At 40.6% G+C, this 70,801-nt stretch overlaps 1 protein-coding gene and 1 long non-coding RNA gene across 2 annotated transcripts; one reads left to right on the top strand and one right to left on the bottom strand.

Annotated features, from left to right (window-relative positions):
* Positions 1–25,485: 25,485 nt before the first annotated feature.
* ATP23 (ATP23 metallopeptidase and ATP synthase assembly factor homolog) lies at positions 25,486–38,714 on the bottom strand. Its single transcript, XM_058557760.1, has 6 exons — positions 38,409–38,714; positions 35,265–35,310; positions 34,501–34,582; positions 30,428–30,565; positions 28,426–28,509; positions 25,486–25,941 (listed from the first exon to the last, which is right to left on the bottom strand). Exons 1-6 carry the CDS (start codon positions 38,596–38,598, stop codon positions 25,738–25,740), a joined length of 744 nt encoding a protein of 247 aa, XP_058413743.1. The 5' UTR covers positions 38,599–38,714; the 3' UTR covers positions 25,486–25,737.
* Positions 38,715–41,761: 3,047 nt separating this feature from the next.
* LOC131415622 (uncharacterized) lies at positions 41,762–48,441 on the top strand. The gene is made up of 3 exons (XR_009222501.1): positions 41,762–42,023; positions 42,340–42,423; positions 48,104–48,441. It is a non-coding gene; the product is annotated as an uncharacterized LOC131415622 (long non-coding RNA).
* The last annotated feature ends 22,360 nt before the right edge of the window (positions 48,442–70,801 follow it).

Consider the following 70,801-nt stretch of genomic DNA (forward strand, 5'->3'; position numbering starts at 1 on the left):
ACACACAAACAGTGGCTATGTTGTTCATTAGCACATGAGGTTCTTCAGTCCTTGTATATGGCCTTTTCGGTCTAAACGCCTTGGTCATATGCAATGGATGCATTCTGAAATTTTTTTTTAAGTCTTTAATTGTCTCTATGGTTAAATAGATAACTAAGCATCATTTCACAGTGATTTGTGATCATATTCGATCAAGTATTTTATTTTATTTTATTTTATTTTATTTTATTTTAGTGAGGAAGATCAGCCCTGAGCTAACATCCATGCCAATCCTCCTCTTTTTGCTGAGGAAGACTGGCCCTGGGCTAACATGCATGCCCATCTTCCTCCACTTTATATGGGACGCCGCCACAGCATGGCTTGACAAGCGGTGCCTTGGTACGCAGCCGGGATCCGAACCCGGGCTGCCAGCAGCAGAGCGCACACACTTAACCGCTACGCCACGGGGCCGGCCCCCAATTCTGAAATTTTTTAATTGCCTATTATTTAAATTAGAAGTTTCAATTTTTAGTTATTTTATTGATGTCATATTGGCTTATAACATTGTATAAATTTCAGGAGTACTTATTATTACAGTTTCTGTATAGACTGCATCACGTTCACCATCAATAGTTTAGTTTTTATCCATCACCATACATGTGTGCCCCTTTATCCCTTTCACCCTCCCCCCAACCCCTTCTCCTCTGGTAACCTCTAATCTGTTCTCTTATCCATGAGTTTGTTTATCTTCCACATTTAAATGAAATCATATGGTATTTGTCTTTCTCTGTCTGACTTATTTCACTTAGTATGATATCCTCAAGGTCCATCCATGTTGTCGCAAGTGGCACAATTTTGTCTTTTTTATGGCTGAGTAGTATTCCACTGTATATATACACCACATCTTCTTTATCCATTCATCAGTTGATGGGCACTTGGGTTGCTTCCACATCTTGACTATTGTGAATAATGCTGCAGTGAACACAGGGATGCATAAATCTCTTTGAATTGTTGATTTCATGTTCTTTGAATAAATATTCAGTCATGGGATAGCTGGATCATCCGGTATTTCTAATTTTTTGAGGAATCTCCATACTGTTTTCCATAGTGGCTGCACCAGTTTGCACTCCCACCAGCCGTGTATCAGTGTTCCCATTTCTCCACATCCTCTCCAACATTGCTATTTCTTGTCTTGTTAATTATAGCCATTCTGACAGTGAGGTGATTTCTCATTGTAGTTTTGATTTGCATTTCCCTAATAATTAGTGATGTTGAACATCTTTTCATGTGCCTGTTGGCCATCTGTATATCTTCTTTGCAAAAATGTCTGTTCATATCCTCTGCCCACTTTTTGATCCGGTTGTTCATTTTTTTGTTGTCAAGTCAAATTTTTAAATATAGAACCCTGGCAGCTAAAACTAATATCTGTGACAGATCCGATATTTATTGTATGCAGACTGTTTCAAGGAACATTATTTGGCTCATATTCTATCTAAACCCATTTAACCAAAAAATCTATACTTTAAAGAAATTTTGTTATAGTGTAAAACATAATATGCTGGAAATATGTATGAATTCTTATGAGTCCAGTTGTTTTATTTAAATTCACCGAAGCATCAGTAATGCACCACATTGAGTAGGTGAAAGAGAGAAAACCTCCTTTTATATCCTTTCCAGGTTTTGCCAAGTTCAGGAAGGGAATTCTTTCTCTGGAGAGAGAGAATGTGTGTGTGTGGTGTGTGCATGCACATGCGTTCATATTTGTCTACATTTAGCCATCTCTCAATTAACTGCAAGGTTTTTTCCCCCATACAGATTTCCCTTGCCATCACTCAAAACCACGCTTCTCTATCCTCAAAGGGTATTCAGGAGAAATCAGTACAATATAACATTAGCCCAAAAAAAAATCATTAAATGGAAGAGAAGTCTAAGATAAATTATTTGTTATATGTCATAATCAAATAATTTAAGCATCAACAATGTGCTTAAAATCATGAAAAATACAATAAATATATTTTCTTTCTGTGGTATAGATGATATTTAAAATATACTCAGAAAACATTGAAAACTGTATAGTTCTACATTATGAACATTTCATTAGTCAAAAGCAAAAAAATCACACTTCTTGATGTGTTATCTGATGGCCAGAGACTAGCAGAAATACTAAACTTCTGCAATGTTCATCTATAACATGGGATGATATAACTATCTCATGAGGTTTATCATGAAGATTTAATGAGATAAAGCAGGGATCCACAAACTATGGACCAGGAGCCAAATCTGACCCACCGCCAATTTTTTACAGCCCACAACATAAGAATGGATTTTATATTTTTTAATGGTTTTTAAAAAATCAACAGAATAGTAATATTTCATGACGTGTGAAAATTATGTAAAATTCAAACATCAGAGTGTATAAATAAAGGGATATTGGAGCAAAGCTACCCTCGTTCATTTTCGCCTTGTCTGTGGCGGCTTTCACACTACAACAGCAGAGAGGAGTGGTTGCACAGAGACCTTATGGGCTGCAAAGCCTAAAATATTTACTGTCTGGCCCTTAACACAAGAAGTTTTTCAACCTCCGAAATAAGCAGGAAAATCACTCAGCCCAATGCTTGGCCCATGCTTGGGACTCAATAAATGCCTTAGCGTATTCATATATATCACATGGACTAAAAAGTTTTGGTGTTCTAAGTGCTGTTTACGACTGCAAAATGTAGTGTGGAGACCCAGCTCAACAGAACAGCCAGGCCACGCAGGGCCCCTAAATGGCTTTCTCCACCCCTACTCCCTCCCCCAAGGTGTGCCTCTATTAGCCTTCTGCTCTGCAGAGAGAGTGGAGGGGTGTCTTCTATGTGCCTCACTTGTGGCCTTCAGTGCTCGTTTAGATTATTGCTCAGAAATACTCCTTCCCCCCTCCACCATCTTTCCGGGTGGAGTGTACTTAGAGAACGGCCGAATGACTTCTTTGGAATGGAATATGAGCAAATATATCATGACATAGCGGAGTCCTCATTTTCAGAGTATTCATTCTAGACCTCAGCTACAAGAGAAGCAAAAGTCATTAGAGCTAGAAATAATCCACAGATGAACTGGCCACCTATAAAATTCGTCCCCACTTCAAATTTTCCTTGCCTCTGGGGTCATTCCTGCCCATCAGATCAGAACCTTAATCTTCTCCCTCAAATGTCCAATGTTTCTGCCGGATAGGACCCAAGGTCCACCCTCCTGGCCCAGGTGTCTGCAGCCCATGCGGTTGTTGAGGTTACATTTTTAGGTCTACAAGAATACTAAAATGGATAATTCACAAACATTAAGCCTCAGTTAAATTTATTCTTTCTGCCAGCCACATGGAAAAGAAAAGCTCTGGTAAAAACATAAAATGCAGTCAGCTGGGGTGACAGCCCATTTTTGCATGGGATCAGCTTCAGATTTTCATCTAGAATAGATGGTTTCCAAATTCATGTGTTTAAAAGTGAGGAAAGAGAGAAATTGGGTTTATAGTCATTTCAGGAGTAAATGGTCTATGACCACCTTGGCATCCTCTCTTGAGAGTCCTACTTTCTCTTGAAGTAATTTAAAAGAAAAAAATTGGATGAATGTGTCATCATCATTTATTGGCCCACTGAGGAGTTTGGCCAAGTGAAATATCTTCTCAGAGAGGCCTCAAACCATCACTCTGGTAGGGTTTCCTACCAGGCAAGGTATGCAGTCTTTACTGTCATTCTCTAATAGCAAAAATAAAAGATTTATGTCATCAAAGAAGAACAGGGAATCCTGCTTAAATGGACATTGCCTCTGAAGATCCCACACCACTAGAATTCTTGGCTCAATTATGTAATGAAATTATCCAAATGCTTTCTATTAACACAATCCACCCTGGTCAGACTTCCTTCATTCCTTGTTCATTTTTTAATAATATTTTTAACTTTAAAATTTTTTCTCTTAAAAAAACTTTTGATGTAAATATCCGTAGCTAATATAGTTCAAGTCCTATTTTAAAGTGACCTCTTGGTAGGGGAAGACCTGCTTCTTTCCAAGGGCACTTTGGTTGCTATTTTCCATTTACAAGAAAGGGTATATTTCCATTTTTTAGCAGTTAGACAGGCATAAATGAATAAATTATCATTTGCCTACATTTAAATCTTATAATCTAAACTACTGGAGAGCTGACTCCAATTGATTTATTACTGTTCAGAGTTATCGTTTGCCAACTGAAGCCAAATGTTATGGTAAAGGACAAGTTACTAACCAAAAAAGCGATGCCTCAGTGCCCTAGATTTGGGCACAGAACTCTTCCTGTGGTCCGTGATTGAAGATGGGGTGGTCCGATTTTCTGCTGCTCATGCTCTAGTGAGTCTATTTGGTATGCACAGTCCATTCTCAACCATCTCTGTGAGGCTTTGGGCTTCTGTAGACGGTGAAATTGGGTTTTTACTCTAGTATACCTCATTGTCCAAGGGCCAGACACATTCAGGTACACTTAACTATTACCCAGAAGTCTCAGTGACTTCTCCTGTTTCTGAGAATGAAACCATGATCCCTCACATCAGCCCCTCCACCTAAGGGCAGCAACTCCAGCAGCCTACAGATTTATGTGCTTCGATAGACATTGCCCATCCTCAGCCACATACAAATTTATTTTTCTCACTGGACATTGCAGCCTCTTTCAGTTAGAAGGGGCCATGTGACTGGTTCTGGCCAATAAAATGTGAGAAGTGACTTGTGTCACTTGTAGGCTGAGGCAGTGACAAGATCCTGTACAATTCTTCAGCCTCTCTCCAGTCTCTCTCTTGCCCTGCTGGGATAGAAACATTCCAGACAGCAGAGCTGCTGTCAGGCCGGTCCCTGAGTGACCACGTGGGGCAGAGCTCCACCGCCACCCTACCCCACACTCCATGCCCCACCACCTGCCCACTCAAACTGGACGAGCAGCTTGAGCAAGAAAGAAAGCTTGGGTTGGGCCATCAAGACTGGGGGGGCTAATATGTTACTGCAGCATAGTACAGCCTATCCTGACTAACACAGCAGCCATCGTCTCAGTTAGGTGAAGTTTATCACTTCATCATGACATCACTGTTATACTGGCCACAGTCCTGAGACGGTCATTAGCAAGAAAGATAACACAACTTCTGAATCCCCTTAGGGAAAAAAATTACTCAATATAAGATTTTTTAAGTAGAAAAATGTTAGGTTAGATAGATAGAACTATATATAGAAAGAAATACATTTCTGAGCACTTAGGATGTCCCCAACACTGTTCTAAGCACCTTATGTATATTAGCTTATGTATTCCTCATAACAACCGTGTGAGGTAGGCGCTATTATCCTTATTTTATAAATTTATAAAACTGAGGCACAGAGTGGTTAAATAGTCACCCAAGATCTCACAGTTTGCATGTGGTGGAGCCAGGACTTGAATATAGCCGTCTGACTCCAAAGCCCACGCTGGTGTGGGGGTTGATAACATACGTAGTACTCTGAGTTTACTTGATACATACAAACAATTGAGTTTCCCTTTGAGAACATCATAATTCTGGAAATCATCCTACTTGGGCTATGGCCAACTTCTCTCCATCAGGCAAAGCCTGAGTCCTCCTACTCACCAAGGGATTCTGCTATTTCTATCATGTATTGAATATTTTGGAGGAAAAGTAAAATAGTTTTTATAATTAAAGGTCTTTATTTGGACCCTTTTTAATTTTTTTATTACGAAATTTTCAAACATCCAGAAAAGTAGAGGAATAGTATAATACACTCCCATATACTTCTCATCATCTACCTCTTCACAATCCGTTTACCCCCTCAAGTCCCTCCCCCCACATTCTGGCTTCTGCCTCCAGTATGTCATTGAAGCTCATCAAAGTTCCCAATGACCTCCTTGAATCATAGTCCAATGGATGTTTTCCAACATTTTTTCAGCATCATTCTTCTGATCTATCTTAATCTTCTGACACTCTTGAGAAGACACTTCCAATATTATATTAATATCATAGCTAATATTCTTCAAGAACTTTGTGCCAGCTGCAGTCCCAAGCACTTTTTATACATCATCTCATTTAATCCTCAAAACAATGCTGCGGTTACTATTATGATCCCCATTTTCAAAATGAGGAAACACGCAAGGCATAGAGAAGCTGAGTAAATTTGCTTTGGATTACACAATTAGTAATAAGTAGAACGTGGACTGGAAATGAGGTCTGACTCTGAAGCTCATATTGTTCACCACCACACCATACACTGAATCTCTCTCCTCCCTGTCTTTCAGTACATCACTCTTTCCTGGAGTTACTTGTGTCTCTCTCACCCTCCTTCTCTGTCTCCGTTATGGGGTCATCTCCTTCTCTTCATCTTCTAAGTGTTAGTGTTCCCTAGGATTCTGCCCTCCATGTTCTTTCTTATACTCACTCCGTTTGAAGGACCTCATGTCCTGAAGCCCAAGGCTTCAATTTCCTCATCTATGCCAATGACCTCCAATCTATGATTCCAGCTCAAATCTCTTGCAAAAATGGCAGTTCCAACATTCTCATTACCTACTAGACATCACCTTTTGACTGTCCCATAGCAGCCTCCACCTCAGCACGTCCATTCATCATCTTACCCTCAAAATCTACTCCTCTTCTGTGTTGCTGGATTGGAGAAATCGAATCACACAGTTGTCCACCAAGTCCTACCAATTCTGTCTCCAAAACATTTCTTGAATCTATCCCCTTCCCTCCATCCTTGTGAGTTCAAGTCCACACCATTTTTACCTTGGATTACAGCAAGTATTTAATTATTGCCAGCCTTGTCCAATCCATTCTCCAAAAATTTTTCAGATTGATTTTTTTTAAATACAGATTTTATCACGTTACCTGCTTTAAGCAAGCACTTTAAGCAAGTGCTTCAACAACTTCCCATAACCTTCCATATAAAATCCGAATTCTTTATTATGGCCTACAAGGCCCTGTGCAGTCTAGCCTGGACTTAGAACAACTGCCTCAGAATTGTCCCTTACCACCACTCATCTGCACTCAACTCTCTAGCCATGTTGTATCTCCCTGAAACTCTTCTTAAGTGCTCATAATCTTTCATATTCCATGTTCTTCTACATAATGTCTAGATTGTCCTTCCACTCATCCCCTTCCCTGCCTCCTGCCCCTGTACACCAACACAAGCTCACATATTCTCTATTTGGCTAATTCTAACTCATCTTTCAAGACCCAGTTCAAGAGTCATCTTCAAGGACCTTCTTGGCCACCCTCTCGCCACTCCAGTCCAGGTTTGGGGTCCCTCCTTCATGGTCCCATAGCACTCTGGACTTCTGAGGCAGAAACTGTAAGTTGCCTACTCAATATCCTTTCTCCTCTCTCCTTACTAACACAACTCAATTCTGTTCAGTGTACAATGTGTCCAGTTAAAACTACTCATCACCACAGACTCCCTTGAGCCAGGAGTGATCACATGACCTACTTTGGTCAATGATATGTAAGTAGAATTCTACCGGGTGGGTCTTCCAGAGAGCTATGGTTTTCCTAATAAAAACAGATGGACTTAGCTGGCACATGTCCCTGCCATTTACCCTTTTCCTGTCCTCCTGCCTGGAACATGGTCAGAGCACTCAGAAGAGGACAACCATCTTGAGTCTACGAGGATGAAAGCCAGACACTAAGGATAGAAGAGCAGGAAGTTGGATGGAGCTGGAACTGTGCAACTTCCTTGAGCATTTCCACCAGCCCTGGACTTCCTTCCTCTGGACTTCTTGTTATATGAGAAAAATAAACTTGCATTGGGTTAAACCAGTACTGTTGAGTTTCTGTTATATGTAGCCCAACACAGTTCTAGCTGATAAACTCTTTTTTCTTAGCACTTATCACATTGCATTGTTTATAGTTGCCTACTGTCTGAGTCTACCACTAGACAATAAAGTCTATGAACACATGGGCTTTCTGAGCACACTCCTCTTCTGCCTTGTCTCACATCCTTCTGGCTACTTTTTAGTCCAGCCTTGGGCATGGCAACCAGCAGGTGAAAACTGACACTGCATTCTCTCAGCTGCACCAGTACCTCTTGCTTCCTTTTGGGGGTTCTCTGCTTCTGCTGGGGGGTCACTTAGCCGTTCTGATTCCTGCATAAACTTGGAAATGAAGGGAGTTAAGACCCTCAAAAACAATCTTTATTCAAAAGATTGAAAACTGCCCACTTCCATATCTCACGTGGGCAGTTCTGAAGGGCATCCTACACAGCTTCTCAGAGTGTCCCCAGTGGGACTGACTCCTAGCTGCCCACAGTGGTAAGCCAGCTCAGTAACACTTCGCTTCCTTCTCTATTTCATTATTTCCAGTTCCCACTCCTGTTTACTTCCCAAAATAACACTCCCTACCAGCAAGCCCTTGCCAAGCTCTGCTTCTGGGGTGAACCTGAGCTGAGACAGCTGTGATTTCATATCTCACCAGCATGTAGTGTGGTGCCCAGTTCTTAACAAATATTTGTTCATTGATACATAACTGAACAGATGAAATTCTTTTCCAGTTATACCTCTTTGTGAGAACGGCTTTTTATTTTATCAAAACATTATAAACATTTGAAAAGATAGGGGTGCTCATAGGGGTGGAGTTTAATAGCGGCTAACTTCCACATGAAATACTGGCCACAGAGGAGAGAGAGAATCATTATAACGATGTCAACCAGCTTTCAACCACTTATTATGATCAAGTAGATGGGATCCCCAAATCATCAATATGAAATTTATTGTCCTAAATACAATCACACTTCAGCACTAAGCTTTGACTTGTTGACGATTTGAACACTTATGCAAATAAAAGTATTATAAAAATTAAAAGATTTAGTTAGGAAATCAGCAACATCTATAAATACACAATCATTTTTTCTCAAAGGATGTGACTTCAGTCCCAAAACAAATCCTCAAATCTAAAACAGCTATAATAATGTTCCAACCAATAATTTTACATTATCATAAAATCAGAAGAGAAGTAACTAGTTTTCAGGATAATAAGAAAATGTTAGCAATAAAGCATTATGAGAAAATATGGGGCAACATTCTTTTACCATGGGCTTTGTTCTTAGATCGATGATTTGATAAAAATTCATGGGTCCCTTTCTGTTTATTTTTTAAAAGAGATTTTTAAAAACCTACCACGGTAAAGTGCCTCTAGGTCTGTGCACAGTGCCTTAGAAATAAAAATTTATCATCAAAGGATGGCTACCGTCTCAGCTCATCCAAAGAGCTCCTCCCAGTGTTTCTCAATATAAAAGGAGTCTGAAGACAGGGATTTTCACTGGACAACCAGAGCATGACAAACACAAGCAGTAGGAACCAAAAGAGCTAAAGCTTCCAAGTCAGAGCTGGGTCTCTGACTCCTTGAGCAGGATGAGCCAAAGGGCAAACTGCAACTGCACACGGCCCCCCGGGGCTCTCAGGGCCTCCCTCAGGGTAGGCTGCATTGTCCAGGAGCTGTGCCTACTCGCAGCTTCACAGGGGCTGCTGGCAGTCACATCTTAACTCAAAGACACTCAGCTCTAATAAGAAAATAGCGTAGGACAGAGCAGTGGGGGAGTGTGTTTGAACAACGCACCTCTTCCCATCGCCTCTGAACACTCCTTCAAGGGCAGTCTCTGCACATGTCTCATCTTAAAGAGGAAGCGAAAGGTTTAATTCAGGCATAAAGCAATTATTTTTAAAATGAGTGGTTAGTAATAAGTTTCTAACTTAACTTAGAATTAATTTCTAATTATCCTAATTGCTTAATTAATCTTGACATTGTGGTGAATGGGCAGTAGATTTTGTTTTTCAACCTGTGGGCATGAGGGTACACGCCTGAGCCACCAAGAGTAAACTATAAATGCAGAAAATAAGATGGGGAGGTGAGGAAGAGGGGAGGAGAAGGAGTATGAATGGGGACTTTTTCTTCTTACTTGATATAATTCCATATTATTTGAAATTTTTACAGTAAGAATGTTTTTGTGTGTAACTTCTGAGATCTTATTTTTTAAAAGATCATCTAAATAATGTTATTATCTGTGACATACTTACTCGTCCAGGGAGTGATCTACGCTCTCTTTGGTCACTTTGGTCGGTCATTTGACACACTAGCTCCTTTAGGGCACCCATCTCCAGACCAGGCACCGCAGGGCTTTGAAGACCATCCCGAAACAGCAAACATTTATGGAGCGCTGACTGTGTGCCAGGCAATGCCTCAAGAACTTTACCAAACCTATTTCATTTAATCCTCACCCAAGTATATCAGTCCTAGGATTATATCCAGTCCTCAAATAAAGAATCAGGGCGCGGAGAGATTAAGTAAATTGCCCAAGACCATTGAGTTGACCCGGATAGAGCTAGGATTCAAACCCCAGCAATTTGGCTTCAAGCCCAGCCCTTAACCGCTGTGCTATTTTAGCTCCATAAAAATGAAACACTTCCCAGTCTCTGAGGGTTTACAGTCTAGCTGTGGAGAAATGAAGTAACCGGTCACAAGGCTACGTGCCAAATGGTATGATAAAGATACACGCAAAGGAAAAAAGAGGAAGAAAACTTGACTGAGTGTGGTTGGGAGGGGTGGGGAGAGTCAAGGAGAGCCTCCCAGAGGAAGCCGCAGCCAAGCCAAGAGCTGGTCTCCCCACGGAGCTAAGGAAGCGGAGAGTCGTGAACATTGACTGCACGCCTGCCATTTACCAGGCACGTGGTGAGTGTTACAGATCATCTCATTCGACCCCTGTAACAGCCCTGGGAAATATGTGGTGTTGTCCCCATTTTACTGGTCAAGAGACTGATACCCAAAAAGTAAAATAACTCGCCCAAAATTGAACAGTTACCAGGTGCCAGAGCCAGGGATAGGAAACTTTATCTGTCTAACTCAGAAGCTCATGTTCTTTCCACTCCCCACACCACCCCCCCACACACACACACATAATAGGAGGAGAAAAGGGAAAATAGGGGGCTGGCCCAATGGCGTAGTGGTTGAGTTTGGCGCTCCACTTCGGTGGCCCAGGGTTGGCAGGTTCAGACCCCCGGGGCAGACCCACGCACCGCTTATCAAGCCATGACGTGGCAGACATCCCACATATAAAGTAGAGGAAGATGGGTACAGATGTTAGCCCAGGGCCAATCTTCTTCAGCAAAAAGAGGAAGATTGGCAACAGATGTTAGCTCAGCGCTAATCTTCCTCACCAAAAAAAAAAAAGGTAGGGGGGAATAGCATGTATAGACGATGGATAGACATACATTAATAACATCCTAGCATGAGAAAGCTCCATGATCTCAAAAGGACCAACGCCATCCACCCACAGAAAGGACTCTCTTATAAGATGAACTTCCATCCCCGGAAACGTTTGTGCAAATACAGACATCTGTCTGCTCATCGTGGAAGACCTAAGGTGAAAGTTTAGACCACCCAACCTCTAGGGACCCATAAATCTAGAGATAACAATATCCACAGGATAATTCTGGGTTTCCACGGTCACACGGGTACCCTGGGAAGTTAAGTGTAGCCACAAAACAAAGTGCCGCTTAGGACTAGTTTTGTGTCTGTGACTACACGTCAGTTCTATGAAGACGAAGATGGAGTCTCAACCTCCTTGTCATCCTGGTCAGAGACCTCACTCTTCTCAAGGTCACCCATAATCTTTAAGAGACAAATCTAATGACCATTTCTCTGTTCTCATATTACTTTATCTCTCAGCAGCAGTTGACACTTCCTCCCTAAAGCACTTTTTAATCTGGTTTCCACAACACCACAGCGTTCCAGCTTTCTGCCCTGCCATGCTGGCTATTTCTTCTTCCCCCTCTCCTTTGCTAGCTCCTCCTCTCCTTCCCGCCCTCTGCACTGGTGTGACATAGGATGCAGTTCTGGACCATCTTCTCTTGGATCTATACTCTCTCCCAAGATCAACTGGTCCAGTCCCTGGTCTTCAGATGCCATCTATATGCAAATGATGCCCAAATTTAAGTCTTCAGCTCTGACTTATCTGATATCAGTGGTTTGATGTCCAGAAAGCATCTGAAACTAACCACATTCAAATCTAACCCTTGATTTCCAACCCCTACAACTCTTCTTTCCCATCTCAGTAATTGCTTAGGACAAATACCTCTTTCCCTCAATCCCCACTTCTAATCTATCTAACATATCCTACTGTTTCTCTCTCCAAAGTATATTTTGGCATCAACCACTTCTCTCCATTTCCAGTATTTAGTCCAAGGCCCTGGACTTTTCTGAAATAGCCCAAATTATCTTCCTGCCTCCACTCTTGCCCCCACAGTTGTTCTCCTCACAGCAGCTAGAGTGATTTTTTTAACTCTTCAACAGCTTCTGACTACACGTAAAATAAAATCCAAACTCCTCACAGGGCCTTACGAGGTCCCACACAGCCCAATCCCTGCCTGCCTCTGCTTCCTCATCTTCCATTCTCTCTCCCTTGCTCACTGGCTCCAGCTACAAGCACTCCTCCCAGTGCCTTCAACATGCCAAGTTTGCTTCTGCCTCAGGGCCTTTGCACTTGCTGTTTCCAATGCTCGAAATGCTCTTCTCCCTCACCTTCTCATAACTGACTCCATCTCCTCAAACAACACTCTCAGAGAAGCCTTTTCTCACCCACACCCTTCACTCTCAACCACATTATCCTCTTTCATGTTCTTTATAGACTCTCTGTTCTTTATAGACTCTCTGTTAACTTGTTCATTGTCTTTATTCCCCCTGGAAAGTAAGCTCATAGAGAGCTATAACTTCATCCGTCGTGTTCGCCAGTATTCTGGTGCCCAGAAGACGCCTGGTACCTCATAGGTGCTCAATAGATATTTGTTGAAGAAATGAATATAAGTATTGAAGAAAGGTTTTTGGCTAACTGAATATAGTGATGGTTTTATGCCACAGCTGCAGTTACAGGTGTCACAAGCCTTGATCTTGTTATACACCAGTGATTACAGAGTCGCGGTTTGCCCAAGTTGCCCTAACAAGTTCACATTAGATGGGTGACCTGTTAGTGGCTCTGGAAGAGATTACAACCAATAACTCTCGGGCTCAGCTCCTTCTGTTTTGCATTCTCAATTTCTTAATGTAGAAAACAGAGTTTAAATGATGAATTGGCTGTTTCTTCCAGAACCCCACAGAGTACTTATACGAGACGAAGAGACACCAAGGCAGAAAGCCTGATAACGGTGCCAGTTTGGACCAAGACATAAATTATCCCATTTATACTGTCAGATATGCGTCTTGTTCCCCCAGGGGACTGTCCAGAGTAATGTCAGGAGCCACTTCTGATTTCACATGGAAAATTCCCACATGGACATCCTCTGCAATTCCTAGCGAGTTTGCTAGGTCCACTGCAAAAACATTTTCAGAAATGTCCCTTACGTTTAGATATTAAAGCAAATCTCATAAGGAGGATTAAGGATTAGGTGTCATCAATGTAAAGAGAAAATAATCATTCTTAATCATGACTGCATTATGTGGGAAAAAAATGACTTCTTTTCATCGGATTTTGGTTAAAACCGTTATACTGAAATTGCCTTCTGAAAAGTTGTCTCAGGTAACTTATTTATAGTCATGATGTGGACAAACACAATTAGCCATCAGTATCCTATTATTTCTACACTGTTCAGTTATTTGTGACCTGAATAAATAAGGCCTGGTGGTTTAATAGGGTGAGAAGTCTGCTAAGATACATAAAGGCAAAGATAAAACCTCTCATCTGTTCTCTCCAAGAAGATGAATTTGATTAGATGGGGACACAAGCCATGACGCTCCCAAAACCACGGCTGTATACCCAGAGCCTTTCCACGCAGAGCCCTACTTCAAAGGTACACACGGAAGAAGTAATGGGGCTGGCTTGAATAAGGTGATTCAAGAGGAAAAATCTTTTTTTTGCTATAGGTATCTGAAAACCTCAGGAAAATACATTTCAAGATTGAATTATCTGGATTATTTTTCATCATTTGTACATTTCCATTTGCGTATCTAATCACAACTGAATATTTCATTTCCAACTCCTCGTTAATGATGCAACTACGACTTAATTTCATTTTCCCTACTGGTAGTTCGCTACTGGTGATAACTCGCCAGCCATCAAAATTACTGAAAAACACCTGAAATTTTTTATTCTTTAAACTCCAAATCCTTTGATCTATCCCCTGATACAGACATCCACATCCTTCATTTGCTTTTGTTCATCTAACAAATGACATGAGGATGGGATGCACTGTTGAGATGAAATTGAGTGTGTGTGTGTGTGTGTGTGTGTGTGCGCGCGCACTTGAGTGTGAAAAGGAAAACATCTGTTTTCCCAGGGTGTGTCAAAGATGTATGATTCTTAATGACTTCTAGCTAGGATTTACTCGTAATCAAACCTTCAAATTTCTCATCCTCCGAACATCTGAGCCATACTAAATTGATGGAAGAAAATTGTAATTATTCACGGGGAGCACAAAACAGAATGCGGCCTTAAGAAGTCATTGGAAACTCTGTTATCCATTATCAACATCCTACTCTAAACGTTGGAGAAATAAGATCACAGACGTTAAAGTTACATTCCTATTCAAACTAAAGGCATTTTTGCCTCCTCATCAAAACTGTAAAGTCCTCTACAACAAGGTCTGGGTCACATCTCTGGGTCCCAGCCTATGCCCTACAAACAAAAGGTGCCGAATACATGTTTTTTAATGATAATAATAATGAACTGAGTCATCTTAATTCCTACCATGAAATATATTCCATACATTTGCGCATTAGACCCATGTTTCTCAAAACATGTTCCCAGAAAGGTACATGTCTTGCAATATTGATGGTTGCTCTACTAAAAATGGAAGGAGAAGGGCTCCTTAGTCAATTAAGATTGAGAAACCTGAATCGCACCAAGTTAAACACATCTCACCGCCACAGAATTTCTTAAGAAACTTTAGAACATTTTTGTTCATTGAGAAATTCTAAAAGAGGGTTAAAGTTTGTAACATTTCCCAAAATTGTTTAACAAGGAAAATTTATAAAACCTGGAAAGGCACCAGTGTCTTTCAGAATAAATCTGGGAAATGCCGCATAGACAAATAATAAGTGCCCACTGTATGCAAAAATAGTGTCCACGGAAACGTGTCCTTTCCCTCATCCTCAGTTGTTTGTTTTTTATCTGTAAACAGAGGATAATAACACCTACTTTACAGGGTTGTCTTGAGATTGAAATGAAGTCAGATACGTAAAAGAGCGAGCCTAGCGCAAAGCAGGCCTACAGTGAATTCTCCTTCTCTGTCCATATAGGCAGGACTGTGGGGAAAATGAAACTGTTCTGAATTTAACTAGGCCTACACACACCTTTGAGGTGTGTACATTTGAGGACAGAATTGCAGCACGTGACACTCCATTCTCTGGTTCAAGAGTCAGGCCAGGCCAGCAGTGGCCATCTGCCATGCCAATGGGGATTTTTACTTCCTTCCCTTGATAAACTTCCACTCACCACTCCCTTTCTTCATTAGACCAGTGATCACTCACACACTCACACACACTTGCAAAGACCCAAGCATTCAAGCCGACACCGGAAGCACAGTGCTTTCAATTGCCAACACCAGCTAAAGTATATTTCTTAGCTGAGGATCTTGGGCGAAAGAAATACATCATTCGGTCAATGCAAGTGCTGAGCACTACACTAGAACTGCATTTAGTTTCTAATCGGTTTTAGCAACACTGCATGGCAAAGGTGACTAAAATAAATATTTAAATAAAATCTAAGTTGCACAAAGCATTGCAAAAATGAGCCTTTTGTGATTCAAAATTCATCGGTGATACGTTAGCGCCCTCTGCTGGCAAGATTTTCCAACCACTCAGATTGCTTAGTCTTGCTTTAACCTTTTTTTTTTTCTCTCCTTTTAAGAACATGCAGTGTTTCATTTTGGTTCAATTTTTTTACACGTAAATTAGTAAAAATTATTAATAGAATCGTAACTAGAATGCACTGAATTGTTTAAAAGTATTGTCTTTTGTGTTTTAATTCTCACCTCAAAGATGTGTCTTGGCCAAAAACAGAGATTTCCTATTGAACTGTAATCATGGAGTGCTCTTTAAATTGTAAAATATTTCCATAAAAGGAGATTTGGGTAGGTATCCTGCTAGCATAATGTATAGGTTCCAATTTTTATTAAGTATAGGTATAATCTATTACTCATTTTACATGGCTTATTTCTGAGGGTTGCCAGATTTAGCAAATAAAAATATGTCCCATGTACTTGCATGGGACATACTTATACTAATAAATACTAAATTATTGAGTAAAAAAGTATCCATTGTTTATCTGAAATTCAAATTTAACTGGGTTTCCTGTATTTTTTCTGGAGTCCTTACCTATTTCCAAATGTGCTCTGAATTTGATAATTGAATTCTTTTCTTGGGTCATATTCAGCATTTATCCCACCATAATAATGAATAAAAGCAAAACATCTCTTTTTCTGTTTTCTATTTCTTCCCTCAATTTTGTGAGGCACTGAATAGGTTTTAACATATAAAAGCTTAAAGCAGAAGATTGAATTAGCAGTGTCAGCTAGGCATGAGATTAAAAACATTTGTTCTTAAAAGTTATTTAATGGATGGATTGAATAAGAGAAATCCTGAATTCCTAGACTTCTTTTATGCAGCAACAAAGATATTATATAAAACATACACAAGGTTTCATTTTGCTTTATTTTCAGAATGGTAATTTGAAAATAAGGGCACTTAGACGCAACATGACTCGAGGGCAGTGAGTCTCAAGCCTGCACAGTAGAATCACCTGTAGAAGTTTTAAAACTCAAGGATACCCGGGCCCCACCTGCGGACCAACTAAATCGGAATCGCTGAGGTCAGGTCCCAAGTAACCTTAAGGCTTGCAAGCAGCAGAGGCGATTTTAATGTGCAGCCAGGGGGGCAAACCACTGTCCTGGGACACCACTGTCCTGAGACCGAGTCCCTTCGGGGAGTGCTTCTTGCCCTTGATGGGCATGTGAATCAGTGCAGATTGATTGAGTAGAATCTGGTCTTTTCTAACTAGTTTTCAGTTACACAGTTACTGCTGGACCAAGGACCATGCTTTAAGGAGCAAGATTTTAGGAGAAGCCGTTTGTTTCAATATGGAATTCCATGATGTCTGTGTGACCTGAAAGTGCAGATTACTTACGACCACGTTACTGTGATGGTAACTGCCAGAGAAACGAAGGGGAGAGGGAGGGGAAAGAAAAACCTATCTTAATGGTTCTGTGGTGGGTTACTGCATCAGCTGAGTTATCTTACTCTTTTCTGTCACAGTATCCCTCACTGGCCAAAAGGACTTAACATTTGCTCCCTGACTTTTTCAGAAATGGTATGAGAATTTGCATTAGATCATTTTATATGCAGCATCTCAAATAAGCGGTAATTTAAAGCACACAAGTTTATATCATATTAGAGTTTAGCTCATAGTTCATTTCCATCAGACCTTTTTTAACCATTTTAGTCCGTTGGAGCTTAAAGCAACAAAATGCAGATTGTGCAGCCATGTGAAGCTGATCAGATCAACCCTTGAAAGTATAATTGGTAAATCTCCTCATGTGCTTTTGAAAAATTAGTCAAGACAGGTTTGATGAACCTTTGCTGAGAGAGTCTCTTTGGGACAAGTGACTTGGTTCCCAACGTTTTGTCATAAAGGAAAATGCCAGTGGCAATCCCAAAGTGACCCATTTACCTCGCTTGGGTGGAGCAGAATGACTTCTTAAGCACTGCAAATAATTCTGCTGGTTTAAAGTCAATTTGGTTAATACAATTAAATGAACTATTTGATCCTTCAGGTTAAACACCATCATTTTGACTCATAGATTAACATTTTAATATGGAAACAGCCACCATAATCTTCCAATGCCTTCTAACAAGGCTCTGTGGGGATTTGTTGTAGAAAGCAGTGCATACAGTGCTGTGTTTAAAATCTCTCCAGAATTAGGCATGAGACTTGGTATTAAAATATTTCTTCTTCAAGCACATATATTTTACCTCAAAGTCAATGCCCTTAGAAGGTCTTTTGCATGCAGTCACCAGAGAAGGCAGACGAGTTACAAACGATGCCTCAAGTTCCACTCGATAGCCAAGATCCCCACCCCAACACTTTCCAGGTTACAAGACCTACCTGGAGCACACAGGTATGGTCAACTACATTTTCAGTTCTCATTTTAATGAATCAGTCAATGGTTTGTAACACTGGCAACCACTCCTTCTCTTGGAACTGTCTTCTGTTTTTCTTGTAGAGTACTACTCCTTCTTTTGGTTTCTTTGACCACATTTTCTCCATCTCTTCTTTCTCTGACAAAACCTTAAATGCTAGTATTCCCCCTTTTCTAATCCTGGGCCCTCTTCCCTTCCCATTTTATTTATCGCCTTTTATTCTTATGGCTTCAACTATCACCGATAAGGTGATAATCCCATCTGTAGTTATGGCCTGGTGTCTCCTCCAAGCTCTAGATTCATGATGTTCAATAAAGTAGCTACTAGTCACCTGTGGCTAACAACCTTAAATTAATTAAAATTAAATAAAATTTAAAATACCATTCCTCAGTCACACTAGCCACATTTCAATACTCAATAACCATATATGTCTAGTGTATACCACACTGGATAAACTAATTTCATCCTCACATGAACTTCTGAGGCACTTAGAGGGATCAAAATCATAGAGACAGAAAGCAGCACGTTGGTTGCTGGGGTGGGGTCAGGGAGTAGAGATGGGAGAGTTATTGTTTACCGAGTATAGCATTTCAGTTTTGCAAGAGGAGAGTAGTTCTGGAGACGGAGGGTGGTGATGGTTGCACAACAATGTGACTGTACTTACCACCAAACTGCACACTTAAAATGGTTAAGATGGTAAATTTTATGTATATGGTAGCACAAGAAAAACAAAGAAACAAACGAGGTTTGTACTAAGTACTTTTAAGAGTTGGCGAAACTAACGTGCACTGTAGCTTTGGAAATGGGTATTTGGGACTCCTCATTGTCACAGACAGCTGGTGCCAGCAGTAAGACTCCTGAAAGAGAATCCAATTAAAATGGGGAATTTATGATAGACAGCTAAAAAGAAGGTGTGCTTGGGACCATAGCTTGAAAAGTGAAACAAAACTGATGAAAATAAATTCATCACATATTTAACATCTAGGTTAACATTGCAACTATTTTCTCATACTTAGAACAAAGACTCATTAGTTATATTGACATGGCTGGAAAAAAATTATGAAGAATAACAATAAGTGAATGTGTATGTAATTAATTTTTTTAGATAATACATGCACATGTACAAAATTCAAAAGGTTTAAAAGTCTACATAGTGAATAGGAACCCTTCCTCTCTCTCCAATACCCAACTCATCTTCCCTGGTGGAGACTTCTATTTATAGCTCATTGTATTAATTTCCAGGGATATGCTATTCACTTATAACATATATATATTCTGCCTCTCTCCCCCTTTTCCTGTTCAATGCCCTGATGTTTTCACTTAACGATATATCATGGAGAGCTTTCCATGCCAAGAGCATGTGTATTTAAATAACACCTGTCAAATTACTCTCCCTAGAGGTTATAGTCAATTACGCCCTCACTAACAATGTATGACAGTGTATCATATTTTTGTCCCCCGTAAATTTCATAGGTGAAAACTGTATGTCATAGTTCACACATCTCTTATTATGAGTAAGGTCACACAAGTCTTATGCTTAAGAGGTATCCATTTGTATTTTTGTGTGTGTGAGGAAGATTAGCCCTGAGCTAACATCTATTGCCTATCCTCCTCTTTTTGCTGAGGAAGATTGGCCCTGAGCTAATATCTGTGCCCTTCTTTCTCTACTTTATGTGAGATGCCTGCCACTGCATGGCTTGATGAGCAGTGCATAGGTCCGCGCCCGGGATCTGGGCCTACAAACCTGGGGCCACTGAAGCTGAGCGGGCAAAATTAACCACTACACCACCAGGCCGGCCCCCATTTGTATTTTCTGTTCATGTCATCCACGTATTTTTCTGTTGAGCTGGTTTTTTTTTGAAGATGTAAAAAATTTATAGTCATCACTTTATTATGAATAACATCAACTCTGTCATGACACACTGTTGAAAATATTGTTTGTCTTTTATTTAACTTTTTTTGAAGATTTAAAAAATGCCATTAAGTATATCAATATCATCTTTTATGGTTTCGTGATTTTTGTGTTACTTTAGGCTTTCCCACCCTAAGATTATTAAAAAAAAAAGTCTATGTTCTGGTATTTTTTTTTCTTCTCCTCAAAGCCCCAGTGCATAGTTGTATACTCTAGGTGTAAGTCCTTCTAGTTCTATGTGAGCCGCTGCCACAGCATGGCAACTGACAGCCGAGTGGTGTGGTTCTACGACCTGTAAGGGAACCCGGGCTGCTGAAGCAGAGTGCTCAAAGCTTTAACCAGTAGGCCGTAAGGGCTGGCTCTGTTCTGGTATTTTTATGGATTTTCTGTCCATTAACATCTTTGATATCTCTGGGATTTATTTTGTAGAGTTAAGGATTTAACTTAATTTTTCCAGATGTCTCCAGTTTTCTCTATACCATTTACAGAATATTTCATTCTTTCCCACTAAATTTTCCTTTCTGATTTGACACTCGGGTCACATAGCTTCTCCTCTCCCTGGGAACTGGATACAAGTTCCCTTGGGATCAAGGTAGTTTGTTCAACATTGTCCCTCTCCATAGCCCTTCTCCCCCGACCCTGGTCTCATTCCAAGGCCTTCACCAAAAGGATCTCCTCTCCTCTTTCTCTGGAAGTCTCTTTCCCCATTGACCTGCTACCTCCTCCTCATACTTCAGGTCTCAGTTGAAGTGTCACTTCCTCTAGGTTGGTGCCATGTTCTATATCCCCAAATCACTCCACCGGTCTTCGTCCTTGGTGCAGCTGTTCCCCACGATGACAAAGATCCAGTCTGTGCTGGTCACTGCAGTATCCCTAGTGCCCACCTCAGCATGTAATAGAGAGTGCTTGAAAAATATTTATTGATGAATGCAACGTCTATTTTTCCCCTGAGCTGATTCTCCTCCTCATGCAGTGGCTGGGAGAAGGAGAAGGAGCTGTGGTTCCCTCAGTGAGCCCTGAGACCACCCACCTGGAGGCTCCTCAGGGCCTCCTATTAATAAATGGCTGTTCTAGTGGCCTGCCTGGTCCCCTCCAGACGTATCTGGCTTTGACCCTATGGAGCCAGGTTTGGAGGGCACATATAGATTTAGCCTTTGCTCTGGGACTCTGTGACTTATTAATTTTCAGAAAAAAGAAGCGTTATGTTAAGGGAGTTTTCTTAGCCCAGTTTGAGTGTTTTCTCCTCTTATTTTACCACCTTGGATGTGAGGAGCATGAATGCAGTTAGCACACAGAGAAGCTGCCACTTGCCCCTTAGGATGTCACGTGATTTTTCCTTTTAATTTAGCGTTGGTACCTGTTGAATGAACAATCTTGTCTGTATAACATTCCAGATATTCTACCTGGTAATTTCTGTAGAACTAAATTCTGCTCTTGGGGACTCTAACACTTGCATTGTAAAAGTGAGAAGTAGAAATCAGCAGGGAAGAGAAAGAAGAAAGAAAACAATGTGAGAAAAATGCAGGTTATTAGCAGAATGCTTGGCTACTGCTTCTCAAATATTTTAAATTCAGAAAAAAGTTTAAAAATTCAAGCACAACATTATCGTCAACATAAATTACCATTTAATTAATTATGCACTCAGGGTATTGCTCTGAAGTGAGTTTAATTAACAAATAACTAGGTTTGGTAATATCTTGGCTGTATATCTCTATCCCCTGGAGAAGGAGAAGTTGAATTGTTGAAATAGCACGGTCTGATTGCTGCAGACTAAGATTGCCCTGTTTCATTCTTCAGTCTGCCCTTCCTTCTCTCTCCCAAGGGCAGAAATGAACAAAATGAAAGTTTTCTAATCGTTTAGCACTCAATTTTCTGCCCAGCAAAGACTGTGTGGTTATACCAGTTCTCATATGATTTTAGTTTAAAAAAAAAAAAACAGATGATAGAATTTAGAATTCAAGGCATATTAATCTTTAACTCATTTCCCCCAGTTAAAAAAAAACTTTATTGTGGAAAATTTCAAACATTTACAAAGTAAACAGAATAGTGTAACAAATATCCTTGCACCCATCAATCAGTTTGGACAATTTCAACATTCTGCCATCCTGTTTAATCTATACCTCCACCCAGTCTCCACCTGCCATTCAATTATTTTTAAGGTAAATGTTATATATGTTGAGAGGCCCAAATATTAACTGTACAGCTTCAACAATGGATACATCTGTGTAAGCCAGAGCAGAATGAAGATATTGAACATTTCCATCAACGCAGAAAGTTCCTTCTCTCTCTTCCCAGTCAATTCTTTGTCCTCTCCCCCACCCTCCAGGCAACCACGTTCTGACTTTTTTTAGCATAGATTAGTTTTGCCTGTTCTATAATTTCATATACATGGAATCATCAAATATGTACTTTTTATCTTAAGCTTCTTTTAATTAGCGTAATGTCTGTGAGCTTCATTGATCTTATTGTGTGTATCAGTAATTCATTCCCTTTTATTGTTGAGAAGTGTTCCATGGTAAGACTCTATCACAATTTGTTTATTCATTCTCCTGTTGGTAGACATTTGGTTGTTTCCAGTTTTTAGGTACTATAAATATAAAAGGCTGTTATGACCATTCTTGTACAAGTCTTTTTGTGGATCTGTTTTTATTTATTTTAAGTGTAGGAGATCAAGATTTGGCCACCGTGAAATATCTTTCTTTACCTTGATTGTTTTCTCTAACAGATATTTGACCTCCCCCACTAACTGCCTAAAGAATTTAACATAGAAGACCTGTTCCAGGAAGGAGTTACTATCATATGATGGCTGCAATCTAATGTAAAATAGATGTTACAATAGGAAAGGCACCAACGGGCCCCTCTTATCAAAAGTTCTGTCTCTTCCTGGCCACATTCTCTAGGTGGCCCTGCTAGGAGTTGCCAGACAAACACTTACATTTATAAGGGAAATCTCCCTTTGTAAAGGTATCCCCTCTGTGTGTTGGGAAGAAGGCAGGGATGGACTTGTCTCTGGAACTCCTAATCAGTACTGAAGAAAAGGGCTTAAATCTACATACTCTTGATTACTGTGATTTCTGTCTCTCTGGTCACATTCTCTATAGGTGGCCCTGCAAAGCACTGTCTGACAAACATTTACATTTCCCTCTTCATGTAAGTTGTCTTCTTCCCCTCTGAAATCCCAAAACACCACCCACCCCCAACATCCTCCTTTGTCTTTAGCTGAAGATAGTATTTAAGATGAGAATCTCTGCTATTGTGTTGAGAAACTCAGTTTCCCTGGTTTCTCCCATGTATACATGTTATTAAACTTGGTATTATTTTCTCCCGCTAACCTGTCTTTTAATTATTTGGCCAGCCACAAGAACTTTAAGGGAAAGGGTGGAGGGGGATTCTCCCTCTTCCCCAACATAAGTATACCTAGCATGGAATAGCAGAGTCAAAGGACAGGTGTGTTTAACTTTATATGAAACTGCCAAAACTTTGTCCAAAGAGTTTGTACAGGTTTACATTTCTACCAGTAGTGTATGAGAGTTCTGTCTGCTTCGCATCCTAACAAATATTGTCAGCAGTCCACTACGTTTTTGCTTTTCTGGTGGGTGTGTAGTGGTTTCTCATCGTGGTTTTAATTCTCATTTCTTTGATGACTAATGATGTCAAACATTTTTCATGCATTTATTGACCAATTATATATCTTCCTTTGTAAAGCATCTGTTCAAGTGTTTTGCCTATTTTTCAATTAGGTTGTTCATCTTTTTATTACTGAGTTATAGAAAGTCTTTATATTTTCACATAAGAGTTCTTTGTCAGATAAATGAATATATCCTCCAGTCGGTAGTTTGCCTATTCATTTTCTTAATATTTTTCAATTTTTAATTTTTCTTTAATTCTGAATGAAGTCTAATTTACCAATTAAAAACATTTTATGGTTCTTGCTTCCTGTGTCTTTAATCCAATTTTAGTTCATTTTCGTATATGGTGTTAGGTAAAGGCCCAACTTCATTAGTTTGTATGTGGATATCCAGCTTTCTCAGAATCATCTTTTGAAAAAACTATCTTTTCCCCTTTGAACAGTCTTGGCACCCTTGTTAAAAATCCTTTGACCATATATGTGAGGGTTTATTTTCTGGGCTCCCTATTCTAATCTATTGGTCTATAAGTCCTCCAGCTTTGGGGGGTTTTTGTTGTTTTTTCCTTTTTTCAAGATTGTTTTGGCTATTCGGGGTCCTTTGAGATTCCATATGAATTTTATTTTTTTTTAATTTTATTTATTTTTCCCCCAAAGCCCCAGTAGACAGATGTACGTCATAGTTGCACATCCTTGTAGTTGCTGTATGTGGATGCGGCCTCAGCATGGCCAGAGAAGCGGTGCGTCAGTGTGCTCCCAGGATCCGAACCCGGGCCGCCAGCAGCGGAGCGCTTGCACTTAACTGCTAAGCCACGGGGCCAGCCCCTCCATATGAATTTTAAAATGGGTTTTTCTGTTTCTGCCAAAAGCATTATTGGGATTTTGATAGGGATTGCACTGAAGCTGTAGATCACTTTGGGTGGCATTGACATCTTAACAATATTAAGTCTTCCAATCCATGAACATGGAATGTATTTCCATTTATTTACGTCTTCTTTAATATCTTTCAGCAATAATTTGTAAATTTTCATTGTACCAGCCTTTCACCTGCTTGTGTAAGTTAATTCCTGAGTATTTTATTCTTTTTGATCCTATTGTAAATGGAATTACTTTTTTAATTTCCTTTTCAGTGCTCATTTTTAGTGTACAGAAATACTGCTGATTTTTGTGTGTTGACTTTGTATCCTGCTACTTCACTGAATTTGTCTATTACTTCTAACAGCTGTTTGTGGAATCTTGAGGGTTTTCTACATTTAAGACCCTATCATCTGCAGAGATAAATTTATTTCCTCCTTTCCAACTTGGATGCCTTCTATTTCTTTTTCTCACCCATTGCCCTGGCTAGGACTTCTAATAATATGTTGACTAGAAGGCAAAAGCAGGCATCCTTGCCTTGCTCCTGATCACAAAGGAAAAGTGTTCAGTCTTCCACCATTGAGTATGATGTTTGTTATGTGTTTTTCATATATGCTTTTATTGTGTGGAGGTAGTTTCCTTCGATTCCCAGTTTGTTGAGTGTTTTACCATGAAAAGGTGTTGATTTTGTCTGCTTGTCTGCTGAAAGGAGAGCAGGGAAAGGGGCAGCACTGATCGCTGAATGAACTATCCCCAGCTTTCATTCTTTGCACGTTTTGATCATGACGACAACTCAGTAAATGTTAGAATGAGATGGGGACATTTTTTCTTTATATTCAATGTAAATACAAACAGTGGTCACCTATAACATCATATAAGGTCACACTTCACAGGTTTCATAATCAAATTTTTAAATAATCACATGTAATAAAAACAAATCACAATAATAAAAAATAAAAAACACAAGTACAAAGTAGAAAATACAAAAATGTAATTTATTTGCCTTATGTGCCAAATGGTTAGCTATAAAGATATGACTTTGGCCTTGGAGTTTAAGGCAGTTTCGTTTTTTGCCACAGTTACTTTTTCCGATCATACGCTAGAACCAGCATCTTCTGTGTTTTATCTGTATTTACTTGATCATTTATGTTTCATACGTTGGTGCACTCGAGAACCACATTTCCCTCATGGTCACTGAAGCTCTGTAATATGAAATGTCATTGTCTTCATATATTTGAGTAATACCGATCGCGGTTTTGAAAGTCTCTGTGGGCATATCTTGCGTAAGTCTTGTTATGTGGGATCCTTCCAAAAGGCTCATGGTCATGGAAACAAGGTTCAAACACTTCGTCAACAGCCTTCTGAGCTACTTCTTTGCTGACATCCCTAACGGCCAGGATAGAAAGAACGGCTCTGTCTCGCACGCACGTCTGAGGAGAGAGAAAAGTATGTGGCTTTAATCTTATATGAAAATTTAATCACGAAATAATATTTTATATAATGTCTGAACCACAGTGAAAATTAATGTCCTCTCATATTACTTTACTAATTTCTGTCATGCCAAAGAAGAAACATAACTCTTAAATTATGAAACATGTTTAGTTCAATCTAAAATTATTTAGGTGTAAGTAAGACCTACTCCATTTTCTCACCTTTTCCCATAAGATAAGCAGATGTCATTCTCTGAAGTTCTAGGCAATGTCTGCCAAAAAATAACTCCCAATTTGCAAAATCACAAAAAATGTCTATAAATAAGGTTCTGGTTGAATTTTTAACAAAATTTAAATATACTTTACTTCTGCGTCTTTCTTCCTTAACTTTTCAGTTGACCAATGCTAGATAACTTTTCCTTCAAGAAGGGCACTCTCCCCTGGGGGCAAACTACACATATACACACACAAAATTTGGAAGAGTCTTAATTTTTCAGGGAAGAAACAAAATCAAACAACTTTTTTTCCTGAGAGTTCTTTGCATGGGTACTAAAGTTCTCTACCTAAGAAAATAATTTACCTAATGTTATGTAGTAACAGACTAGAATCTCTCAGTACTCTAAATATTTTAAGAAACATAAGGTCTGCCATTCCAATTCTTGGAGAGCTTTTAATTCATTTATTTCTCCCGAGGCCCAAATTAAAACCCAAAAGAATAGCTTTTAACCTTTTCCTGAAAAATAAACAAACACTGGTTCTGACGGCTGTGCGTCCCGACGATCACTGATTTTCTCTGCGTGTTCCATCCAGCGTTACTTCGGCCCAGTCAGCGTGCCCGAGCTGGTGATGCTCACTAATATTGGAATAAAAACGAGTGCTTCTCAACCTAAACTACATCAACACGGATTTTAAAAACAAACCCCCGGCACGAAGAAATAAGAAGGAGAGGAAAGACCGCGAGGAGCCAGGACAGCCATTGCCAGAAAGGAAATTTCTCTCCTCCAGGGAAACACAACAGTGGTAAAATCTGTCTCCCACGGGGTTGAGAGACACACGTATAGACCACAATTCAGACTGATTCCTTTCCAGAGCTCATAAATTTCGGTTCAAATAACTGGTGCAATTTTCCAACCAGTTTCCTACCGTAACTGATGTTTGCATTTCTTGGGTACTGGCTGGGCAGAAGCAGGGACTCCATTCTCTAAGACTCCTCTCCCTCAACCAAACTCCCACTACCTCCACATAGCTTCCGTCCTGTTGCTGGCTGTATTCGTTTTCTGCTGCTGCTACCCCCGGTAAGAAGAGGAGAGACTTCTCTCTCAAAGACTCTGGGCCCCGGGTCACGTGCCTTCACCACAGTGTCCTCTTCTCTGGGTGTGTTGACGCGCGCCCTACTTCCACCCTCTCCACCAGAGCCAGAACGCACAGCCCACTCAAATGCAGCCTGAGCTGATTTACCGAGAAGCAGGGACCGCAGGGCGCAGAAGACATGCAGCACAAGCCAAGTAAGTGGCGTATCACTAAGCTGACTTGTCACAGGCTGAAAGCCTAACAGCTGATCCGAGTAATCACCTTTCCAGGCAGCAGGCTTGTCTTCTGGCTACCATTCCCTGAGTTCACAGTTTCTCTTAGGAGTTCACTGTGACTTTCCACCCTCCACTCCAGAGCTGAGTGACTCTCTTCTCTGGAGAACCAGGGGCCTTCCTGTATGTTTCCAAGCCTACTCTCACGGTATCTGGTTGAAACTGCTGTCCTGATGCCCCTGTACCTCACAATCTGGCCCAGCAAGCTCTTCCCATAGAAAATCTCTCACCAGCCTTTCTCCTAAGTGTGCACACAGAGCCCCTTGGCTGCTGTGGGCAGAACTGCTCCCATTCACTATCAGTCCACCAGTTCTATACCTCCTCTACCCATGTCCATCTATCGTGGATCTTAAACGCTTTCTAGCAGGATGATCTCATGTATAGTCACATCTTTTGTTTTGTTTACAAAATCTCTCTCAGCTCAGTTCATCATAATCAAGTCTGTGCCAATCCACAGCTTAGCTATCACATCACACATCCCTTAAAGGTGTGCTAATACACAGCATAACTGGGCCGCAATGCAGCCTCTCTTCTGAAAGGTGTTACTTTTTTGTCTTGAGAATATTGTGGTAGTTTCAAAATACAAGTCCAGGACTGCTAGGATAAAGTCAGACAAGCTGTGATTTCACTTCTATTCCCTATGCACCCCCATCCAAAATTATCCCCAGAGCGAGATCAGAGCTCTTTTCACTATTAGAATCATTCACTTAGTCATACAGTTTGCCCATAATTACAAAGCAGAACTAGAGTCCATCTATTTGGCTTAAATGGTATACATTTTTGTATTCTTCTCATATAAGTAGTTCTTTCAAATTTCAAATACTAACTGTATTTCTCATTTCTTCATTCATTGTTTCCACTCAGCACTTGAAGGTAATTGATTTCATATGTTAGTTTTTACCTGATGGTGTTGTTTTAATCCAAAGTGTAACCTGAATATTTCATTTACGAGTGAGCAGTCTCCACTAAGGTTGGCAGCTCGAACCTAACATAAAGACAGAAGGCAAACAAAGAGAAAGTAAGAGCTCATGCTCTACACCTTTAAATCAGCCGACTTTTAAAAACTGTAAAAGAATATAAAGGTAGCATGTTTTTCTGAGAAAGAGTGCCTGTAAGGCTTTTTTAAAGAATTTTTTAAACTCTACTGACTCAGGAAGTTCTTCAGTTCAGAAAAAGAGCGGATATACAAGAGCTAAGTGAGACAGTGCCAAATACACCAGCGGAGGGTCAATTGCCTACCACAGCAGATGTTCCAAACTTCACACTGTAGCCTAACCAACAGAACCAATTTCTTTTGGAACCGAAAGTCAGAGAGTTGGACCTTAGAGTTAAAGCCCATGTCTCTACAAGATACAAACACTTCTAGAAACTACCAAAAGGACTTCAAGAAAGCATTCTTCCAAAGATCTACAAACTGAATTTCAATGTGAGCTTAAAACTGAAAACACCAGTATCTAACACACTGCGAGCATATGAACCCCCCACCCCAGCCCAAATCACTGAAACTCTCTTGCACCTTCTCTTGAACCCATGTAAGTTCACGCCTTCCTCCAGGGCCTCAAGTGTCCTATGAAAAACTAAGTGGTACAAAGCACAAAGAATCAAGAACATTCCAAACTGGTCATGCTATGAGCTTGACAGCCTGAGGTTAGGACACATTTTCTTTCTTTTTTTTTTTAATTGGGGTAACATTGATTTATGACATCACATAAATTTCAGGTGTACATCATTATATTTCGATTTCTGTGTAGATTACATCATGTTCACCCCCAAAGACTAACTGTCATCCATCACCACACACATGTGCCCAGTCACCCCTTTCGCCCTCCTCTCTCTCCCCTCTGGTAACCACTGGACACATTTTCTAATTTACTATATTTTTAAGGTAAAAAGCAGCTTTCATAGATGGAACTACCCATATAGATTCTACAGTCAACCTAACCACATTTTTGCTAATTCATTACCATCAGAATGGCCCATTTCTTGTTATTTCTACAATAACATGGCCTCATTCCTCTGAGGAGCTCAGGCACTTAACACACTTTAACTAGCTAGCAGGCATTAATTCTCATAACACCTGAGAGAGACCTATTTAAAAACTCAGGTTTCAGTCTACTATCCAAATAATATGAGTTATAATTAGATGCAGTGGGGCCGCTTATTAATTTCAAGGGAAAGAGAAAATAACCTAAGTTATAAAGTATAAGCTTGAAATTTATATTAGTTTCCTTAACTTCTCAGCACATTGCACTCTTCAATTAATGAAATGCAAGCATGAAATACATATGTCTCTCTAGGAGCAAATATACACGTGTACTTCTGAGAGCAACCCAAAGTGCTCAACAAATATCTTTTTATGTTGTATTTTTGAGACTAAATGTTTTACTCTGGGACAAACAAGGAGCTTCACCTACAGCAGGCAGCAGAGCAAACCAGTTAAGAACTCTGACTGTAATCTTGACTCTGCCTCTTCCTAATCATGCGATCTAAATCAGTGCTTCACTCTCCACATGTACAAGACAGGGATGACAGTAGCTACCTCATGGGTGGTTGTGAAGACTAAATAAGAATCCACACACAGAACAGTGTTTAGCACACAGCCCTCAGTAAATGTTAACTACTATTATTTTTATATTATATAGTTTATTCCACACAAAAAATAGTTTATTATTATAATTAAAGTCAGTCATCACTCTTACTAGGATTTAAAGGTTATATTTAAGACAATTCTAAAAAGATATTTAAAATGTCTCATTGTAATCGATAGTTAAAAATGGAAATTCAAGACTAACATGGAACTATGACAGTAAAAAAAAGGAATATGTTTAAATAAATTGTACTTGAATAAAATGTTCAAACACAGAGTGTTCTGGGGGAAAAAGTATCTTCCACAATAAACTCACCTCTGAGCAGGCCAGATGTCTGACATTGGTGAACCAGTTGACATGAGCACGGCAATGGTCAAATGCATGAATGAGCTCGTGGGTGACCACTCTGCTCATGTGGGCCTGATTACTGATATTATTCTGGCACAAAACAATCTAGGAGACACCAAAATAAGAGAAGTTTGGTTATATCTCAAATCTACTCTCATTTCATAGGTTCTGTCTTCTCTCTCACAGGAGGGGCTCACCTGCTCAGAACGCCTCCCCCCACGCTTCTCCAGTGACCCCACACCTACCCATCCGTTGAGGACCAGTCCTAACCACACGTGCTCCAGGAAGCCCTCCCCAGCGACCGACTTCTCCCTTCTCCTCTTTCTGGACTACAACAGCACTAGGCTTAAGGACATTTATTCATATGCCATCCCCATTGGGCTGACAGTACCAGTCTGTCTTGGCCTCCACAGCATTATATTAAGAGATGGGCTTTGGAATGAAGCAGACAGATTCAAATTCCAGCCCCAGTCTTTACTAACTCAGTGACCTTGGGCAAGTTTTTTAACCTCCCTGTGCCTAGTTTCCTCAACTATAAAAAGGAGATAATTAGAGTACCTACCTCATAGAATTGTGAGAATTAAATGAGAACATAAGTAAAATGCTTCATATCAAGTTTCTGAATGAGCAATGAATCAACAATCAATGACCACCACTGTCCCATTCTACTAGAACTGCCAGGAAAAATCCTCAGCAAGACCTTCAGAAAGAAGTGCAAAAAGCCAACAGCACACTGAGCAGGACCCTATAAGAATAATAAAGACATGAGGGATCCTCATAATAACAGTTACCATTTACTGTGTACTTACTATGTGCCAGACACTGGGATAGGTGCCAGATATTTTATACACATTCATTCAACATTCATTTATCCAACTAATATTTATTGAGACCTATCAGTAGATTTGAAATTTACTAATGGAGATAGAAATTAACCAAATATTTACCAAAATGTTTAAATACATGCAACGACAGTTGTCACGAAGAAGCAGCCAGGTTGCCATGAGTCCACTCAATGAGAAAGCCTGACCTGGTCTGGAGGTTGGGAAAGGCTCCTCTGCAGAAGGAATGTTTAAACTGGGATCTAATGGATGAACAGGAGTTAAATCTGAGGAGAGGGGAAGGGAGCATTCCAGACAGAGAACACATCTATGCAGACGGCAGGCGGAGGCTGAAGGAAGAGCATGTTTGAGAAGCTGAAAGCAGACCTATACTGCTGCAGCACAGAGCTGGAGGTGGCAGGCATGAGATAAGGCTGGTGAGGTCACAGCGGCCAATCACTCTTTATCCTGAGAACAAAGGGAAGTCGCTGAAAGGGAGTAATGAAAGAGGGGTGCTTTTGTTTTGTTTGTATCCTTTCACTATAGTAGAAAAAATAAGCAGAAGATGAGCAAAACTGGATGCAGAGAGATCAGTTGAAGGCTAATGAAGTATTCTAGGCAAGAGATAATGGTGTCTGAGCTAGAACAGTGGGAGCTTAAAAAGGTATTTAGCGGGTAAACTGGACAAAATTTGGTGATGGATAGAATATAGGAAGGGAATCAGAGGGATCAAGGATGATCCCTAAATTTCTGGCATGGGTAATAGGATGGATGGTAATAGGATAACTTTCACTGTGATATGCAAAACTAAAAGACCAGGTTGGGTTGGGATGAGGGATGGCATAAATCATCATTTGGACTTGGACATGTCAGCTCTGAGGTGCCTGTAAGTGCAGGTGTCAAGTGAACACTTGGGTATATGGATGTGGAGGTCAAAAGAGAGCTCTGACCTAGGAATATAAATGAGATCCCCTTGGCAGAGAATAGAGTAAGAAAAGAAGGGCTCTAACACCGAGGATTAAGGGAGTTCAACTTTTAAGGGCTGGTAGAGGAAGATGAGCTAGCAAAGGAGCAACCAGAAGAGAGTTGTGTACTGGAAACCATGGGACGCAAGTGTTGGCATTACCTGCAAAAGTCAAGCATATGCAGACTATGTGACCCGGCAATTCCACTCCTTAGAGTAACTTTTGCACATGTGCACCAGAAGAAAAGGTGAAAAACATTCACAGCAGCGTTGTTCATAATAACAAAGTTGGAAACAATCAACATTAGATAGTGCAGTATAGACACAGAATGGAATACTATACAACATTGAAACGAAATAAACCAGAGGTGTACACAACATGGACGAATCTCACAATGTTAAACAAAAGAACTGTTACAGAAGACTATATACTGTATGATTTCATAGAACTACCAAGTATGTATCACATATAACTCAAAGTATTACAAAGCTTAAAAGTAGGTAACTAGGGCCAGCCCCGTGGCTTAGCGGTTAAGTACGCGCTCCGCTACTGGCGGCCCGGGTTCGGATCCCGGGCGCGCACTGACGCACCACTTCTCCAGCCATGCTGAGGCCGCGTCCCACATACAGCAACTAGAAGGATGTGCAACTATGACATACAACTATCTACTGGGGCTTTGGGGGGAAGAAAAAAAAAAAAGGAGGAGGATTGGCAATAGATGTTAGCTCAGGGCTGGTCTTCCTCAGCAAAAAGAGGAGGATTAGCATGGATGTTAGCTCAGGGTTGATCTTCCTCACAAAAAAAAAAAAAAAAAGTAGGTAACTAAATAACACATTACTGGACTGTACACATAGATGGAAAAACCTTTCAGAAAAGCAGAGAATGATTATCACAAAGTCGGAATAAGGAAGGGAGAGGGAAAGCGATCCAAGGAGGGCACTGAAGGGGCACAGGCTTCTGAAGTCCTGGCAACGATCTATTTCTCAAATCTGTGTGGCAGTTACACAGGTATTCATTTTACTATCATGGCCAAAAGTGTACATGTAGGTTTTTCACTTTTATGGATAAATGAGATACGTCACAATACAAATTTTAACTTAAAAAAATAAAAGGAGAGAGTACTCAACTGAGTTCAACACTGCTGAGAAGTAAGATGGGGGTTCAAAATGTCCACTCCATTTAACTCTGGTGGGGAAATGAACTTACCAAGACCCATTCTGAGAGCCAGAGGTATTGTGGTTGTCAATTTACAAATGAGGAAACTGAGAAAAAGGCAAATGACTTGCCCAAGCCCCACAGCTAATAAGCAGGGGAGTGGGATTTGAACTGCAATCTACCTGACTCCAAAACCCAGAGCCCTCACCCCTGTGCTATACTGCTCTTTCCCATGATTAATGTGCAACAGCTATAAATAACCAAAATACATACAAAATTCCCCAGGAAACAATTAAGTGTAGTTAAATGTGAGTCATACATTCAAGATGAAATAGTTACTTATAACACCTTTATCTACCCTCATCACCTGATATAATCCATCTACCACCTCCAAGACGCTGTCAAAACCCTCCAATGACTTAAAACTAATCACATTTATTGAATGCTTACTACACTTACTGTGATAAGCACTTTACAAGAGGTATCTCATTTAATTCTCATAACCATTCTATGAGATAGATACAATCATTAACCATAGTTTACAGGTGAGAAAACTCACTCCCCTAATCAACAATTGTGAAAGGTATATCACTTTTCACCACGTAAAGGTGAAACTCTTCAGCGTTGCACCCAGAGCCTCCCACCACATGGCTTGTCTTTCTTTCCATCCTACTTCCCCTTATTCCCCACACATTCCTGCCCTCCAGCTAAACCAGATAACACGCCATTCCCCAAATACACCTTGTGCTTTCCCAACCTGCCACCTCCGCTCATGCCACCCCTGCTTTGGGTGACAGTCTTTGTCTTCGTTGCCTCTGAAGAGGCTTTATATCCTCTAGCTGAACCTGTTGGCCTCTTTCAGTCGATCACATCACTGTCCCATTGTGGTAACCACACTCACCTATTTTATCATTGTCCGTGTTGACCTCTTGTGTCCCCTCTGAGAGCGCAAGCCCCTTAAGAGTCAGGACCATGACTAGTTCATTTTTTAATCCTACACGAAGTCTACAAACAGAATGCCCAGCATGTGGAAGGTGCTCAGCAAACATCAGGAGAGAGAACTGGAGGAAAGAAAATAACTCAGCAAAAACGGGCCCACCTGAGATGTCGAAGCATCAAAACCTCCGCTGACGTTCCCATTACAATCTTCACAGGAAAAGTGTCTGTCTTTGTTAACAGCACTAAAAGGCAAGAGGGGATTAAAGAGACAATGTCCAGGAGCAGTGTGTGTGTGGTGCAGGGGAAACAGGCGACCCGTATCATAAATCCCTCCACCACTAACACAGATGAAACCCGGGAAAGCAACTTAAACACCTTCGGGACTCAGCTTTCTCACCTGTAAAATAAGGAAACTGTCTGCAAAATCTATCCTAGTTCAAATTCTAGAACAGGATTCCATAAAGCATTTGGTCGACTGATGAAGAACATATTGGAAATATGCTGGAGTTCCCGCCCCTAGGCCAGAATGTTAAGAAGTCGAGCTCAAGTCACCTCCTCTAATCCCCTCAAAATTAAACAACACCTAGAAGGCTCCTACACAACAAGCGGAGATTTCTTCCCCATTAAGGAGAATGCTGAGGCTGGTGTAGCGGAAAAGCCAGGTTTGGTAATTACTTATAAGAAAGATTTGAGTGTTGTCTTTACTAAATACCTGAGGTGAACGGTAGAGCCAGAGACTTAGAGTTAGGGCAGAAGACGTCCAAGGAGAACCAGGCCCCCCTGGAGAGAAGCAACCATCACCACCATCCACCGTATGGAAAAGGCTTTGTGGCAAGAAGTGAAAATCTGAAGTCGTTCCAGTTTTCTGGTTTTTTGTTTTTAGCAGCCAGCATATAGAGGAGCACTTCAAAAAGATGTACTTACCAACCTGAGTGCTTCATGGCATCAAGTAGAAGTTTGACGTACGGATCTAAAAAGATATTGATTCAATTATGTATGCTAATAGGAAAAACTGGCACCAATTAAATTATCCAAATAGCAGTATATTATCAAAAAGTAATGCACAAATCTTAATGAAGTAATGCTATCTTAAAATTGGTAAAAATAGGGGCCGGCCCGGTGGCGCAAGCGGTTAAGTGCACGCGCTCCACTGCGGCGGCCCGGGGTTCGCTGGTTCGGATCCCGGGCGCGCACCGACGCACTGCTTGGTAAGCCATGCTGTGGCGGCGTCCCATATAAAGTGGAGGAAGATGGACACTGATGTTAGCCCAGGGCCGTCTTCCTCAGCAAAAAAAAAAAAAAAAGAGGAGGATTGGCGGATGTTAGCTCAGGGCTGATCTCCTCACAAAAAAAAAAAAAATTGGTAAAAATAGATATGAAAAAACAAGCTTAAATTAACATAAAAGCAAATCTTTAATGAAATGAAATAGTGATACAAATGCCAAGATGGGTACTGCCAAACATCTTAGATAATATCAAATACGCTTTTATAGGCCATTTTTAGTTAAACGATCAAACTCGTATAAAAGCACATACCAAAAGACTGAGGGAATTTGGGGCCACATACATAGAAATGAGCAGCAGCACAGTATCCAGATTAGAGGAAGGCAGTCAGTAGCCCCACTGCCATCTGTCCTGGTCAGACCTCACTGGTAACACAGTGTCCTATTCTGAGACCACACTCTAAACAGGACTGCCAACTGAAGCGCTTCCATGGGGGAAGGCAACTAGAATAGTACAGGACTCTGTTCAGTAAGAAGCAAGAAAGGATTTGCGGATTTGGAAAGGAAAAAGAAAACTAGGACCACGGTAGTTTCAAGTATTTGAAGGGGTGCCATGTGGGAACAGATTCAGTCAATATTTGTTCAGAGGGCCAAACAAGGACCAAAGGGTAGAAGTTACATGGGGCAGATTTCAACTTAGTACAAGAAAGGATTTTTCCAAGAATTAAAGCTGTCGATACAACAGATGAGTAGCCTCAAAGAACAGGTAACCCGTTCCAGCAGAGGTCTATAAACTCTGATCAGCAACGGCACAGAGGTTTTCCTGCATGGGGGTCGAGAGGCCCAGACAACTACCGAGGGCCCTCCCACTGCTAAGAGTCTACGAGCCAGTGACGATGACAGGAAAGTACAACCATCCTAAAGGCCTCCAATATCAACTTGTCACACAGGCGTCTTGTCTGAGAGAATAATGCACAGCAAATTATATGACATAAGAAAAACATGGAAAAAGAAAAGAAATCAAGGGTGTGTGTTTTTTTAAAGTGTTGAAAGCAAAAAGAGGTGAGTAAAAGAAAAGTAGTGAAGGATGAGAGTTATAGGTTACTGCTTTACTAACCTGCGCCTCTTAAGAGTGTTAACAGTAAAGCTATTATAAGCATTATTTAGTATATATCAGGTGTCAGGCACCATACGAAGTGCATGATTATTCAAGCAACTAAGAGAACTAAGAGATTCAAAAGTCTATAGTCTTCTTACTAAAAAAAAAAAAAATATATATATATATATATATATATATATATATATATGCAGGAAGCACAGTGGTTTGGTACTTCACAAAGGACCTGCAAGACTTAGAACAGATTTGCTTTGTAGAAAAAGGTAACAAAGGTCTCCTGTGAGGCCTGGTTTCTCCCATCACCCCTGCCCCAGGGACAGGATGTTAAAGCTACAGGTTGATGCTTTAATACCACCAACAGCTTCTGTCAGCCACCCTCCCCTTGGAAGGTTGAGGCATGTTAATTCCACCAGGGCTCATATTCGGCTGCCCTCCCCACATCCTATCTCAACTCCTCCTCCACTGTCTGTCTCTTCTGCAGTAAGAACAGCTCCCCTTTATTCAGCTCCTGACATGCTGGCACTTCACATTCATAAAATCCACTCCTCACAACAACTCTAAAAGAGGTATTTTTATCCCTCCCTCTCCTTTTTTTTTTTGGCAGATAAGGATAGAGGAGATCAGGGAGTTAAATCACTCTTCCACACCTAATAAGGAGAGGGACCGGAATTTGACCCCATGTCTAACTCCACAGCCCATGTTCCTTTCACTGCGTTCCACTTTGAAATATCTTAAAGGCAGGGTCCCTACTCATCTTTGTATTTCCCCACACCAGAATCCAGGAGGCATTCAATACACATTTGCAGAGGAAATACAATGCCATCATTCCCTGAGGCCCCCTCCTCTTCCCACCTCCCCACTCCCTATATGCAGGTAACCCCAACAAGGTTGGAAAATCCGGGGGTGCTTGTGACTTGTGAACCGTGACTGGCCAGCTCTGAAAGAGTAACCTTGCTTTGGGACAAGTCCGTTGAAGATTCTGATTTTCTAAATGTATCTGAAGTAAACTTAGGAACTCGATGTCAGTGTAAAGGAGCTAAGAAATCTCCTCTAGTGCAACGTCCTGGGACTAGAGAGAAATTGGTCAGCGGGTAGTTGTGTCGCTATTTCACCCACAGCATTGGTGCTTAACCCTTTGGGGGCCGTGGGCCTCTTTGAGAATATGATGAAGCTATGAACTCTCTCCCCAGAAAAATGCACTTAGGTGCAGACACACACGATTTCGCAGTCCGCTTCAGGGGTTTCTACACTGAGGCCCATCCACGTACGAAGGTTAAGAACCCTTCCAAGGAAAAGTAGTTTGCAAAATTGTTTTTGCACTGCCGGCAGTTTAAGTATGCCTTAACGAACGCGGCTCTTTAAAACTCTGCGCCACCCGGACTCGAAGTCCCCATATTGCTGTATAATTTACATATGAAATCGGAGGATCTGTCAGACCTGTGAGTGTGACGGAAATGGCACACTCCTAGGCCGCTCCTCCTGCATTCCACAAGCAAGCATAGTGCTGAAAAGGGTCTCAGCGCCTCCTGATGGGGAAACTGAGGCCCAGACCCCCCACTCCCGCCCCCAGGAGGCCCATCTAGCCTCTGCGCTGAGAGGCGGGAAGCCGGCCCCCGCCGCCCCCGGGGCTGACCCCGGAGCCCCCTGGAGAGGGGCGCCCCGGCCCTGCCCTGCCCGCCGGGTCTGACACCGCCCCGCCGACCCCGGCCTCCGGGCCACGGCCCCTACTTGTCTCCAGCGTCTTCAGGAGCATGAGCGGGCACTTCTGGTCGTTGGTGAAGAAGCCGGAAAGGAACCCCTCCTGCGGGGGCTTCCCCTGGGCCGGCCGCTCGGGGAAGACCTGGCACGCGCCGCGCTGCTGCGGCGGCGGCTCCCCGGCCGCGGGGCCCGGCCCGCGCGCGTCCCCAGCTCCTGCCATGCCGCCCGCCTGCCCTGCCGCCGTCGCTCCCTTCCGCCTCAGGCTGCTGGGGCTCAGGCACGGAAGGAGAACCCCGCCCCCGCCAACCCGACCGCCCAGGCCCTCCCTCCGCCGGGGGCGGGAAGCCGGCAGGGGCGAGGGCCGCTGGGCGGGGCCGAGGGCGTTGGGCCGGAGGGGGCTCGGAGCCCGGGGGGCGTCGCTGAGTTGGGCGAGAGGCGCGGGGCGGGGCCACGGGCGCGGGGCTGGGCGGGGCGAGCTGGGCAGGGAGAGATGGGCGGGGAGATGGGCGGGGCGCGCTGGGCAGGGGCGGGAGCTGGGCGGGGAGATGGGCGGGAGCTGGGCGGGGAGATGGGCGGGAGCTGGGCGGGGAGATGGGCGGGAGCTGGGCGGGGAGATGGGCGGGAGCTGGGCGGGGAGATGGGCGGGGCGCGAGCTGGGCGGTGAAGCTTGGGTTGGCACGTGCCCTCGCCTGCTCGCTGCGTCAGGCTGCCGTGGGCGTCGCCGCTGCTCCTCAGTGTGGTTGTCCGGTCCTCATAAGCGTCGTTCTGCAGCCCGCCTCCTCGTTTAACGCCATCCTCACCTCCTAGCCAATACTGGCAACTAAGTCCCCTTTTCCCTCTGAAGCTCTCTGCCGTCCTCCCAGTTCCTGCCTTGTCCATCAACAGGCTGTTTGCAGCCTCCGGCCTACCTCTTTCCTGATGCCCCAAGCTATATTGAAAGCAGTGTTTTTCAGAAACGTTTGAAAGCTACAATTATGACTGGTCACATAAAAATCTTCAAAACATAGGATCCAACTACTTTTTTTCTACCTCATCTGAGCCTATTCGCCCACCCTACTCTCTCGCCACCCCAAATAACTCTCTAATAAGAAAACACAGCCTGTTTACTTCTACCTCCGAGCCTTAACTCGAACTTCCATCTTTTAGCCCCTTTTCCTCAGTCTTTATGATCCGGGTCTTGATCAAATCTACCCACTCCACAAGGCATTCCCAGATGCCTCAATCAAAATTAGTTTTTCCTGATCTCCCAAGGCACAAAGTACTTTGTCCCTGTTACGGCTTTCATCACAGCCCGACAGGTTTCAACTAACTTGTGTTTCTCTTTTCCCACTGAATTACTCAGTTCAGCTCACACATTTATTCAGCACCTACTGTGATGGGCCAGGCAGAAACAGAATAATAAGAGAATTGCTGAGGTTGAAGAGGAGCATATGGTTTATATAAAAAACACATCTAAATAATACAGGCTCAAGAGGCCTTAAGGATTATGAACAGTAGCTTACATGTCACAGATGTTCAATAAATATTTAAATTGGGTGGGATGCTAGGATTATTCACTCTGAAATATTATAAAAATATAAACACCTCTGAAATACATAGACTACTAATGCTATAAGTAAAAAAAAAAAAGCCACTTTTTATTGGGCTCGTCTTGGATACATTATTTCTAATCGCCACCACAACCCTGCAAAGTAAGTATTATTATCACTATTTTGCAGATAAGGAAAGTGGGCTTGGCAAAATTGAATAATTTATCCAGGATCACACAACCAGCTTTCAATCTAGTTAGGGAACTAAACACACATATATGGAAAACTAGACCATTGCAAGTTAATGTGATTAGTCTGGAATACTCAAGGAGGCTAAATAGGGAGGCTGAGGCCTGAAATGGACCATAGCCTGTAAACATTTGAAATAATATTTGATGTTATTCAGCTACATGAAAAAGTAAAGCAATGCAAATTAAAAGCTGCCATTTTTCCCTACCAAATTAGCAAATATATTTTCAATATTCATTCTGCAGGCAACAGAGAGAAACCTAGAAAACATTTATTCCAAAATATGATCAATAGTTGTCTAGGCATTGGAATATTTTTATTATATTCTTCTGAATTCTCCTAATGTTCTACAATAAGCACGTAGTACCTTTATAATCAGAAAAATAAACTTTAAAAACTTGAGTAGGCTTTGGATGCCATATGTGTAACTTCACCCACTTACAGTATAAAGACATAGGGGTGAAATGGGAAGGCATTAGGGAGAGAGAGGAAGTGCAAATATAAATGACTAAGTTAAAAAAAATAAATAATTACCACAAAGAAATGAGAGCATGGGCAAAGATTTAGCTATAAGGATTTTCATTTCTCTGTTGCAGCACTAATTAACAGCAAAAGGATGGAAACTGTTTAAATGCTCAACAAGAGGTACAATGGGGGGCCGGCCCCATGGCTTAGCGGTTAAGTGCTCGAGCTCTGCTACTGGCAGCCTGGGCCTGGAACCCCGGCGCGCACCCATGCACCGCTTCTCCGGCCATGCAGAGGCCGCATTCCACATACAGCAACTAGAAGGATGTGCAACTATGAGGTACAACTATCTACTGGGGCTTTGGGGGAAAAAAAGGAGGAGAATTGGCAATAGATGTTAGCTCAGAGCCAGTCTTCCTCAGCAAAAAGAGGAGGATTAGCATGGATGTTAGCTCAGGGCTGATCTTCCTCACAAAAACAAAAAAAAAGAGGTACAACGGAATACATGCAACCGTGTTGTTGAAGTGTCTTTTTTAAAAGAACTATGTTCCTAGAAGTTTTTTTAAGTTACAAAACAGCATATACGACGTGACACCATTTTGAAATTTTATTTATTATAGGCTTAGAAAGGGATTGGAACACTGCTCCAAAGTGTTCACAGGGGTAGTTTCTGGTGAGGGGGATTTCGGTTTTTTGTTTTGTTTTGTATTTGCCTTCATTTTCTAAAGCAAAAAGAATTGCTTTCTTATAGGAAGTGAGTTGTTTAAATATATCACAGCAAAAAATGAAGTTGCATATAATTTTAAAGCGCTTTCCACCTTTCAGCTTTTTAATAACTAACGTCTAACCCATCTATCCCGGGATAACAAAAGCTCGGTGAGATTATAGCCTTCCCTGCTTTCCAGTCATTGTGAACGTTGGGAGAGAACACAACAGCCCCCACTGCCCTCTGCAGGAACACACCACACAGCCCACTAACCCCACAAGGTAGAAATGGCCAGGCGACTGACGGACATTTACTTCCGGGAGGAGTCAGCCCTCCGAACCGGGAAGTGACTAGGAGACAGCGCGCGGCATTCTGGGAAGAGTTACGGAGGCGGGGTTGGGCGTCCGCTCGCTGTTACCAGGGCAACCGGCGGCAGTTGCCGGTTATCCGCGGTCTGGAGAGCTTAGGTGGAAAGGCTGAGATGCTCAGAGGTCATTTGGGATGAGCGTGGAGCAAGAGGGCCCTTTTCAGAGCAGACTGTCCTATCAGAAGGTTATCCAGTAGTGCCCCGCGGGAGCGCCTGCCCGGGGGATCTGGGTCAGGCCGTCTTGTTCTTTGAGCCTTTCGGTGAAATGAAGTGTGGCCCAGTACCTTCTCACTGTCACTTCTCTAGCTTTCTGCCTCGTGTTAGATAATGTAAGTTCAGAATTTCTAATTTACGTTGTAATGTGTTCCAATTTCAAAGTAAATTATTCTTTTAAAATTGTGGAAAATTTTAAAAACAAAAAAGAATTTACCGGTCATCCAACTACCAGAAGTAATTTAATATTTTCAAGTATTACCTATCAGTTTTTTTATCTGCATAAATATTTTTTACATAGTTGAGTTTATTTGGGAAGCATTATTTTGTATCCTGCCTTCTCACACATATGTATATATATGATATAATTGTGTTATTAAAACCTTAGCAACAAAGAAGGCATTGAAGACCTTAATGTAAATCTGTTTGTAGTGAGTTGAAGAGACAGAGAAGACGTGGATGCAGCATGTGAAGACCATTCTTTCAAGAAGTTTGGCTGTAAAGGAGAAGAGAAAGGTCAGCAGCCAGAGGAGAATGGCAAGTGAAAGAAAAAAGCTGGGGTTATTCTTTAAGGAGAAGAGACTTAGTGATGCTTATTAGTATAAGAAAAAAAACTGGGAGTCAGAGGTTAAAGATTTGGTGATGCTTATTAGTATAAGAAAAGAAACTGGGAGTCAGAGGTTAAAGATACTGCCAAGAAAGAGGATAAGTGAATGAATCCCTAAAGAAGTAGGAGAAAAGGAGATCCATAGATCAAGTACATAAATTAGCTTAGGTAGGAGGCAGAACCGGGAAAGAGGATGTCAAGGTAGGTATGGATGTTAATCATTTAAAAACTATTACAAATTGGCAAAGGAGTAACAAAAGTATATCAAAAGATATATATAAAAATGGCCAATAAATAGGTATGTTCAGCTACGTTAGTAATAAATATAAATGGCATATTAAATGCATATTAAATTGGGAAAGATTAAAAAGAAATAAGATACCTATTGGGCAAGGGTTCAGTGAAACAGACATTGAAGGTGGGACTAAAAACTAGTACGTCTCCCCCCTCCAGTGGGCATTTTATGTATCAAAATTCTTAAAATGTGAGTCTGGCCTAGTGGCGTAGTGGTTAGGTGCGTGTGCTCCACTTTGGTGACCTGGGGTTCATAGGTTCAGATCCCAGTGCAGACCTACTCACCACTCATCAGGCCATGCTGTGGCAGGTGTCCCACATATAAAGTAGAGGAAGATGGGCACGGATGTTAGCTCAGGGCCAGTCTTCCTCAGCAAAAAAGAGGATTGGCAACAGATGTTAGCTGAGGGCTAATCTTCCTCACCAAAAAAAAGTTAAAAAATCCATAACGTGTATATACTTTGACTTAACAAGTATACCTCTAGGAAGTTCTCAAAAGGAAATAATCAAAACTGCACATATATAAAGCTGAGTAGGGTTCATTTCAGCTTGTCCACCAGTAGATAGGTTAAATATATATTACACCCATACTTCTTAGACATAGATAACATGGTTGCAGATAAGAGAAGTTTGCTCATTAGTTGAAGAGCATCTCATATTTTCTAGAAAGGTAATGTGGAGTTGCAGTCAGATTGACTTCACTTACCTTGATACACAATCAGTGGGATGCTTTGAACAATTAAAAAGGATGATGTAGAAGACTATTTAATGATAAGGAAAGATATAAATTACATTGTTAAGAGAGAAAAGTGAGTTATGAAAGCAGCAGTATGTAGGTTCTTACAACATAGGGATTTTTTGTTTTCATCTATTCTGCTCTTCTCTGTATTCTAAATGATAAATATATTTTGTAAGGACAAATAAAATGTTGCCCTTTTAAAGAGGTGAATAAGTTTATAAGTGGGATGGGAAGTTGGAGAAGTGTTCTCCTCACGTCCTTGAAGTAGATGATGGCTCTCTGAAGTATCAGATCAAAAGAAATAAGATGCTGGGGCTGGCCCAGTGGCGTAGTGGTTAAGTTCACGTGTTCTGCCTCAGCGGCCCAGGGTTTGCTGGTTCGGATCCTGGGCGCGGACCTACACACTGCTCATCAAGCCATGCTGAGGTGGTGTCCCACGTAGAAGAGCTACAACTCTACGGCTATGACACACAACTATGTACTGGGGCTTTGGGGAGAAAAAAGAGGAAGATTGGCAACAGATGTTAGCACAGGGCCAATATTCCTCAAAAAAAAAAATACCCTATTTAAAAAAAAAAAGAAGATGCTTTAACAAGCTTTAAGAACTATTTTTAAAAGTGTATTTTATAGATGCATATTATTTAGTGATGCCCCACCTCTTTCACAAAAGGTTGAGTGTGCTCAGAAAGAGATATACAGTATAATAGGAGAAAATGATTGGAAGAGAAAACAGAGGCAAAAGGTAATTGGAAAACAAAATAAAGGCAGAGGTAGGTTAATACCTAAAAAAGTTCATGCCAATAGATGTTAGCTCAGAGCCAGTCTTCCTCGGCATAAAAGAGGAGGATTAGCACGGATGTCAGCTCAGGGCTGATCTTCCTCACAAAAAAAATAAAATAAAATAAAAAATAAAGTATCTTTAAAAAAAAAAAGTTCATGCCAAACAGTCCTGTGTAATTGCTAGAAAGGTGCCACCACAAATTAGGTTCTGAAGTTCCTAGCAAGTAAAGCAAAGGGAAAACATAGTTATAAGTTTCACATGTTCTATGAGATTTTTTTAACTTGCTTAAGAGAAGTATAGTTTTGGTATAGAAGCCTGATAAAAATTTCTCCCAAGGTCCTCATAAGGGAATAATATGAGATTCAGCTTTACCATTGTATTTATTCTATTTTTATAGAATTTGGGACTATCTCAGAAAGGTTATACTCATATTCATTAACTCATTAATTACAGGCTCTTACTAAGTACTGTGAGAAATATAAACACATGTAAGACAAAGTACCTGCCCTCATCTATTGTGAAAAAATAACTATAATATATAATAGCATATTTATAATATATGATGAATAACTAGTACGCTGAATAATTAGTATGGTAAATACTAGAATAACTAATATGAATAACTATAAATCAAGACAGTATTTGAGGCAAAAGGTGAGATGAGATTTCTATATTACATAGAATTACTTTCAACCAGCGAGATCATGGTCAACCCATCTGTAAGAGGGGATGTTATTCCCCTTTTACAGATGAGGAAACTGAGGCTTACAGAGATTAGCTAAATTGTCCAAGGTCACATGGCTGGTAAAGGACAGAGCCAGAATTTCAAACCAAGTCTGTCCCACACAAACCACCTTCTTAACTACTATACTTGATAGAAGAGATAGCATTCAAGTAGACTTTAAAGAATGGAAAAAGTTATGTCAGGCAGGCATTGGGAAAGCATAATCTATGTGGAGAGACTAGCACTAAACAGTATCAAAAAGGTTAGAGAGCATAGTATATGTTTTGGAGATCACACACACACACACCTGGGATTATGAAACATATGCAGGTAAGCACTAGAGAATAAGGCTAGAAAGATTGCGGGGTGACAGATTTTTGAGAATCATAATCTTCTAGAACCCCACAGGAAAGTGGCCTCATTTAGGGCATGGTTTACCTGATAAAGGTCTCAGGCCTCAGGGCCTGATAAAGCAAGAGTTTTAAGCACAGAGACCTCAAACCTGAAATTCTAGGTGAGGGCCCCAGGTGGGGAATTTGAGTGACACTGTTCTAGATTAGGGACTTACCCACCAAGGTGAGGAAGAGGTCTAATGACATATAGTAGAATCCTGTTACACATTAGCTGTATAAAATTGGTCAGGTAGTGTAAGTTCTTTGGGCCTCAACTTCTCCATCTCTTAGAGGATAGAGAGAAGAGGTGGAAGGAGACTGTGAGACAAGATGACTTCTTAATTCCCTTCTAGCACTAACATTCTGTGATCATGTAGGCCAGAGACTGCAAACTCAAATGCCCAAACTAAGGATTAAGAAGGTTTCATAAATGAGGGATGGACTAGATGTAAGAAAAATGAGTGATAGAGATTAGAGTGGTACTTTAGATGTCCCATCTAGAACTCCAGCGAATTCTTGCAAGAATGAGGACCCAGTGTTGCCAGATTTTCTGGTTTTTCAAGAGAAACAAGAATGCCATATTTTTAAGAATATTTTACGGAACAAACAAAACATCTCTGCTGGCTAAATATAGTTCATGGGTCACTAATTTTCAAGCCCTGCTATAGATAAAAGGGCCTAAACAAGAATAAGTGTTTGAAAATAATTAAATATGAAGAAAGAGGAAGAAATCAAAGAGAATACCGAGATTTCCCCTGGGTAATGAGGAGGAGATGGTAACCTTAATATAAATACTAAAATCAGCCGAAGGTTTGGAGAGAGAAGGCACTTGACCATTTTGTACACAGGACAAACTTTTCAATCATAGGTGTCCACAGCACATGAATCAGATTCAGCCATTGAGTTTGAAAAATCTGTGGGATTGTCAAGGGAAAGGGTGCAGGAATTGGAGGACAGAAGTTTGGGGAAAGAAGATGAGAGAGGAGTTAAAGATGTAAGATTCATTCTCTCAAAGTTTTATTAAACATATATCACAGTATATATTTGTTATCTTGTGAGACTATAAATCCTATGAGGGCAGAAACCACATTTGTTTCTTCACCACTTATCCAGCACCTAGCACAGTGCATGGTAGGTGCTTAATGTAGGTTGAATAAACGAATGAATTAATACAAGACACTGTGCTTCACAGTATAGGAGATGCAGGGTTGAATTAGAAAGTGTTCTTAGGGAAGCTTGTAGGCCAGAAGGTAAGACAGGCCTTGTACATAAATAACTAATCCAAGTTTGAAAGTAGTGCCATTTGAAAAAAAAATAAAGAAAAAGAAAAAGGCACCATGGGATTCAGAAGAGAAAAAAATTTTTCAGAAGATTGGTTCATGCAGCTGTTGGGAGGAACTGATCAGAAGCAGCTAAATAGAGGGTGCATACCTTTCTTTTGAAAGTAAGGAAGCATTTGAGACTGCCAAGATAGTGAATAGAGAAACAGTTTGAAACCAGAACCTTGAGACTCCCCACATGTAAAGAAGGTGAGGAAGAAGAACCAACAAAGTAAACAAGGAAGAAGTCTGAAAGCTAAGAGAAGTGCCTGGCTGGTGGCCTAGCGGTTAAGTTCGCTCGTTCTGCTTCGGCACCTGGGGTTCGCTGGTTCAGATCCTGGGCGCAGACCTGCTCACTACTCATCAAGCCATGCTGAGGCAGTGTCCCACATAGAAGAGCTACAACTCTACAACTATGACACACAACTATGTACCAGGGCTTCGGGGAGGAAAAAGAGGAAGATTGGCAACAGATGTTAGCGCAGGGCCAATCTTCCTCAAAAGAAAAAAAAAGCAAGCAAGCTAAGAGAAGCACCAGGAGAGAGAATTTCATGGGATCTAGGAATCCACATTTCAAGAAAGAAAGGTCAGTCAGTATTGTCAAATACTACAGAGGCAGCAGGCCATCAAGAAGAAGGATCTAAGGCCATTGGATTTGGCGATTAGGGAAATCATTGATAACTTTCAACTAAACAATTTCTTTATAATTGACCAATGAATATAAGGAGGGGAGCTTAAAAGACCAGTAGAATTAAGAGGCTTTTGATTTGTTTTGGGAGGTAGGGATGGAGTTCCTTAGGAGCGGGGAAAAAAGAGAAGGAGAGGATTCAGTTGCACAAAAGGATCAATTTATGAAGCAAGATTTCGGAGCATCTAAATAATAATGAGATCAAGAAAGGAGAGAAGAGTCATTTGTCAAGAATCAGCATTATAATTCTAACAAATATTATTCAATAACGAAGATAATATTTTTTTACTCTCTCAACATATTTTCCTACTCAGTTACCTAGTTTCTTTTCACCCTTATGGCCCCAAAGTAACTTTTGATATGCTGAAAAATAGTATTAGAACTTCAAGTTGGTAGTATTTCTTGATGCTTCTTTAAAATCCTCTTTTTATACGTAAATGGGTATTACAGTACACAACTCCTGCATTTTTGGTTACTCCACATGCCTTCCTTTCAGGAAACCTTTTCTCCCCAACTGTAGCTTGTGTGGTTCAAATGGGGCTGATTCCCACCCCCAACTCCTATACTTGATCCAGATCTGGCCAATGACAACCGTCATTGGTACTTCTGCTGGTACTATAAGGAAAAAGACTCTCTTCCTCTGATGTTGCAGGTGCTAAAGACCATATAGGCATGGAGCAGACAGGCCCTCTTTGCTGCCACATAGAGGCTTGTCTAAAATTGAAGCTAAAGAAGCCAACCTGGAAGACAGAAATCAAGTCCTGATGACAGTATTTGAGCCCAGGAATCCAGACAGGCCTAAAAACTAGCTTTACCACTGGACTTCCCAGTTAAATGAGCCAATAAACTCTCTTTTATGCTAAACTTGGGTTTTTTCTGGATTTTTGTCATTTACTACTCAAAATATCCTAATGCATCCTAATACATCATTAAATCAACATTGTTTCTTCTATGCCTTGTTTTAAATTTGTTACTCTATAATGTACTCTATAATGTATTCTACTGTTCTCACTAAATTAATCCACAAATTTAGTACAATCCCAATCTTAATCCCAATAGTATTTTAAGAGCTTTTTTTGTTGTTGTTTGCTTGTTTTGGAACTAAGCAAAATTACTTCAAAATTCACTGAGAGGAAAAAAACATTAAAATACCAAGAAAATAGGGGGAGAATTCATAAAAGGGAATTGTATAATCAGATATTAAATATTAAAATATATTATAAAGCAAGAATAATAAACATAAGGTGGTAATAGAGTAGGAATAAATAGTCATGGAACAGAATTCAAACCCTGAGTGTGTGTATATATATATGAATATTTACCATATTTAATATATGGTAAGTCAAGAAAAGATTAATTCAATAAAGTATTTAAGGACAATGAGCTAGATTTAAAGGAGAAAAATAATTAGGTCTTTACCTTATTCATCATCCCAGAATAAATTCCAAATGGATTTATGACTTAAATGTAAAAATTGAAGACAGATTCTCAATATATATTGGTTGGCATATAATTGGTACAATATTTAACAATATCTGCTAAGTTTTTAAATATATCTTTTGACATAGCTTTTCAATTCTAGAAATTTAGCCTATAGAATCACAAAATATATGTATAAAGATAAAGATGGATAATGTAGCACTGGAATATCAAATACAGCATACACACGCGGAGTAATTGAAGAAGGGAGTGTCTGTACCATCCATTCTCAAAGGGGCAATTTCACAGCCAAGAAGGTGAGAATTGGTTCTTGTGGGGGGATAGAAAAAAACTTATTTTTTATGTATAAAGGGCAAATATGCATAAAGTACATAAACAGATTCATAGTTTATGTGTGGTATTGAAATTTCATGGGGGGGATGATTAAGGAAAAAAATGTCAAAAAAGTCTTCTTAGGGGGACAATAATGGCAAAAAGACTGAGAAAAACTCATTTATACAATTCGTTACCATGCAACTGTTAAAAAGAATGAGGTAGATGTATGTATATTGAAAAAGAGGATGCCCAACATGTGTGAAGTTTTAAAAAAGCAAAAAGTACGTATATATTATATATAATATATAAAGTATCTATTGTATATTATATATATATATATATAAAATGTTGTGTTTCTCTTTGGGGTTAAAATTACAAGAAATATTCAATTTTATGTCAAGTATCATATGTGTACATTTTTGCAACAGCATTATACTAAAAGATAAGCTGTAAGAATAAATGAATATTGGAGTGAATAGTTTCATAGTCTTGTGATGAGAAAGGACTTTTAAACATGACTCCAAAGCCTAAAACTATTAAAGTTTAGGTTAAACTACATAAAATTAAAAATTACTTTTTTTTTTTTTAGTGCCGTGGAGTCGATTCCAACTCCTAGCGACCCTGTGGCCAGCAGAGCGGAACCCTGCCTGGTGCTTTTGCCCCATCCTCTCCCCTTCTGGCGCTCTGTCAGACGGTGCTCCACTGTTATTCACAGGGTTTTCATGGCCAATTTTTTCAGAAGTGGGTGGCCTAGTCTGTCTTATCCTGGCAGCTCTGCTAAAACCTGTCCCTGATGGGTGACCCTGCAGTATTTGAAATCCCGGTGGCATAGCTTTTAGCATCACAGCAACAGGCAGCCACCACAATATGACACTGACAGACAGGTGGTGTGGTTCCCTGAATGGGAAACGAACCCAGGCTGCGACAGTGAGAGTGCCGGATCATAACTACTAGACCATCAGGGCTGGCTTAAAAATTACTCTGTGAGGGGAAGGAAAACACCCACTCCCCCTGCACACCCACACACCATAATTGAAGTTGAAGCAAGAACAAGAGAAAATATTTGCAACATATATAACAAAAGGTATATGTTATTAATATACAAAGAGCTCTTATGTGTCAATAAAAAGGTCCAGGGCCGGCCCCGTGGCTTAGCGGTTAAGTGCGCACGCTCTGCTGCTGGCAGCCCGGGTTCGGATCCTAGGCACGCACCGACGCACCGCTTCTCCGGCCACGCTGAGGCCGCGTCCCACGTACAGCAACTAGAAGGGTGTGCAGCTATGACATACAACTGTCTACTGGGGCTTTGAGGGGAAAAATAAATAAATAAAATTATTTTTAAAAATAAATAAATAAATAAAAAGGTCCAGCACCCTAATAGACAAACCTGGGAAAGAACATAAGCAAATAACACACACACAAACTACAAATGGCTAATAAGCATATGAAAATATTTTTATTTTCATCCATTTGTGCAAAAGTGAGAGACTAATATGAACTCCTGTGTACCTCACTCAGCTTCAACTCACACCCAATCTTGCGTCCACTCCCTCTCCCACTCCAATTTTTGAAGCGAATCCAAGATATTTTATCTGTAAATAGTTTAATATGTACCTCTAAAAGATAAGGATGCTTTTAAAACATAATGCCATTATCATACCTAAAAAACTTCTAACAATTTCTTCATAAAATCAATTATATCTAATCAGTGTTCAAATTTTTGTCTTATACATTGTTTATAGTTAGATTGAGGTCCATACATTACAATTCATTCATATATTTCCTAATCTATAGATTCTCTCTCCCTCCCTCTTTTTTTCCTTGCAATTTATTTGAGGAAGTAACTGCGTTGTTTGAGCTTAGGGGTTTTGAGAGTAGGCCCGACCCTAACATTTACAGACCTGGGACAATAGCACAAATGGAGCACCAAATACCATATATCTAAATATTTGAATGCTATACCTCCAGCTAACAGTTACATATGTTCTGTACTCCTGCCTTAACAAATAAACCCCCTTAACGACCTAGACGGCTAAATTAGAATTTAGAATTCCCAAACTTCTTAGAATTCCTCACTGGATTGTGCTTGCACAGGAGAGCTGGCACTTGGCCCACAGGCTGTCCCATTCTCTTCCCACCCCTGGCTCCATCCCCTTCTCAAGGATACCCCAGCCCACATGTCCAAGCTCAATCTACGCCCTCTGTAGGCAGCCATCCCTAGCTACACAGTCCAACCTTGGGATGATGAACCAGAGAATAGGCCCATGCAGGCCCTGAAAGCAGGCATGGGTTATATAGACTGGGACGTTCAGGTTCTAGGGAGCCAGGACATGGTCTGGAAGAGGAGGCGTCAACTCTAGGTGGGCATGTCCCCTGGGTCCCGTGTACTTCTCAGCCCATCTGGAGGGGCACAGCTAGCAGAGGGCCAGAGCAGGGCTCCTTGCCTGGGTCTAAGGACTGTACTGCCATAAAGTTCCCCACAGTCTGAGTTTTGCTGATCATGTCCCGGAGATGTCATTAAATAGGTTTCTTTGTTTCCTCTATTTCCTGTAAATTGATACTTAGATCTAGAAGCTTGATCAGATTTAAGTTCCACGTTTTGGGAAAGAATATTTTATAACTGAGTGTTGCAGACACCCATCAGGAGGCACATAAAATCTGGTTGTCTTTCTTTGTAATGGGGTTATAATTAAGATAAAGTAAAATGCACAAATCTTAACAGTTTGGTTTAGATAGTTTTAACAATTCTGCACAGCCATGTAGCTTACTCCCAAAACAAGATGTAGAATATTTCCATCACCCCAGAAAGTCCTCCCATGAGTCTCTGGTCAGTTCCCCTCCACCCACAGAGCCAACCACCTTCTCACTTCCATCACCATGGAGAGTCTTGCCTGTTCTTTGACTCCACATAAATGGAACCGTACAGCGTGTACTCTTTTGTGTCTACTTTCTTTAACTTAATGTAATATTTTCTCAATTTATCTGTGTTGTTGCATGTATCAGTACACTAGTTCATCCTTTTTTATTGCTGCGTAGTATTCCATTATAGGAATATACCATAATTTATCCATTCTCCTCTTTATGGATATTAGGATTGTTTCCAGTTTGGGGCTATTACGAATAAGGCTGCTATGAACATTCTTGTTCACGTCGTCTTGGGGGCACTTTCATTTCTTCTGGGTAAATACTTAGGCATGGAAATGATTGTTTAAAAGAGACCGTCAAACAGTTCTTCAAAGTGGTTGTACCATTTTACATTTCCAGCCACAATATATGAGAGTTCCAGGTGCTCCACATCCTCTCCAACATGCATTGTTGGCAATCTTATTAATTTGTGGTTGTCTCTCTTTTTGTGCCCTTAGCAGCTATTGATTATCATTACCTAGATATTAATTTATTAGGGTTTATTAAATGGTGTTATTCTAATTCTATCATTTGTTTATTTGCTGAAATGCCTCTATAAAGAGAAACTTTCCTTCAACATCTATTTGGTTTCCCTGAAATACAACAGGAAAGGCAGGATTAATGCTTAATTCTTTCTATTTATTTACCAATTTTCAAAATAATGACTTGGTTCTCTCACGTCCATCAAAGATTGCCAGTGGGAGGCTTTTTTTAGTATCTTTATAAACTCATGAACTTAAATATATTTGATGTCTTTAATCCATTTCAGTTATCATACTTATTGATGCTCAAACTCTTCTATCTCTAGCCAGTGGGAATCTCTTCAGATTAGCTCCTGAGTTCTTTGACACAATTCTCTAAGTCTTTTTGTTGTTGTTGTTGTTTATTATGGTAACATTGGTTTATAACATTGTATAAATTTCAGGCATACATCATTATACTTCTATTTCTGCATGGATTACATCATGTTCTCATGTTCACCACCCAAATACTAATTACAATCCATCACCACACACATGTGCCTAATTATTCCTTTCGCCCTTCTCCGTCCTCTCTTCCCCTCTGGTAACCACCAATCCAATCTCTGTCTCTATGTGTTTGTTTGTTGTTGTTATTATCCACTACTTCTAAGACTTTGATGGCTTCCTTGCCTTCTTAATGAAGGATGTTCCAGACTCATCTTCAGCGTTTCCTGCCCCAGACGTGGAATCAGCCATTTCTTCAAGAATGGTTCTTTTTTAGTGAGAAATGGTGTTTTTGAGGCCACAGTCTGGTAAGGGTGTTTATTGCTACTGGGTAGTTCATTGTTTCTACACCTTTGCAGTGGGCAGAGCTAGGAAATGTGTTGTTTTAAAGATGTAACACAACATGAATTTATATTGATGTCCAATTCAAAATCGAGTGCCCTCATCAGTCTTACATCTGTATCTCCTTTCCCCATACCTAAAATCCACCATAATTACTCATTTGCTTTATCCCACCATTTACAAACAACAGCCTCAGAATAATGATCTTGGCATTACCACCACAATATGATTACTGAAAACAGTTTTGGGTTTTTTTGTTGTTGTTTGGAGGGGGGAGGCCATTTTTGTACCTCTTTTTGTTATTAGGCTATCTTCCAATAGGAATGTATAGTCAATTACTGTGTCTGTAAGTCATTTGGAAAGGTTCCTCGTGTGTGGTTATGCCACCAATTCAATACATAGTTAGATTAATTTGTTTAATTTTGATTTCAACTTTTAGGGACTGCATTTTTAAATTTAACTTTGTTTTATAACTATATGTAATATTTATATGGTTCTAAAGGCAAGTCTATAAAACTTTCTCTATTAGAGAAAAATCTAGCTTCTTCCCCTGTCCTGTCTGTGCTGATCCCTCCCTTACCATATAAATAACCATCATTTTTATTGTTTATCCTTCTATTTTTTATAAGCAATTATATATATTTATATAAAATATATGTATTTCCATTCTTCCTTTTAAAGTTAATGGTAGCATACTATGCACTCAATTCACTCATTTAAAGTGTACAATTTAATGATTTTTAGTATATTCACAAAGTTATGCAACTATCATCACAATTTTAGAACATTTTAATTACCCCAAAAAGATACCCTGCATGCCTTAGTTACCCCTTTTGAGTCCCCCATCCTCCCTACCCTGGGAAACCACTAATCTACTTTCTATCTCTATAGATTTGCCTATTCTGAATATTTGATATAAATGGAATCATACGGGTGCCAGCTCAACACAAGGTTGACGTAAGGGAAGCCATATTGTAGAAACCATACTGTAACTTTGAATGACCTCTGATTAACTAACCCAGACAAGCTCTGTGGATTTTATGGCCCCTCCCAGCTGCTATAAGTTGATAACTTTGTTCTTTTGAGTTCCTTAGGAATGCCAGGGGTCATACCCCTGGGCGAAGAGTCTATGCTGATAGCCATCATCAATGACAACTGAAATATCAGAGTGTAGGGCATTGCTCTGGTCTCTGATGCATATCCAGTAAAACAAAAGACTATCAGGAACTAAGATCAGATGGATGCCCCCACCCGGAGACCAGATGCCTCCCCCACACGGAGACCAGCCCCCTATATAACCGGCCTGTAGTCTTCGTTCTGTAAGATGGATCTTTCAGACGAGTTGGCCAACTTCCTCCTTGCTAGCAAGCTGTAATAAAGTCCTTTCTCTCTTACCTCCTTGCCTCTTGACTATTGGCATGTCTTGCAGCAGGCAGACGACCCCACACACACACCCGCCTTGGGCAGCAACAAATTAATATGTGGTCTTTGCAGCTGACCTTTTTCATTTACCGTAACATTTTCAAGGTTCATCCATGTTGTATGTGTATTGGTACTCCATTCCTTTTTATTGATGAATATATTCTATTATACGGGTATACCACATGTTATTTATCCATTCATCAGTTGATGGACATTTAAGTTGTTTCCACTTTTTGGCTATTGTGAATAATGCTCCTGTGAACATTTGTGTACAAGTTGTTGTGTATGTTTTCATTTCACTTGGGTGGAATTGCTGGGTCGTGTGTTAACTCCATGTTTAACATTCAGAGGAACTGCCAAACTGTTTTCCAAAGCAGCTGCACCATTTTACATTCCCACAGCGATATGGGTTCCACATTCTTGCCACCACTTGTTGTTGTCTGTCTTTTTGACTATAGCCATCTTAGTGTGAGTGAAGTGATGTCTCATTGTGGTTTTGATTTGCATTTCCCTATTGCTAATGATGTGGAGAATCTTTTCATGTGCTTATTGGCCACTTGTATATCTCCTTTGGAGAAATATCTGCTTAAATCCTTCACCTATTTATCAGTTGGGTTATTTGTCTTTCTATTGTTGTTATAAGAGTTCTTTATTCTGGATACAACTCCTTTATCAATATGTGATTTGCAAATATTCTCTCCCATTCTGTTGTTTTCATTTTCTTGACAGTGTCCTTTGAAGCACAAAAGTTTTGCTTTTGGGGGGCTTTTTTTGATGCACTTTTATTTATCTACTTGTTCTTTTGTTGCTTTGCTTTTGGCATCATGTCTAAGAAGGCTTTGCCTAACCCAAGGTCACCAACATTTACTCTGATGTTTTATTCTAAGAGTTTTATAGTTTTAATTCTTACATTTAGGTCTATGATTCATATTATGAGTTAATTTTTGTCTCTGGCATGAGGTAGGGGTCTAAATTCATTCTTTGCATGTGAATATTCAGTTGTCTTAGCACCACTTGTTGAAAGACTACTCTGTTCTTTCCCTGATTTAATTGTGTTGACACCCTTGTTGAAAATCAGTTGACCATAAATGTAATAATTTATTTCTGGACACTCAATTTTATTCCATTGATCTATATGTCTATTATTATGCCAGTACCACACTGTTTTGATTACTGTAAAATCGTAGTAAGTTTGAACTCAGGAAATGTGAGTCTTCCAATTTTGTTCTTTTTCAAGATTGTTTAGCTGTTCTTGATCCCTTGCATTTCTATATGAATTGTCAATTTCTGGAAAAAAGCCAACTAGGATTTTGATAGGGATTGCATTGAATCTGCAGGTCAATTTGGGAAGTATTGCCTTCTTAGTAATATTAAGTCTTCCAACCCATGAATATTGGATGTCTTTCCAATTATTTATGTCTTCTTTAGTTTCTTTTAACAATATTTTGTAGTTTTCAGAGTACAAGTTTTGTACTTCTTTTGTTAAATTTATTTGTATTTTATTCTTTTTGATGCTACTGTAAAGGGAATTGTTTTCTTAATTTCAAATTCCTCCTTGCTTTTTTAATTTATCAGTAGATCTGAAGACACTCTATTGTAGTAAATAAAGAGACTCCTCATTCCTCTTTACAACTGCAATTGTTTTCTTAGTTTATGGTTTAAATTTTTCACAAGGATTAGATATTTGTACAATTTAATAAAAATTTATTATTTATTTTGAATAAAATAATTTATCCATCAGATAATTACTTTCATCACTGGTTAATAGATGTGGCAAATATTAATGTGTTAGAGATGCCAATAATTGCCTGCCAGCTCTTATATTCTTCTAATGGAACTTCTTTTGTGCATAGATTTTCTTTCCGTAAAGGACCGTTTACTGGACCACATAACTACCTACCATCACCATCACTGATTGAGCCAGGGGGTGTGGCACTATATCCAGTGTCAGTCACTCTTCTCCCTTCTTCTAGTCTAATGGAAAAACTTGCTCAGGTATCTGTGTCCAAATGCATGTGACAGGCTGAGCACCCCCTCCTCAGCCTATGAGGATGAATCCTGATTCATTTAAGTCAGTCATGACAACTGCTATTTCTCTTGCCAACTCTGCCAATGAGATGCCAGAGGGAAGTCTTGTAGAGGCCTTCTGGGAAAGGAACACAGGATAGGGACAGTTCATTTTCCTTCTCCCAGTATTGTCAACCCCTGAAGCTGTGGCAGCCAACTCAGAATCATGAAAGAAGCCAACCTCAGAGGAAAAGCCAACATGCTGAGGATGACAGAACAGAAAGATAGAAGGAGCCTGGGTCCCTGTTGAGGTCACTGAGGACATGCCCTAGCTCCAGACTATTGTTATATAAGATAATAAATGTTTATCAGCTTTGAATTGGGTTTTCTATTACCTTCAGCCAAGAGCCTCAGACTGATAAAAGCACATTCCTGACTCAATCCCTAGGCTGACCAGCTGGACACAGGAAAGTGCACGGTGTCACTTAATCACATTGATGCCACGCATGGAGGGAAGGCCCACACATTTCTGCTTAAATCTACAGCTGCTCTTCAGCTCTAGTCTCTCTGAGGCCTAATTCCAATGTCTCCTATTTGCAGCATGCCAGGAAATTTAATCCCCTTTGTTGCAATTATAATAGGGAGACACTTTAGCTCAAGTGTCTCCCTATTTCTTGAAACCAAATGAATCTGACTATTGGAAGAGCAATTTGGAAAAGTTAGTACCTTGGAAAATATCCTGCTTCCTTAGAGAAAGATATGGACCTTGTCACCTTTAGCCTAAAAAGCATAATAAACACCATATACTGCCCTTTACCCTTCTAGTGACCCCTATAACAAACTAAAGAAGGAGCCAAAGAAAATCCATTTGATGGGGAAATGTGGAATCAGGCCTAAAAACTCCATAGAAATTTCTGAAGTATGTTCCATATTTTCAGGAAGCTATTACATTCCATATGGAAATTGATAGGTTTTTGTTTTATTTTGATTTTGCTCAACAATTTGAGACTTAGTTTCAGAGATTATGACCCTCTCTCCTAAGCACTTCAGCATGTGTCTCCTGAGAACGATGGCATTCTCTTACTTGAACATAAAGCATTATAAAAATTGGGAAATTTAACATTTAGACAATGCTATTATCTAATATACAGTCCATACTCAAATTTCACTAATTTTCCCAGTATTCTCCTTTATAGCAACCTTTTTTTTCCCAACCCAGAATCACATATTTCATGTAGTTATTATGTCTCTTTAATCTCTTTTAATCTGGAACCGTTCCTCAGCCTTTCTTTGTCTTTCATGACAGTGGCATTTTTGAAGAGTGCAGGACCATTGTTTTGTTCCCATTGTTTCCTCACAAGTCAATTCAGATTATGTATTTTTGGCAGAAACACTACGTGAGCAATCTATGTCCAGCATGTCAGGAGACACCTGAGGTCAGTTTGTATCCTTTGTGATGATGTTGTTGACTTGGATCACTTAGTTAAAGTGGTTTCCACTAGATTTGTCCTCTGTTTTTCTCTTTGCATTTCATAAATAACTGTGGGAACATACTTGAAGACTATGTAAACATCCTGTTCCCCTACAAATTTTCTAGAACAAACTTTTAGCATCCACTGATGATTTTTGCCTAAATAAGTTATTACTATGCTAATTGCATAAATGGTGCTTTTCCATTCCTTCTATATTTATTACTGGGTATTCTACCGTAAAGAGTCTTCCTTCTCCCTGCCCTCTCTGCCATTTGCTTGCTTGTTTGTTTTCAGTGTCAGTATGAACTCGTGGATTCTTTTTTATTCAATGGGATATAATCCATTAACGTCACTACTCATTCTAATGCTCAAATTATCCCAGGTTTGGCCAGGGGAAGCCCATCAGCTGGCTTCTATACTTCCTGGCACAGCAAGTGTCCCAGGCCCATGTTGCATGTCCCCTGGCCAAGCCACAGAAACAGTCAATGCCTCAAGATGCCCTGGTTCCTTTTAGAAGGGAATGGTTTTTAGAAACCAAGATTTGAGAAACAGATCTCTTCACTGCTACACACTCTTTTAGCACACAGAGCTAGGAAATACTTTTTAAATAAGAGAGAGAGAGAAAGAGAGAGAGAGGAAGGAAGGGAGGGAGGGATGGAGGAAAAGAAAGAAAGGGAGGGAGGGAGGGAGGAAGGAAGGGAGGGAGGAAGGAAGGAAGGAAGGTAGGTAGATGAGAGAGAAAGAGAGAAAGAAAAGAAAGAAAACATGAGTTTTTACCAATCCAGCCCCACAGGGTTCTCCTTGCCTTTCCCCATTCCACATCTGTACCTCCCCTCCCTAAAAGTGACCACTCTGGCTCCCCACAATGTCAGAATGGTTACTTATTGCTCAATACTACAATGTAGACAAAATACTTTCAGAATTGCTACCCCTGTACCACTAACAGCAATAAACCCATTAAGTGGAGTCCAAGATTTCCGTTGCAGTTCTCTGTGTTTAGACTGAGGATAGTCAAGGTAGTATGTTCAAACATTTCTTAGATAAGATCTTTTTTTTTTTTTAATTCTATGTGATTATCCATTTGATGTACAGTTCAGTTTCCTTGTTTCTGTTTGTATTCAGTTTTAGGGTTTCTTCTCCAAACTTGTTGAATTACCTCTATTTTATAAATATGTAAAACATTACCACGGTTCCAAAAGCCAAAGCACACACAAATGCTTACCCAGAGAAGTGTCATTCTCTCCCTGTATCCCTTCCATTCTGTTCCCACCCTCCCCCATAGGTAAATTTCATTAGTTTCTGCTTTATTCTTCCAATGCATCTTTTTGTAAAAAATGAGCAGCTACAGGTATATTATTTCCCCTTATTTCTTACCCAAAAGGTAGCGTACTATATATTCTCTTTTGCTCTTTGCTTTTTTCGCTAAGCAGTAAAACCTGAAAATCACTCCATAAAAGTTGCCTGGTACTCTTCTCCTATATATATTCAGTCTGTCTCCTGTGTGTACATATTCAGGTTGTCGTCAACATTTTGCAACTGCAAGTATACTTCACGGTGTAACCTTATACGTGTGTAGTCTTGTATTGTTAGAGATGTTTCGTCAAGATAAATTCCTACAGAATTGAGGCAAAGGGTAAATTCATATGTAGTTTCCTTAGATATTGCCAAATTCCCTTCTCCAGGGACCATACCATTTTGCATTCATCCCAGCAACCGATGAGAATGCCTATTTTTCCACAGCCTTAGCCAACAGAGTTCACAATGTTTTTTAAACCACCAGTGATGCTCATTTTTTAAACAAAATACAACCACCATAACCATCATTCACGTCCATCTATATATCTAAAATTGATGCTTTTCTCAAAAGAATTTTAGGTGGAAGTCTGTAGAACTATAAGCACCCCTTGCATCCATTGTTTTCATTTTGTGGATTTTCTATTTGGATTTTGCTTTTTCTATTTTTTTCCTTGGCAGCTATGCTTTGGAACAATGTGGTTAAGGTTAAGAACCTGGGAAAAGGCATGGTGCATGCCCAAAACTTGTAGTCAGTCTGGCTGCCACCCAGCAGCAGGCTACAGCAGAAATATCATGCCCTGATGATAACTGCTCAAATTTATACCCACACACCTCTGCCATTATCATTGTCTCAAAGACTACGTTTTGTGTTTATCTTCCCTGCAAACTTTATCTTGGTTTCACTCACATATTTTCATCCTGTACAAAATAATTTTCCACTTTTGGAAGCTTTGGCACAAAGAAACAAGGAAATGCTAAACCTATGGGTTTGAAACTAAACATCACCAAGAGTTATACCCAAGGAGAAGGCAGCAGACATCCGATGTTTCTCGGGTCTGACTAAATGCACGCTGAAATCCCCAGAAGCTCAAGGACGTTGAGTGAAGAGTGGATAGAGGGCTCATGCCTTTAAGCCTGACTTTGTCCTTACTGTCCTCAGAATCCCAGGCAGGAAAAAGCACATCTGTCAGCGGGCAAAGATAGTGTCAGCAGCCTCAGGCACAGCTCCTCTTTAAAGTCAAGCAACTCACGAAGGTCTTCCTCTTCCACCTCCTCAGAGCCACTTGTCTGGCTGTCTGTGAAGGAAGGGCCTCCAAGCCCTTGATCTATGAAAGGTGGAGGAAATCACTCTACTAACTCCAACACTGCATCTGACCACCTTTCCCCACTGATGCCACATTTCTACTGTCTTTCCTTTGCTCTTTTCTCTTACCCTTCACCCCTCCTTCCCTTGGCCACTTCACCAAACATCCACTACTACTCCATCAATCATCCATGAGTACTTCACCAGTATCCACTAGCACTCCAGAAATCATCCACTAGAACTTCATCAATCATCCACTAGTACTCCATCAATTATCCATGAGTACTTCATCAATCATCCACAAGTATTTCACCAATCATCCACTAGTACTCCATCAATCATCCATGAGTACTTCACCAATTGTCCACTAGTATTTTAACAAGGCTATTGTGGTCCTTTCCTTCCCTGGCCTGACAGGCTACATGGCATATTGGAAACAGCGTAGGCTTTGGACTAAAAAAGTCTCTGCATTAATGAGCTTTATGACCTTGGACACATTATAATAGTCCCTCAAGGTCTCAGTTTCCTCATCTGTAAATGGGGATAATAAGATCTACTTTGTAGAATTGTCAGATTAACAATGATGGTTTTAGTGTCTGACACATTAGTAGCCTAATGTAACACTGGTAGTGTTAGTGGTAATGAAAGAAGGAGAGAAAGAACTTCAGCTTTCTATGAAAAAGCCCCATGTGAAGAAGGCCAGAAAAGTATCGTTATTCTTTTTTTTTTAATTATTTTATTGAGATTATATTGGCTTATAACATTGTGTAAATTTCAGGTGTATATTATTATATATCGGTTTATGATATAGTATAGACTGCATCATGTTCACCACCAATAGTCTGGTTTTTATCCATCACCATATATATGTGCCCATTTAGCCCTTTCACCCTCCCCCACCCCCTTCGCCTCTGGTAACCCCTAATCTTTTCTCCTTATCCATGTGTTTGTTTAGCTTCCACATATGAGTAAAATAATATGGTGTTTGTCTTTCTCCATCTGGCTTATTTCACTTAGCATAATACCCTCAAGCTCCATCGACGTTGTCGCAAATGGCACAACATTTTTTGTCTTTTTTATGGCTGAGTAGTATTCCATTGTATATATATACCACATCTTCTTTTTCCATTCATCTGTTGATGAGCACTTGGGGTGCTTCCACGTCTTGGCTATTGTTAATAATGTGGTGATGAACATAGGGGTGCATAAATCTCTTTGAATTGTTGACTTCATATTCTTTGGATAAATACCCAGTAGTGGGATAGCTGGATTGTATGGTATTTCTATTTTTAATTTTTTGAGAAATCTCCATACTGTTTTCCATAATGGCTGTACCAGTTTGCATTCCCACCAGCAGTGTATGAGGGTTCCCTTTTCTCCACATCCTCTCCAACATTTGTTGTTTTCTGTCTTGGTAATTATAGCCATTCTGACAGGTGTAAGGTGATATCTCATTGTAGTTTTGATTTGCATTTCCCTAATAATTAGTGATGTTGAATACCTTTTCATGTGCCTGTTGGCCATCTGTATATCTTCTTTGGAAAAATGTCTGTTCATATCCTCTGCCCATTTTTTGATCGGGTTCTTGGTTTTTTTCTTGTTGAGTTGTATGAGTTCTTTATATATTTTGGAAATTAACCGCTTGTTGGATATATGATTTGAAAATATTTTCTCCCAGTTGGTGGGTTGTGTTTTCATTTTGTTCATGGTTTCCTTTGCCTTGCAGAAGCTTTTTGGTCTGGTGTAGTCCCATTTGTTTATTTTTTCTTTTGTTTCCCTTGCCTGAGTAGACATGGTATTCGAAAAGATACTGCTAACACTGATGTCAAAGAGTTTATTGCCTATATTTTCTTCTAGGAATTTTATGGTTTCAGTTCTTACATTCAAGTTTTTAATCCGTTTTGAGTTAATTTGTGTGTATGGTGTAGGATAATGATCTACTTTCATTCTTTTGCACGTGGCTGACCAGTTTCCCCAACATCATTTATCAAAGAGACTTTCCTTTCTCCATTGTATGTTCTTGACTCCTTCATTGAAGATTAGCTGTCCGTAGATGTGAGGTTGTATTTCTGGGCTTTCAATTCTGTTCCATTGATCTGTGTGTCTGTTTTTCTGCCAGTACCATGTGGTTTTGATTCTTTATTCTTTATTTTCTATCCATCTTCTAATCTGGGCTTCCTCACTTTAAAAAGTAAATGATTTTAAAGGTCTTTTCCAGGCCGGCCCCGTGGCTTAGCGGTTAAGTGCGCGTGCTTCGCTGCTGGCGGCCCGGGTTCGGATCCCGGGCGCGCACTGAGGCACCACTTCTCCAGCCATGCTGAGGCCGCGTCCCACATACAGCAACTAGAAGGATGTGCAACTATGACATACAACTATCTACTGGGGCTTTGGGGAAAAAATAAATAAATAAAGGTCTTTTCCAATACTAAAAGTCTATTTTTGGGGGTCGGCCCTGTGGCTTGGCAGTTGAGTACGTGCACTCTGCTACTGGCGGCCCGGGTTTGGATCCTGGGCGTGCACTGATGCACCGCTTCTCCGGCCATGCTGAGGCAGCATCCCACATACAGCAACTAGAAAGATGTACAACTATGACATGCAACTATCTACTGGGGCTTTGGGGAGAAAAAGGAGGAGGATTGGCAATAGATGTTGGCTCAGAGCCGGTCTTCCTCAGCAAAAAGAGGAGGATTGGCATGGATTTTAGCTCAGGGCTGATCTTCCTCACAAAAAAAAGAAAATTAAATTAAATTAAATTAAATTAAAAAGTCTATTTTTAATAAAATAAAAAGCAAAAATTAAAATAGATGTATATTAAAGGCCTATTACGTGCAGAGAAGGTTGCATAAGATTTCGTTATGTCAGCCAGATTAAATTAAAATCTGCTGAAAACATAATCTTTAGATTTTCATTTGTTTCTTCCTTTACACATTATTGCCAATGTTGTCATTGTGTACATGATCAAAGGGAGCAGCAAGTGACAATCATTCCTCTACATAATAAGTACTTCCGCCTCCGAGGCTCTTTTCATATATACGTATGTTTGTATATATGTGTGTTATTTAATAAAGCTTGTGCCTCAAAAATTCAATTTCAATGCTTCATTAATCTCTAAACCTGTACTGTCTAATGTGGTCACCACCAGCCAGGTGTGGCTACTAAGCACTTGAAACATGGCTAGTCCAAATTGAGATGTGCTATAAGTATAAAGTACACACTGGATTTTGGAGAATTAATTTGAAAAAAAGGAATGAACTATATCTCATTAATATTTTTATATTGATTACATGTTGAAATGATAATATTTTAGATATATTAGATTGAGTAAAATATATTATTAAAATTAATTTCATCTTTTCTTTTTACTTTTTTTAATGTGGCTATTAGAATTACCTGAGTGGCTCACATTCTATTTCTACTGGACAGGACTGCTCTAAACAAATAGGAAGTCTGTATAACATTAGTAACGTCTGAAACAGTACTGTCACTAACTTTAGTTTAGTAAATTTAGTTTACTAAAGAATAATATCTATGGAGGTTTTTTTCCTGTGCATATTCTCTGGGGAATAAAATCAATACCCGACTCTTAGTGATTTTTACATTTTAATTTTTTGGAGTGACCCTCAAATCAGTAGATATCAGCAGCTATCTGATGGAGACTGACTGTCATACTCAACAGTGTGGCCTCGTTCCAAGGAGCCCAGCAGTAAAAGATCAGGCTGAGATGGCTGCCTTTCAGCTTCAGTATCTAGGAAATTCATTTCATTAAAACTGAATTAGATCACTGAATTAACTAAGTGCTCTCCTGGGCACTGCGACAGCCTCTGGTGGAGACAGCACGGCCGTCACTAGGAAGCTCCTTTTACTTTGCTTGTCTCCTCTGAACATTACCATCTGCAAATGTTTTCAACCTGAATCCACAAGATGTGCTTTGGTGGGTTCACGAACCTCTCGAAACTGTATTCAGTTTTGTGTGTATATGATTCTTCTAGATAGAAGATCCATGACTTTCATCAGATTCTCAAAAGGGCCCAAGACCCTCAAAAAGTGAAGGACCACTGACATAGAAATTAGGTAGTACCCTACCTTCTGTATTAGTTTTCTGTTGCTGCAGTAACAAATTACCATGATTTTAGTGACTAAAAACTAATTTATTATCTTACAGTTCTGTGGGTCAGAAGTCTGACATGGACTCACCAGGCAAAAACCCAGGTGTGGGCAGGGCTGCTTTCCTTTCTGGAGGCTCCAGAGGATCCGTTTCTTTGCTCACTCAGGCTGTGGGCAGAATTCAGTTCCTTGCAGTTGTAGGACTGAGGTCCCCGTTTCCTTGCTGGCTGTCAGCTGAGCACTGCTCCCCACTTCTAGAGGCTGCCCACATTCCTTGGCTCATGGCCCCCTTTTCCATCCTCAGAGCTAGGGTTTGAATCCTTCTTGTGCTTCAAGTCTCTCCTGCCTCTCCTGCAGCCTCATCTCTCGACTCATTTTCCGGCCTTTCTCTTCCACTTTTAAATGCTCATGTGATTACATTAGGCCCATCTGGATAATCCAAGATAATCTCCCTATTTTAAGGCTTACAACCTTAATTCCCTCTGCAAAGTCCCTTTTACCACATAATTTAACATTCACAGATGCCAGGGATTAGGGCGTGGCATCTTTGAGGGGCCATACGTACCACACTTTTCCACCCACGTTGTGCTACTTGCTCCGTTCCAAGCACAGAGAAGGTGAGGCTGGTGACCAGCCCCTGTGCAAGGTGTCCACAGCAAAACGTATGGAGGCAATGTTTGTCCTCAACAGCTTCCTCAGTCTTTAGTTACTAATTAGTGAAGTACAACCCAACCCCCCCACTTACAGGCTCAGTATACTTAACATGCAGCAGCACCCACTCCTCCTGCTCCTCAGGCCAGGCTGTGACCTCCGTCTCTCTACCTTTCCTCCTCTTTAAAAAAATAAAGTTCTACAGTTACTGTCTGGAAGGGATCTAATAAAATAAGTCACTCTAAAGTGTTAAAGACTGATAAGCAGGGGGCTAGCCCGGTGGTGTAGTGGTTAAGTTCACGTGCTCTGTTTTGGCGGCCTGGGGTTTGCAGGCCCGGATCCTGTGCTCAGACCTATGTACCGCTCATCAAGCCATGCTGTGGCAGTGTCCCACATACAAAATAGAGGAAGATTGGCACAGATGTTAGCTCAGGGACAGTCTTCCTCGAGCAAAAAGAGGAGGATTGGCAACAGATGTTAGCTCAGGGCCGATCTTCCTCACCAAAAAAAAAAAAAAGACTGATGAGCAATAACCCTTCCCTAATACCCTTAAAGCAAAAAAAAAAAAAAGATTTGCAAGATTTATTAAATCACATAAGAAAATTTGTTACTAAATTTCTGTGAATGGAAATTAAGCTCTGTCCAAGGCTTATTAAATACTTGGGCTCACCTGCGTCCTCTTTTTTTCTTTTTGTCATCAGCAATCAAGCTCATTCACTTGGTTTTATCTTAGGGACCACTATTCACCCTTCTCCCTTCCAGGAGACTCACCTCTTGTGCCAGACCTTCAGCCCCAGCTCTGCACAAAGTCTCCTGGAGAACATCGAGGGACTGTCTACGTGTGTGTGTGTGTGTGTGTGTGTGTGTGTGTGTGAGGAAGATCAGCCCTGAGCTAACATCCGTGCTAATCCTCCTCTTTTTGCTGAGGAAGACCGGCTCTGAGCCAACATCTATTGCCAATCCTCCTCGTTTTTTTTCTCCAAAGCCCCAGTAGATAGTTGTATGTCATAGTTGCATATCCTTCTAGTTGCTGTATGTGGGACGTGGCCTCAGCATGGCCGGAGAAGCGGTGCGTCGGTGCGCACCCGGGATCCAAACCTGGGCCACCAGTAGCGGAGCGCGAGCACTTAACTGCTAAGCCACGGGGACGGCCCAAGGGGGACTGTTCTATTGTTAAGTTTATAGACAACCAGGGAAGGAGGCTGCATTACAGAGGGAAACTACTGTCTCCTTTGTAAAGGAAATCTGCCCTACATAGTTCCTCATAGCGTCCTTGTTTTTTAGAGAAATAATGAAATGTAAAAAGGTATTGGGAATAATTGTCTTCATCAGTATAGATGGTGGTCTCAAGGTACAAACTTCCGTTTATAAGATAAACAAGTTCTGGGGACGTAATGTACAGCGTGGTGACTATAGTTAACAATACTGTATTGTTCATTTGAAAGTTGCTAAGAGAGTAGATCTTAAAAAGTGCTCATCACAAGAAAAAAAACTATCTGACGTGATGGATGTTAACTAAACTTACTGTGGTGATCATTTCGCAATATAAACAAATATCAAATCATTATGTTGTACACCTTAAACTAATACAAAGTTATATGTCAATTATATTTCAACAAAACTGGAAAAAAATAAAAAAACAAAACTAATAGATAGTACTCAGTGTTCCCATTTGCACTGTCTTAGGCCTTCATCATCTTTCACTGAATTATTAGAGCAGCCTGTTAATGAGTTCCCTGCCTCCTTCTCACTGCTACCCAAAATATTTTTAGAACATAAATCTGATCCTGTAATTGTGCTGCTGAAACCCTTCGATGGCCCTCCACCCCACCCTCCCTCACCTCTTCCAGCATAATGTTCAAATTCCTTAGTGCCGTGACCTGCCCCCAACATAACCTCTTCAGCCTCCTCTCTTACCACTCCCACCATCATCATCATTCATTCATTCATTCAGCAAGGATTTATGGAGCATCTACTACGCACCTCACACCATACGCCACAGCCACATTTGCAGTGCCTGAAAGCCCAACGCAACGCTCCGCCTCCCTGCCTGTGCCTGCCAACTGCCGGGGCCTCTCTCCACCCTCACCCAGCCTCCTGGGAAACTCCCTATTCTGCAAGACACAGATCAGCAGCTACCTTCCTCTCTTTCACGCTTTCAGTGACCTCCAGGTGGAGGTGGCCATTCTGCGTCTCTGTCCTCCCAGCATGCATGCTCTGCCGCTGTTACTGCACCTGTCACACTACAGGGCATTTACTTGTTTATTGGTCTGTCTTTTCCTCTACGCTTTTAATCCTCGAGGGCAGGGCTTTCCTGTATCTAATCCATTTTAGGTCCCTAACAGCTCTTAATACAGAGGCTAATAGTAAAAATTCAGTAAAATTTTGTTGACTAATTTCTAAAATCTTTTCCAGCTTGAAAATTCTGTGATTTAGGCACAGGATAAAGATCAAAATATAATAGTTGAGAATATGTCATATATCTACACACCACTCCACACAAACTTGTAAACTTGGATTTGCATATTTAGGGTTTTCTTAAATACCCTGCGGGTAGTAGGCAGCAACTGCAGATGCCACGCCCGTGTCGGTACTCTCCTGGCCCATCTCTGAGCCTCATCTGCTTTATGGGTATTAAATAAACGTTAACAATTAACTCACTTCCTTCCTGATCTATATCTTTATTTCTGTAATACCAAACGAGGCAGGGAAGGGATTCCTAGGGTGTCATACCACCTCTTGCCACGAGAGGACAACAGGAAGACCCGGTTTGTGTTAAAAGCCTTCTGGCCACCAGAGGGACCCCAAACCCCAGTTTATGGAGGCAAGGATTTAATTTAGATCAGGTGGACTTCCGAATCAATTTTCCTTTATTCTCTCTTTCTGAAAAGTGAAATCTCTCCCCCAGGTGACCAAATACCTGGAACTTGTCTAGAGCTGTATGTTACTTTGCTTAGGAAGAAGAAATGTAGGAAGAAAGAGGAGCCACACTGAGAACTTCTAAAAGATGCGTTAGAAAGAGAGGCCCTCTTCAAGGACCAGAAATTTGCATGTGGACTGAGGATTTGAGTCCAAAGAATTCCTGTTAATTTTTTTAAATGTGTTAATGGTGTTTGGGTTAAGAAAAAAACATACATAACTAAAAGCAAAACACACTAACTGAAGGTCCCCAAAATGTCCTGGGAGGTGGGTGGTGGATCCCAACCACGATCATGGAATCATCGAATTAGATTCTGGAAAGCCTGCCGCCTGGCGCTGGTGGCTCAGAGGAAGCTGCTTTTATCTTAAAGGGCAGCAAACTCAGAAGAGAGATTTTTCATGTTAGTTCTGGACAGGCCCCTGGAATTTATATTCTCCTAAAATGTTTCAGGTCCTCCCATGAAAGATGAGTGGTAGTATTTACCTCAAATGAGAAATTTCCATTAAAAGTCATGATTCACACCCAGATAGTATGAAAAGCCTGCACTAGGGGTGCTGGGACCCTCATTCATGGGATCTGAGCAGGAGAGGCTGTCTGGGGAGCCTCGTCACTATTTTAATTTTGTAGTCCCCAGAAGAAAGAACTCATGTCCTGCTTCTCACCTTCATAGACTGGTGCTATTTCTCCTGTGCTAAGAGAAAACCGTTCATAGGGAGGCTGATCATAGGAGGTATTTTTAACCGAAAAATAAATGTTAGTACCCAATCGCCCGCAAAATGTCGGCGATTAAAATCGCCACAAAATGACAGTCGTTAAGTACTTCATTTGTTTGTTTGTTTACTGATTGGCCTCTCAACTAGACTGTAGGCTCCGTGAGGGCAGGACCTGTGTCTGTTCTGTTCACCACTGTCTCAGCTCTTGGCAAAATGGCACAAAGTGGGCATTTAGGAAACAATTGTTGAATGAAAAAATAAATGAACAGAAAGTTCAGGGTCATCCAAATTCTACCAAATGCAAGAGGGGGAGTAGATGGAATCCCAGCTGGTTTCTGTTGAACACCCTTTTAGGAGTGAACGGGACTGTTAAGACTATTGCTCTTTTTCAATAGAGTCCAATTATAATTACTGTTCATTTACCTGTGTTCTCCTGGAAGGACTACTTAAGCCAATTACTAACATTAAAACATAAAAATGTGAAATTTCACTGTTGAGATGGCAATCTATTTAAAATATGTCCTAATTTTACTCTCTTGTTAGAGGTTCTCCTGACAAATCTCTCTATGAAAGCCAAGTCCTCCCTAATTGAGCCTGATCTCAGTAGAACCATTAATACACTGCTGAGAGCTGGGCTGGGGAGTGAGCTAGGCCCAGGCTGAGGCCCAACTTGGCCATCTACAGCTGTGTGACCTGGAAAGAGTCAGCTTCCTTGAGCTTCCATTTCCCACCTAATAACGCCTCCCCTCAGGGCTATGTGCCCAGCACAGACTGGACCCTCGGTACTATTCACTTGCCCTACTCTCACCACCAGCCAAGAGTAGCCAAGCCACCTAAGACACCTCAGACTCACTTATCCAAGCATTAGTAACATTCGTCTTAAGAAATAAGAACACAGGCCCTGGCACCATGGCCCCAGCTCAGACCCTCTCTCTCCAGTCTCCACTTTTATATCCGCTTCAACATCAGATGGACACCCACCGTGCACACACACTCTCTCCACCTCAGTTGTCCCTGCTTACACAGAACTGCGCTGGTTCCCCTGCCGCCCCTACAAAGCCTCCAATTACAGCTTTTTACTTTATTGCTCAATATGGCCAAATGTTCAGGGGCTAAAGAGGGTGACTGTTACAGAGGCTAAGGTTTCCATAATCCCACCGTCACTGGGCTGCAGTCAAGGCGTGTACACACCACATACAGCCACACACGGCAGAACAGAGGCAAATTTCTTCAACATTCGGAAACCTTTACAAATCAACTAGGAAAATCAATTAAGGAAAAGCAAACTACCCAATAGAAAAACGAAGACTAAAAACAGAAAAAGAATGCAAAAAGCTAGTAACCCTGTGAAAATATGCTCAGGCTTACTCATAACTAAGACAAATCAAAACCATGACATACTGTTTTTCACCTATCAGATTAACAAAAATTAAAACTGATAATGCCCAGTGTTGTCAGGAGTGTGAAGAAACAGGCACTCGTATATGCTATTGACA

Source organism: Diceros bicornis, chromosome 17 (genome assembly GCF_020826845.1).
Source record: "Diceros bicornis minor isolate mBicDic1 chromosome 17, mDicBic1.mat.cur, whole genome shotgun sequence".
Classification (NCBI taxonomy): domain Eukaryota; kingdom Metazoa; phylum Chordata; class Mammalia; order Perissodactyla; family Rhinocerotidae; genus Diceros; species Diceros bicornis.

Excerpts from the sequence above, each read along its gene's own strand:
- ATP23 (XM_058557760.1), bottom strand. The coding sequence starts at position 38,598 with ATGGCAGGAGCTGGGGACGCGCGCGGGCCGGGCCCCGCGGCCGGGGAG. Across the intron at positions 34,583-35,264 it reads GCCATGAAGCACTCAGGTTG|TGCTGTTAACAAAGACAGAC; the intron begins GTAAGTACATCT and ends CTTGCCTTTTAG. Across the intron at positions 28,510-30,427 it reads GACATCTGGCCTGCTCAGAG|GTTCGAGCTGCCAACCTTAG; the intron begins GTGAGTTTATTG and ends TCTTTATGTTAG.